At 42.1% G+C, this 72,089-nt stretch overlaps 1 pseudogene; it reads right to left on the bottom strand.

Moving 5' to 3' along the window:
* Nucleotides 1–46,935: 46,935 nt before the first annotated feature.
* On the bottom strand, nt 46,936–54,791 carry LOC128132949 (thiol protease aleurain-like; annotated as a pseudogene).
* Between the last annotated feature and the right edge of the window lie 17,298 nt (nt 54,792–72,089).

Below are 72,089 nucleotides of genomic sequence, written 5' to 3'. Positions count from 1 at the left end.
CTTTCTGGCATTGGGAAAAGGAGGTGTCTATAGCCTTAACTGCAGTAGTGAGGGAGGCATTATGTTCTTGGACAACAGAGGAGAACAATGCCTTGAGAGCAGCATCTGAATAAGCCCCAGAGGAAGAGGAGGAAAGCAGTTGATCAAGTTTGTCGTTGACTGCTTTGAGATGACTCTTGGTGACAAATGCATCTTCGTCTTCATCACTTTGTAAACGGTAAGGACTGAAATAAGTGGAATCAAATTCCAAGTCCTCACCGCCTAGAACTGGGGTGGTGTTAGTGGATAGGGTTGGTGATAATGTTTTGGTAGTGGCAGGAGGTTCAGTTGTTACTGGTGGTTCGGTTGTAACAGGTGGTTCGGTTGTAACAGGTGGGGTGGGAGCTGTAGAATGAGCCCCTATATTAGTGGTGGTAGTGTTAGTGACTGTGAAGATTGGAGCATTGATGGGAATAGTGGTTGATGGTTGAGAGGTAGGGATAGGAAATATTGGAGGGATGTATATTGGGATGGAAACGGGTGGAAGAGAAGGAGGTTGGGAGCGAACATGTATTTCTGGGGTAGGCGAGCGAGGCAGGTATCACCACGACCCGAAGCCTCATCATTAGAGCTGTCGCTTTCAGATTCTGAAGGAGGAGCAGATTTGTGTTTGGGAGGAACATACTCTGAGTCTGAATCGCTTGAAGATTGGAGTATGAGTCTCCGTGCGGGTTTCTTTTGTTGCTTCTGCTTAGGCTGTGAAGGAGAAGCCTTGTCTGATTTTCGCTTCTTGGGGGTTTGACCCTTGGTTGGTTTAGCGACATTCCCCTCCCTCTGGGTTTCGGTTCTCTTTCCCCTCTTTGCTGGCTGATCAGCCTCTTCAATGGAGCGAACCATCGCTGGCATGAGCTCCCTTGGACCCAAAGAAGGAATCTTCTTGTATTGTTGCAAAACATTTCTTGTTGCAGACACATAGGCAAGCATGGTGTCAGGGATGGATCCAATGAAGGAAAATTTAGTGGGATCTGTGACGATAATCTTGGTGGCATGAAAGGTGGCGATGGAGGAGAGAAGAGAGTCTGCCATGATTGGAACGTGGAGACGATCCATTGCCCATTTGGTGATGATGGACCAGTACCTCCTATAGGAGATCTTTGAGTGTCTTGATGAAGAAACCAAGCTTTGAACCAGTTGTTGCCAGATGATGGTTCCATAATCCAAATTGATCCCGTGATATAGCCCATAAAGCACAGTCATGAATGACTTACTTGCTCCATCTGAGTCGGCGCTTCGCTCAGAGAGTCCTTTGAACATGAGAGTAAAAAGACCATTCCATTGAGGAGGAAGGCAGGACTTCTTGAACTTGGTAATGGTGGTGAGGGTTTCAGTGTAACCCATTTGATAAAACATGGAGAACAATTGACCTGTAGTGATTGATTTAGGGTTTACTAAAGTTGGTTCTGGAGAGAGACCAATTAGGGCACATAAGCGGTTCTAGGAGATGGAGGTCTTCTCATTGTGGATTTCAAAGTGAATCCGCTCAGCAACCTTGTCATAGTAAGCAGTTGAATAAGTGAGTGAGAGGGAGGACATAGGAACAACTTCGACCTTGGACAGAGCATCGACCAGAGGCGAGTACTGGAGACATTCAATGACATACAACATGTAGGGTACAAGTAAAAGGGTGATATCTTGTAAGTGATAAAATGGTAAAGATCAGCGTGGCAGCACCTTTTATACGTACAAGTAGGAGAGAGAAAAATTTGGCTGATATGCTGGATTAATTCGAAAACTGCGCCTGATTTGACGAATGAACAGTTGTGATACCCGATGATGACGTAAGAAAGAGAAAGGACGTTTCCTTTTTACATGCCATTCCATAAAAAGCACTTTTTCAAACCGTCATTTCCCTTTAACTTTATCGATCATGGTAATACTTGAAGAAACAAAGCTGGAACAATTAGGGCACCATTAATAGAACCAAATTTTGGAAAATCAAAAATTTTCGTGCATAGAGTGTAAAAGATAAAGAAATAAAGCAAACTTGTCACACCCCAAAACCATGAATGGCGGAAACATTCTAGGGCGGAGGACGTCATGTACAATATCACAAACAATGAATAATATTAAACAAGCAACAACATCATCTATTGCAGTAATAGTATAATTTCATACATGTGTGTTCTGTCAAAGATATAGACACAAAAAATATACATAACAAAAATAACAAATGAGTCTTGAACGAACTCCATCTTCTCAAAAGCCTGGCACCTGTACCTGTCTAGTGGTGACCTGAGAATACAAGTTATTTTGAAAGCGAGTATAAGCTTAAAGCAGGTGAGATCAAAAGTATATTAATGTTTGACTTTGTATGAAAAAGTTTGTAAAATGTTTCTGTAAAGTGTTTCGTACAATGTTTTGTATAATGTTTGAACTCTCCTAGAAAACCCTATGTTTCCTAATAATTGTAGCCTTCTACCAAGGCATCTAGTGTCTGTGTGTATGTCTCTTGTTAGAGTGTGTGTTTTCCCAATGTTGACTATCATTAACCAAAAAATATAGTTTCTACATTTCTGTGCATCGTGTGAATATTCACGAAGTGAATGTAAATGGGAAAATATAATCGTACGGTAGTATTTGTAATAAGTGACTACCGTGGTACTAACTACCTTAAAACAAAAGGTGTTCCATGTAACATTTGATCGACATGTATCCTGCTACCGACACTAGTAAAACGACGATGTAATACGCCGTAACAAAGGACATTTGGCACCCATAGACTTGCAAGTCCCACTATAGCGAGCAACAAGGTGTAGGATAGTGAATCCAGTATAGATCTATATGCAAACTCATACGCTCCCCAATTAAGGAGATTCGGGATACAAGAGCGGTCATGGCATGAAGTGCCATGACCCGCTCAATGGTTCACATAACTGTATAAATGTATATGTAACGAATGTGCTAACTGAAAGTGTAATCTTTCTCTATCTAGCCTCTATGTACTGAAATGTTCTGCGTGTGCTAGATGTAATGTATGTTCTCTCTATCTAGCATGTATAGTAATTTCCTGTATGTATTACTCGTACTGACTCATGAATGAACTTACTCGTTGTATGTTTCATTATTCTTAGTAATAGTAGTAGTATCCTCCTGCGCTACCCCTATGGTAACTTACTAGTGATGTAACTAGTACGTATGAACATGGAAGTATACCCTTGCTACCCAAGGGTACCGAATGAACTGGAAGGACCTTTATGACTATATATGTACACATGATATATAACTAATATTTAAACGACCTTCGAACGAGTACCCGATATCCCACCAGACCACATCTCAAGCGCAAAAAGGAAATAGGGCGGGCAGGCCTTCCTAAGCTTTTTAAACATTGCTTATATAACTATACATACCTAGACATGCAATTGATAATAAGTAAAACATAGTTTAAGTAAATGTATTTGATAAGTATAAGAACTTCTAAAACAGTTTGATAAACAATTTGAACAATAAGGAAATCACTGGTTTTGTAGTTATTAATCACATGTGATTGACGTAATAACTATAAGTATTTGACTTCTATCCCCCCCATAAAAGCATTTAAAAACATTTAAACCATTGATTAAGGGGTATGAACTCACCTGTAGTGAGTGGTACGGATCTTTTGAAGAGGTAGGATTGCTAGGTGTCAAGTGAAGTCTTGAACACACGCTATGATGCTAGTTAACATATAATTACACATATGTGTACCCAATTAGCTTTGAACTACTAATTGAAATTGTTTAGACTTCCTAGAACATGTTAAACACTTATAATAAGTGTTATTAGCCCTATGGATTTCATCTAAGTTGTTGTAGGACCTGGCTAGTGAGTTTAGGGTTCCAAAGGACCCCATACATTGTGACAACCCGAAATTTCCCTTTCTAAACAAACCATATCAAGACAATAGAGCTTAGAACAGTTTCAGTGAAATTCCAGACTTCGGGTATAAGTTTGGCAGTTTTTCAGGATTTACACTTAAGGAGATATCAGGAGAGTGGTTGCACTAGGCTTTTGTGCAACACTGTTATTCCAACACTCAGTTATATTAGAAATCATTTCAGGAATAAAAATATTTTCTACCAAAAATATCTCAGGACTATAGATAGAATTCTGAACCAAATTCATTCATTATTCGCATTTCCAACTAGAGAAAAGCCATTTTCTCTCTCACGGATCTTCGGGTTTTTATCCCAAATCATGAGTACACTTCTCTAGTTGTCTTATAATGCTTATTATGTGCTTAATAACTTAGATTACATATCAAATCTGTGAGATTCGGGAGTTTACCGCCCAAGAACGTTCTTGGAGAGTAAACTCCTATATGTGGCTTAAATGCTACCTAGTCTTTTCCCCATGTTAGGTAACGAACTTAGGCTTGTATATAAGTGTGTTTGAGACTAGAAAACAAACAAAACCCTAAGATTCGGGAGTTTACCGCCCAAGAACACTTGGGGAGTAAACTCCATTTTAAGGGCTAAAGGTGTCCCAAAGTCCCTAAAGCCTCAGATCTCAAACTAGAAGCCTACATTACATGTTTAGACCACCAAATCAATTAATATTCAAGGGAGAAAGAGAGTTCACGGTCCAAAAGGTTCTAGGGCCGTGAACTCCAATAAATGGTGCCAAATGGTGCCATAATTCCTCCTAAAGCCTTGAACAATTGCCTAGAACATATCCTATGTGAGTATGGGACTTGAAAGCATCAAAAACATCATTCCAAGGGAGTTTACAGCCGTAAACTCCAAGGGAATATGGTCATAGGGCCGTAAACTCCTAAAAGGAGTTATATTATGCCCTAAACTCTTCCATAGACCAAGCCATTAAGTAGAAATGCTTATTAGGGCCTTATAGAGCATTAAACATCAAATGGTAACATAAGTCTGAGCTTACGGCCATAAACTCATGAATTTACGATAGTAAACTCACTTAGTAGGGTCATTAGGGCCGTGAACCTCATGGTGGAGTATTCCTTGAGCCCTACACACAATAGCTTCCCCTACAAACACTGAGATGCAATCCTAGAGGCTAATAACACTTGATAAAGGTGTCTAGCATATCCTAGGGTGTCTTGACTTGTTTATTAGTTGTTTACAGACTAATTTGTTACATATATGTGAAATTATATGTTAATTAGGATCATAAGTGTGTTCAATACTTCACTTGACACCTAGCAGTCCTACCTATTCAGTTCATCCGTATCACCCGCAACAGGTGAGTTCACACCCCTTAATCAATGTTTTAAATGATTTTAAATGTTTTAATGGGGGGGGGGGGGAATACAAGTAGAAAATAGTATGTTATTAAATCAATCTTATGTATTTTGTAACTGTGTTTTCACTCAGTAGATTTCACATATTTCAAAAGGTGACATATGAAGTGGTTTTCTATCTTAAAATACCTTGATAACAAAAGTATTAGTTTTGTATCCCCCCCATAAAAGCATTTAAAAACATTTAAACCATTGAGTAAGGGGTATGAACTCACCTGTAGTGAGTGGTACGGATGTTCTGAAGAGGTAGGATTGCTAGATGTCAAGTGAAGTCTTGAATACACGCTATGATGCTAGTTATCATATAATCACACATATGTGTACCCAATTAGCTTTAAACTACTAATTGAAATTGTGTAGACTTCCTAGAACATGTTAAACACTTATAATAAGTTTTATTAGCCCAATGGATTTCATATAAGTTGTTGTAGGACCCGGCTAGTGAGTTTAGGGTTCCAAAGGACCCCATAAATGAATTTACTCTCCAAGAATCCTCACACAAGGAGTTTACGGTCGTAAACCCTTGAGTTTAAGGCCGTAAGCTCCTAAGCTGTATGTCATTTGGTGTTTTGAAGTTCTAAATGATCTCTAGAAGCATTCCTACTTGGTGTCTTAATCCTTGGAAGGGTTTAGGGCTTAAGTACACTCCTTTGAGTAGTTCACGGCCCCAATGACCAAAACCATAAGAGATCACGGTGGTAATCTCTCTTTGGGATGGGTTTTTGATGATTTAAAGTCCCTAAATAACTAGGAGTAAATCAAGGCTATTGGTCCAAGGCTTTTGGAGGCTTTAATGCCTCTTTTGACCCATGAGTTTGGAGTTCACGGTCCAAGAACTTCTTGGTCTGTTAACACCTTACTCTTGGTGTTTTTGGGAGTTTTCTAGTCCTATATACAATAAGACACGAGTCTAAGCTAGTTACATATCAAGTGGAAAGGGCTAGGCACACTTTTGACCCATATAAAAGAGTTTACTCCCCTAGGTGTTCTTGGGCGGTAAACTCTCAAATCTTGTTGTTTTGATATGATTTCTATGTTATTAATCACTTAACAAGCTATATAATACAACTAGAGAGAGGTACTCACAATTTGGGATGAAAACCCGAAGATCCGTGAGAGAGAAATTGGCTTTTCTCTAGTTGGAATTGGAAATAATGAAATAATATTTCTAAGATTCATATATATAGTCCTGGGATTTTTGGCAGAAATTTTTTTTATCCAAGAAATGAACTTTAATATCATAGATTTTTGGCAGAAATGAACTCTCTACTGATATCTCTTTAAGTGTAAATTTTGAAATACTCAAACTTACACTTAAAAGTCTGAAAATTTACTGCCACTGTTCTGACTTCTATTGAAGTGATATTGTTTGTACATAATAGAATTTCGGGTTGTCACATCATCCCCTCCTTAGAAGGAATTTCGTCCAAAAATTATAATTTATGCAAATAAGTAGTTACAAATAACTAAGTAAAAAGACGAGGATATTTCAGTTTCATCTGACCCTCACGCTCCCAAGTGAATTCTGGTCCTTGCTTGGCGTTCCAGCAAACCTTCACTATCGGGATACGACTTTGTTTTGTTTGGTTGACCTCTCGGTCCATGATCTCTACTGGTTCCTCCACGAAGTTGAGGCTCTTGTTGATCTCGATCTCGTCAAGTGGAATAACAAGAGTCTCGTCGGACAGACACTTTTTCAAGTTCGATACATGGGAGGTATAATGTACGTTACTGAGTTCGTGTGGTAAGTTAAGTTTGTAAGCTACTGGGCTGATTCTTGCGAGAATCTCGAAAGGCCCAATGTACCTTGGATTTAGCTTTCCACGCTTTCCGAAGTGTATCAAGCCCTTCCAGGGCGAGACCTTCATTAGAACGCGGTCGTCCACCTGGATTCCAACGGGTTCCTATGTTTATCAGCATAGCTTTTTCTGTCAGTCTCCGGAGGCCTTCAATCGTTCACGGATCTGAACGATCTTCTCCGTTTTTTCCCGTATGATTTCCGGACCTGTGAGAGTGCTTTCGGGAAATCGTCCCTTAGCTAACTGGGTATCACCCACCTCAGCCCAGCACAGAGGGGATCTGCACTTTCGGCCATAGAGGGCCTCGAATGGAGCTGCCTTTATGCTCGTGTGATAACTATTGTTGTAGGAAAATTTGATAAGGGGTAAATGAGTATCCCTTTCTTTCCCGAAGTCTATCACACAGGCTCGCAACATATCTTCCAAGGTTTGGATAGATCTCTCACTTTGCCCGTCGGTCTGTGGATGGTAGGTTGTACTCATGTCCAACCTAGTTCCTAGGGAACTTTGTAACGACTGCCAGAACCTCGAAGTGAATCTACTATCTCTGTCCGAGATAATAGATGTGGGAACACCGTGCAGTCTTACAATCTCCCTAATGTAAATTCTTGTAAGTTTCTCCATCTTGTCTGTTTCTTTGATTGGCAGGAAGTGTGCAGACTTGGTCAGTCTATCGACGATGACCCATATGGAATCAAGTCCACCCGTTGTCTTGGGCAACTTGGTTATGAAATCCATAGTTATCCGCTCCTACTTCCACTCCGGTATCTCCGGCTGTTGTAGAAGACTGGAGGGTTTCTAGTATTCGACCTTGACCTTTGCGCAAGTAAGGCATTTACTCACGAAGGTAGCAATCTCTGCTTTCATGTTAGGCCACCGGTATAACTTTTTAAGGTCCAGATATATCTTATCTGATCTCGGGTGCACGGAATAACGAGTGTTGTGCGCCTCGTTCATGACCAAGTCTCTGAAACCACCTAGTTTCGGGGTCTACATCCGGTCCATGAAATAATAAGCTCCGCCACCCTTAACCCCAAAGTTCTTATCCATCCCTCTCAGGGATTCACCCGCCACATTTTCGGGCTTCAAAGCATCGAGCTGAGCTGCCTTTATTTGCGTGGACAAGTATGAATGGATAGACATAGTCAATGATTTGACTCTACGACCAAAATATTTTTTCCAACTTAGGGCATCAACTACTACATTGGCTTTACCCGGATGATAACGAATTTCGCATTCGTAATCACTGAGTAGCTCGACCCACCGTCATTTTCTCATGTTGAGCTCCTTCTAGTCGAAGATGTGTTGTAAGCTCTTGAGGTCTTTAAAGATAGTGCTCTTCGTTCCGTACAAGTAATGTCTCCAGATCTTCAGAGAAAACACAACTGCTCCTAGTTCAAGATCGTGGGTCGTGTAGTTGACCTCATGTGTCTTCAACTGTCTCGAGGCATAGGCGATGACCTTACCTCGCTGCATCAGAACACATCCGAGTCCTTGATTCAATGCATCGCAATAGAAAACGAAGTCTTCTATTTCTTCGGGAAGGGATATTATTGGCTCGGTGCACAAGTCTCGTTTGAAAGTTTGGAACGCTCTCTCCTGCTTCTCTTCATAGTCAAAGGCCACACCCTTTTGGGTCTGTGTTGTAAGAGGTTTCGCTATGTGGGAGAAGTTCTGAATGAACATGTGATAGTAGCCAGCGAGGCCTAGAAATTGACGACTTACCATCGGCGTCTTCGGTGCTGACCAGTTCTCAATGGCCTTGATTTTGGAAGGGTCCACGTGTATACCTTCTTCGCTAACCACGTGCCCTAATAATTCGAATCGTCGAATCCAAAATTCGCATTTCGAGAACTTCACGTAGAGCTTCTCCGAATGTAAAGTTACGAGGACTTGTCGCAAATGTTGACTATGCTCCTCCTTACTACGAGAGTAGATAAGTATGTCATCGATGAAGACGATGATAAACTGATCTAAGTAAGGATGACACACCCTATTCATTAAGTCCATGAATACTGCGGGCGCGTTTGTCAATCCGAACGGCATCACTACAAATTTGTAGTGTCCATAACGATTTTGGAAGCCTGTCTTTGGAACATCCTCCCCTAGCACTCGTAGTTGGTTATATCCGGATCTCAAGTCGATTTTTGAAAAGAAGCTCGCCCCTTGAAGTTGGTCAAACAAATCATCGATCCGAGGCAAAGGATAACGATTTTTGATAGTCAGTTTGTTGAGCTCCCTGTAGTCGATGCACATAAGAAACAATCCGTCTTTCTTCTTTACGAACAAGACTGGAGCTCCCCAGGGTGAGAAGCTAGGTCTTATAAAGCCCTTGCTGAGCAGTTCGTTAAGTTGATCGGACAGTTCTTGCATCTTTGCAGGTGCTAGAAGATAGGGCAATTTGGCTACTGGGGTAGCCCCTGGAACTAAGTCGATTCGGAACTCGACTTGACGTTGCAGAGGTAATCCTGGGAGTTCTTCTGGGAATATGTCAGGAAATTTGCGTACTATTGGAATGTTCTAAATGTCCTTCGTTTCTTGGCTCACATCGACCACATGAGCAAGGAATGCACGACATTCCTTTCGCAAGAAATTTTGAGCCTGGATGCTCGAGATGATACGAAGGTTCGTGTCGGGTTTGTCGCCATAAACTACTAAGGTTTTGCCAGACAGTAGATTAAGGCGAACAACCTTTTCGTAACACATGATATCGGCACGACGGAGACTCAACCATTCCATGCCGATAATGACGTCGAAACTTTTAATTGAGACCGGCATAAGATCGATAGAAAATGAATGATTATATAAAGGTAGGGCACACCCTATGAATATACTGCTAGTGCTCTCTATCTTCCTATTAGCCATTTCTATAGTGAACGGTTCATTAAGTGCTCGTGATTTTTGCCTAAGTAAATGAGCAAATTTTTGGTTCACGAAACTGCTCTCCGCTCCATTATCAAATAGAATGCATGCATAAGAGTTATCGAGGAGGAACGTACCAGTGACCACTGTAGGGTCGACAACCGCTTCCTCATGGTCTATGGCTAGAACTCATGCCGCTCCACCGGCAAACCCTGCCTTCGGGCAGTTTCTTTTGAAGTGGCCTACTTCGCCACATCCGTAGCAAGTTTGGCCCGCTCCAGCACCGGGGGCTTGGTTGATTGGCTTTGCTGGAGCTTTACAAAAACGGGCTGTGTGCCCCTTCCCGTTGTAGTTCAGACACTGCATCCCCTGGCCTGCGCTGACGTGATGGAAGTTGTAGTAGTTGCATTTAGGCAAACTTACAGAGTACTGCTTTACCGGAGTAGTAGCGGCAAGTGCTATCGCAACTTGTACTGCCACAACCTGCCTCTTCTTGGCAGCCTTAGCCTACTTCTTTTCATCCCAAAACTTCCGCTTGGGGTCAGCGGTCCTTGCAGGTTCTTAGATGGCCAGGGTAGTTGTTGCAGCCGGGGTACGAACCCCATGGTCTATGAGCCGTTGTGCCCATCGCTTGGCACTATCAAATGTAGTGGGGTGTGATGCCAAAACATTTCCCTGGTGTGGGGGCACCAGTCCCCATATGTATCTTTGGATCTTCTTTCCCTCTGAAGGAATCATGTTAGGACAGAGGGCCGCCAGTTCATAGAACCTGGCGGTGTAGGCGACTACATTGGAGCCCTTCATGGTTAGGCCCCACATTTCTTCCTCCAGCTTTTGGATCTCGCCCCTCAGGCAGTATTCCTCAATCATGAGGTCTCTCAAAGTTTCCAAGCCCATAGCATTAGCCACTACAAGAGATAGTGACTTAACATGGCCATTCCACCATGTTAGGTCTTTGGTTTCAAAGGTGCAAGCAGCATACTTCACCTTGCTCTCCTCGAGACAATATCATATTTTGAAAACCGATTCGGTTTTCTCGAAACATTGCGAGAGGGAAATGACTCTGCCAGTCCCCTTGAAGGACAGTGGCTTATAGTTCATGAAGTCCTTATAGGAGCACTCTCTCGAGCGCACAAGAGCTTCTGTCAGGCCCGTGTTTCTAGGCTAGGCATTAATATTGACATAATGGTCTAGGTTAACCTTTGTAACTCATTTAGAAGAAATGAAAAGGAATTATGTGAATTAGGTGTTTTATGCTTAATTATTAGGGTTTAATTAATTAAAAATAAAAATAAGCGTCAAAATTAAAGTGTGAGATAAGCCCGATATCTTTACATAAAGTTGTAGTGGTCGAAACAAGGATTTCGGGGATATAAAGAATGCCGAAATCCGAGTTATAACGAAGAAGTTATGACCTGTCGAAGTTTCGCGACAAAACCGGCACGGTGCCGAATGTCGTAAAAAGTGAGTTTTTGATAAACAACTTTTTAGCCTTAGTAATCTAAACGAAAGTCGTAGTACTCGTTAAACTGAGAAGTTCGATAAAAAGAACGCCCAAATCTGACTTCGTATGAGGAAGTTATGATTTTTCGAAGTTTCAGCTTAGCAATAGACAGCTAAACACTCGAATTTTAGATCGAGCGATTTTTAGCCGACACAACCTAAACGAGAATTGAAGGTCTCGTCATTAGGAGCACAACGGTAAAAAGTCTGACGAAAACGGACGTCGGATGAAGAAGTTATGATTTTTTAACGGATTTCCTGTCCCGATCTATTAAAAATAATAATATAAAATTTAAATTCAAAATTCGCCGATGAACTCTAAACGGAAGTTGTAGAGCATAATTTTAGCTACGCGTGCATATAAAGAACGTCAAAAACGGAGCTCGTATGCGAAAGATATGGATTTTAGAAGTTTTGGTGCGAAAATCGAGAAAATTCGCATAGTCACGAGTTGCCACGTCACCCTCACTGAAAAAGTGCCACGTGTCCTACTGAGTCACCAAGCTGCTGAGTCACCGGAGCTGCTGAGTCATGCGAAGCCACGTGTTGGATTTTGATTTGATCTAAGGGAGGTCCAATCCGAGGCTCGCATATGGACCAAACCTCGCACCTAGCTCCGAGCCTCGAATGTGTGATACGAGTCCGCGGTCCAATCAGCGAGTGCCACCGAGACCCTCGCACATGCTGACCACCTGCGCATTGGACACACGCTTCGGACCAATCACAAGAAGCCAGCAGCCCTTCGCACATGCCACCCTCGTGCGATCCACCCCCCCCCCCTGCGAAGCCTCTCAGCCGTCGGATCAGAAGCTTCTCAGCCGTTGGATCAGGACTTCGGACCCTATAAATAGAAGGGTACCTGCGAAGGCTCTCGGTTACTTTTGGTGTTTTGCCATATTTAGCCCATCTCTTCATATTTTATTCATCTTAGAATCCCCCAAAGCCCCAATATCGATTGTAAGCCCCGGAATATGTCACGAAGTGCCCAAGAAGCCCGGAAAATGTATCTTTTCGGTTTCGAAGCCCGACCTTTCGCAAAGCCCGGTTTCTCAATAAAACTCCCGGTTTTATTAGAAACAATCGTTTTAGGAAACGAATTGCTGCCCGGTTTTCATTAAATCAAGTGAGTGTGTAGTTACTTTCACCTTACACATAGATATGAAGTATTTTAGATAAAATACATGTTGTGTGAATATATATTGTTTGTTTATTTGAGATGGGTGCTGAAGGAATGATTTATACATGTTTTTAAATAATTTAAACTATATATGTATTTTTATCTACGAAAAATGTTGGGTAAAAGATGGGTAGATGAAATAGTGGGTATGATGAAAGGTGAGTTGGATAAAGGAGATGATCAATAATACTGATCATGAGTTGAGGGTGAGTGGTGGAAATTTGAGAGAATCACTTACCCAAATTGTTGGCCCCCGTCATTCAGCAGAGTATGGATGACAACCATGGTCTATTCTAGACAGTGTATGGAACACTAGCAGGCCCTCAACCTGTAGGTGTAATGAACTATATGTTCATTTGTTGTACTCTAAAACCCATTGACATGTATTGCAGGAGAGAATACATGTAAATAATATTGTCGATAAACGAGAGCTATGGACTTAGCACATGTTGAATAAACTTTGGCAGCTATGGAATTAGTGCCCGTTGTATAAACCCTGGTCACGAGGTGACTTTGTGTGTATTCCTTAGGATGAATCCTTAGGAAGGACTGATAGTTGATTCTTAGGGTAAACCTTTAAGAAATAAATAAAATAATGGGGTTTGGGGTAATTCGGTTGATTGATTGATGTTTAAACATAATAAATTTATGTATTGTGGGTTGAAAACCCTATATGCTCACCAGGCTTCAAAGCCTGACCCACTCAGCTGTTTATATTACAGGTAGACGACCCCAAGCATAGTCGGATGATGATGATGAGTGAATTTTGGATTATAAGCCAGTAGTTACAAATAACTGTCGTAAGGCTTATAATGTCTTGTTTATGCTTTTGATCTGTATCGGAACATGACATCCGGAGGTTTTGATATAAAAGGAAATGATATATTTCTTAAAGAAAGGTTTCGACAAACTTTTATCATATTTTGTTTTGGGGACCAATTCCGCAACATCTTTTATAAAGATTTCTCTGATTTGATTTAAAAAAGCATAAATTAAATCGGTCTTTTCTGGCCGAGAAATTAGGGGATGTCACAGCTTCCATCTGAACCGACTGAACAGAGGTTCCTCCTCCAGTGGAACCGAATGAATGATATTGAGCCATGGTTGTAGCCACAGCCGCAGCTACGACAACATTTAGAGTTGTCGTATTGAACTGAGGAGTAGGTGGTTGAGGAGGTGGAGAAGGTGGTGTTTCGTTATTGAGATTTCTCCTTGGATTTCTGCGAGGCGGCATCTTTGATCTATATTTTATAAAGATGAAGCGTTGATAAGATTTCAATGGAAGGAGTGATGAGAATGACTCATGGACTAACTCCCCATAGCCCAATGGATAAGATTGAATGGAAATCTAGAAGAAATAAATGATCACATTTGGATAATAATTATCATAAGATTAGGTGCCTGTCAATATTACTGGAATTACAGATGTAATAAGTTCGGGAAAAACGGCCAACAGAAATAGGCCTTACATCAACCAAAATGGGAAAATTCTGACAGAATTACAACCTAACCAAGGCTTACCAGGCCTACGATTTACAAGATAGAGAATTAGACCAGAGTTTTTACATAACTAGGTTATATCCAAAAGAGAGAAGTTGATGAGAATCTATCAGTGACGAGAACTACCAGAGTGAGTCCTTCTTCCCGACAGAAGATGTTCTATGTCCCTCATACGCCTATCAGCCCTTGCTTGCTGAGCTCGAAGCTCTTTGACTTCAGCTCGCATTTCAGTGAGTTCCCTTTGAAGAGCTGCATTATGGACAAGAGTCCTTTCACGAGCAGACTCTAGCTGGCGAATGCGGACAGTGTTAACACCAGTGTTGGCGTCAATCACCAAGACTTGGTTGATCGATGCTTGACCCAATATCGTGTTCCGAGAAATCCTACGAACCATGATAAGTAGGACTCCGTCAGCAGAACCTCCATTTGTGTGGTTGTAGAAACTTCTGTCTCCATTGTAGGGAATGGGTTGACCCTGTTCGTGGCTCCATGTATTTAAGTTTGTTGCCCACAGAGGTGTGGGTCCTTAAAATGCTGGACGAGGGTCAGGATTTTGATCAACTGGGGGTAGGTTGTTGACCTCTGGCTCTGAGTTAGAACCATCGGAAAAGCCTTCAGCCTCATGATCATCCAAAGGGATTGGGTGATCATCCTCAGGTTCATCCTCTAGCCATCCTGCATTGCCGTGGTTGGGATAGTACGGGTCTCCGGGAATGTGGAATCCAGCCATTTAATCTACGCGCGAAGGGAGGTATAAGAATCTAGCACATAAGTAACTTATAGTAATGCAAAATACTCCTATAGTATTTTAAGTTTATGTTCTGTTGTTCTCATTGTGGTATTGTAGGTAAGTTTTTAGACTTGTTGAAACCTCATAACCACACTTAGGCACATGCGAGTCAACCCTCGGATAATATAGTTGATCAGGCTATATCTTCCCAGTTTTGACCATATGTCTCTAAGTCTAATTGTGCTGCCCAACAGTCGTAATACTTTTGTACAGTCTTAGTGACATTGATTTTAGTATGAATGCAGGCCCGTATACTTAATTAAATATTTTAAATATATAAAGTATAAACTCTTAGTCAGAGTATTTTAATCCCAATGAATTTATAGTTAGTATATCTTTTATGGGTTGATATACTCAATTCACTATAAACAATGCTCTGATACCAATCTGTCACACCCCAAAACCATGAATGGAGGAAACATTCTGGGGCGGAGGACGTCATGTACAATATCACAAACAATGAATAATAGTAAACAAGCAACAACATCATCCATTGCATTAATAGTATAATTTCATACATGTGTGTTCTGTCAAAGAAATAGACACCAAAAATATACATAACAAAAATAACAGATGAGTCTTGAACGAACTCCATCTTCTCAAAAGCCTGGCACCTGTATCTGTCTAGTGGTGACCTGAGAATACAAGTTATTTTGAAAGCGAGTATCAGCTTAAAGCTGGTGAGATCATATTTATATTAATGTCTGGCTTTGAATGAAAATGTTATAGTTTCTATATTTCCAGGCATCGTGTGAATATTCACGAAGTGAATGTAAATGGGAAAATATTATCGTATCGTAGTATTTGTAATAAGTGACTACCGTGGTACTAACTACCTTAAAACAAAAGTCGTTCCAAGTAACATGTGACCTGTATCCTGCTACCAACTCTAGTAAAACGACGATGTAAGACGCCGTAAGAAATGACATTTGGCACCCGTAAACTTGCAAGTCCCACTGTAGCGAGCTACAAGGTGTAGGATAGTCAACCAGTATAGATCTATATGCAAACTGATACACTCCCTAATTAAGGAGATTCGGGATACAAGAGCGGTCATGGCAGGAGGTGCCATGACCCACTCAATGGTTCACATAACTGCATAAATGTATATGTAACGAATGTGCTAACTGAAAGTGTAATCTTCCTCTGTCTAGCCTGTATGTACTGAAATGCTCTGCGTGTGCTAGTTGTAATGTATGTTCTCTTTATCTAGCATGTATAGTAATGTACTGTATGTATTACTCGTACTGACTCATGAATGAACTGACTCATTGTACGTTTCACTGTTCTTAGTAATAGTGATAGTATCCTCCTGTGCTACCCCTATGGTAACTTACTAGTGATGTAACTGGTACGTATGAACATGGAAGTATACCCTTGCTACCCAAGGGTACCGAATGAATTGGAAGGACCTTTATGACTATATATGTACACATGATATATAACTAATATTTAAACGACCTTCGGACGAGTACCCGATATCCCACCAGACCACATCTCAAGTGCGAAAAGGAAATAGGGCGGGCAGGTCTTCCTAAGCTTTTTAAACATTGCTTATATAACTATACATACCTAGACATGCAATTGATAATAAGTAAAACATAGTTTAAGTAAATGTATTTGATAAGTATAAGAACTTGTAAAACAGTTTGATAAACAATTTGAACAATAAGGAAATCACTGGTTTTGTAGTTATTAATCACATGTGATTGACGTAATAACTATAAGTATTTGACTTCTTTCCCCCCCATAAAAGCATTTAAAAACATTTAAACCATTGATTAAGGGGTATGAACTCACCTGTAGTGAGTGGTACGGATCTTCTGAAGAGGTAGGATTGCTAGGTGTCAAGTGAAGTCTTGAACACACGCAATGATGTTAACATATAATTAGACATATGTGTACCCAATTAGCTTTGAACTACTAATTGAAATTGTTTAGACTTCCTAGAACATGTTAAACACTTATAATAAGTGTTATTAGCCCTATGGATTTCATCTAAGTTGTTGTAGGACCTGGCTAGTGAGTTTAGGGTTCCAAAGGACCCCATACATTGTGACAACCCGAAATTTCCCTTTCTGAGCAAACTATATCAAGACAATAGAGCTTAGAACAGTTTCAGTGAAATTCCAGACTTCGGGTATAAGTTTGGCAGTTTTTCAAGATTTACACTTAAGGAGATATCAGGACAGTGGTTGCACTAGGCTTTTGTGCAACACTGTTATTCCAACACTCAATTATATTAGAAATCATTTCAGGAATAAAAATATTTTCTACCAAAAATATCTCAGGACTATAAATAGAATTCTGAACCAAATTCATTCATTATTCGCATTTCCAACTAGAGAAAAGCCATTTTCTCTCTCACGGATCTTCGGGTTTTTATCCCAAATCGTGAGTACACTTCTCTAGTTGTCTTATAATGCTTATTATGTGCTTAATAACTTAGATTACATATCAAATCTGTGAGATTCGGGAGTTTACCGCCCAAGAACGTTCTTGGAGAGGAAACTCCTATATGTGGCTTAAATGCTACCTAGTCTTTTCCCCGTGTTAGGTAACGAACTTAGGCTTGTATATAAGTGTGTTTGAGACTAGAAAACAAACAAAACCCTAAGATTCGGGAGTTTACCGCCCAAGAACACTTGGGGAGTAAACTCCATTTTAAGGGCTAAAGGTGTCCCAAAGTCCCTCAAAGCCTCGGATCTCAAACTAGAAGCCTACATTACATGTTTAGACCACTAAATCAATTAATATTCAAGGGAGAAAGAGAGTTCACGGTCTAAAAGGTTCTAGGGCCGTGAACTCCAATAAATGGTGCCATAATTCCTCCTAAAGCCTTGAACAATTGCCTAGAACATATCCTATGTGAGTATGGGACTTGAAAGCATCAAAAACATCATTCCAAGGGAGTTTACGGCCATAAACTCCAAGGGAATATGGTCCCAGGGTCGTAAACTCCTAAAAGGAGTTATATTATGCCCTAAACTCTTCCATAGACCAAGCCATTAAGTAGAAATGCTTATTAGGGCCTTATAGAGCATCAAACATCAAATGGTAACATAAATGTGAGCTTACGGCCATAAACTCATGAGTTTACGACCATAAAATCACTTAGTAGGGTCATTAGGGCCGTGAACCTCATGGTGGAGTATTCCTTGAGCCCTACACACAATAGCTTCCCTACAAACACTTAGATGCAATCCTAGAGGCTAATAACACTTGATAAAGGTGTCTAGCATGTCCTAGTGTGTATTGACTTGTTTATTAGTTGTTTACAGACTAATTTGTTACATATATGTGAAATTATATGTTAATTAGGATCGTAAGTGTGTTCAAGACTTCACTTGACACCTAGCAGTCCTACCTATTCAGTTCATCTGTATCACCCGCAACAGAAGAGTTCATACCCCTTAATCAATGTTTTAAATGATTTTAAACGTTTTAATTGGGGGGGGGGGGAATACAAGTAGAAAACAGTATGTTATTAAATCAATCTTATGTATTTTGGAACTGTGTTTTCACTCAGTAGATTTCACATATTTCAAAAGGTGACATATGAAGTGGTTTTCTATCTTAAAATACCTTGATAACAAAAGTATTAGTTTTGAAATGTTTATTAAAATGACATCAAATCATTCTTAATTATTGTTCAAAACTCCTAGATATCTTGGAAAACCATTATTTTACCTTCTTGAATCAAACTATACTTAGGCGCATATGTTCATTTATATGTTAGAGATTATAGTTTTCATCCTTTGTTCAGTTTCCCACACCCTGGTGTATCGAGGGTGCATAAATCTACTTGAGCAATCACTTACTTTCAAGTTAATTATCATAGGGATAGTTAGAAGAAACAAAACATTATTACTACTACAAGGAATCACACAAGAGTCAGTTCATTCATGAGTCTATACCAATAACTTACATGATACATGAGTACACGTACTTAGGAATGCATGATACATGAATATGTTTACATATACTTACCTGTTACATGAACACACTTACATGAATACCATACAGGAACACTTTTACATAGGTGCATTATCCTGTATTCACTTACCTGGATACTTGTACTTAGCACTATGAGGATGATTTATTAGTACTTACTGTGTAAATTATCTTTCCTATCTCGGTTCAATGGGATAGCTCGGCGGGACTTACCATTCCGAACCCCACTGATTAGCACCAGTGGTCGATGACCATCTACGGAGGTCTAAGGTTACTACTTATACTAGGTAAATCGATAACCGGGGCTAAACCCTCCACCCACCTGCTGCTGCTACAGAGGACAAGTGGACAATCTTCGATTGTTCATTAGGTTATATCTTTCGCTTATTGCGATGTTGTGTTACTCCGAGTACCCAGCGATGACACTTACATTAATACTTGTTCTGGACAATCTTCGGATGTTTATTAGGTTATATCATTCGCTTATTGCGATGTTGTGTTACTCCTAGTACCCAGCGATGACACTTACATTAATACTTGTTGTGGACAATCTTCGGATGTTCATTAGGTTATATCTTTCACTTATTGGGATGTTGTGTTAGTCTTAGTACCCAGTGACAACACTTACAGTAGTACATTTTCCTGTTTACCTTACTTTGTGATACCTTCACATAAACGATGAGTTAGACTAAGTACTTTAGTACTAAACAATTGAAGGAAAAACTATCATTTTACTTACAAGACATTCGGGTCTTGGTAGATGACTACATTTCATACTTATGGAAAGCAAGGGATTTTCTAGGGTTTTTCATACTTACATCAACATTTTCATTAAAGGTTTACATGGCCTTCATAATAGATTTTCATTAGCCAGACAATGACACCTTAATTACTTATGAATTCACCAGCTTTAAAGCTGATACTCGCTTTCAAAATAACTTGTATTCTCAGGTCATCAGTTAGACAGGTGCGATGGCCAGGTTTTTGAGAAGATGGAGCACAGACAAGACTCGCCTTATTTTGATTATTCATTTTATTATTGTACAATATGAAATAACACACATGTATTAAAACTCTACTTATAATGCAATGGATGATGTTGTTGCTTGTTTATTATATTACACTGTTGTGACACTGTACATGACGTCCTCCACCCTTGAACGTTTCCGCCGTTCGTGGTTTTGGGTTGTGACATACATGAATTTAATCTCCAAGAATCCTCACACAGGGAGTTTATGGTTGTAAACCCTTGAGTTTATGGACGTAAGCTCCTAAGCTTTATGTCATTTGGTTTTTTGAAGTTCTAAATGATCCCTAGAAGCATTCCTACTTGGTGTTTTAATCCTTGGAAGGGTTTAGGGCTTAATTACACTCCTTTGAGGAGTTTACGGCCCCAATGACCAAAACCATGAGAGATTACGTCCGTAATCTGTCTTTGGGATGGGTTTTTTTATGATTTAAAGTCCCTAAATAACTAGGAGTAAATCAAGGCTATTGTTCCAAGGCTTTTGGAGGGTTTAATGCCTCTTTTGACCAATGAATTTGGAGTTCATGGTCCAAGAACTTCTTGGGTCGTGAACATCTTACTATTGGTGTTTTTGGGAGTTTTCTAGTCCTATATACTATAAGACACGAGTCTAAGCTAGTTACATATCAAGCGGAAAGGGCTAGGCACACTTTTGACCCTTATAAAAGAGTTTACTCCCTAAGGTGTTCTTGGGCGGTAAACTCTCAAATCTTGCTGTTTTGATATGATTTCTATGTTATTAAGCACTTAACAAGCTATATAATACAACTAGAGAGAGGTACTCACGATTTGGGATGAAAACCCGAAGATCCGTGAGAGAGAAATTGGCTTTTCTCTAGTTGGAATTGGAAATAATGAAATAATATTTCTAAGATTCATATATGTAGTCCTAGGATTTTTGGCAGAAAATATTTTATTCAAGAAATGAACTCTAATATCATAGAGTTTTGAAATAACAGAGTTGCACAAAACCCTAGTGCATCCTCTCTCCTGATATCTCTTTAAGTGTAAATTATGAAATACTCAAACTTATACTAAAAAGTTTGAAAATTTACTGCCACTGTTCTGACTTCTATTGAAGTGATATTGTTTATACAGAATAGAATTGCAGGTTGTCACAAAACTTTTTGTGATAATTTGTGATGTCTTAAAAAGACATAAAGCAACTGATTCTGGGCACTAATCTCATCTTTCAAAGTCAAGAGACACTTTAAAGTGCTTGTGTGGCTTCCCATTAAATAACGATCAATTACTTGTTAAGAAGTAATGAAAGGCACGTTTTTAGTTAAAACTATAAAAGGTGGCTTTCGCTTCAATTCATGATATCGATTACTTGAACAAGTAGGTAAGGAAGATATTTATTGACTTGTGGGTAAATAAGAAATCTAAAAAACATTTAACTGGATCCTTGGGGAAGAAAAAAATCTTGGTAATACAAATTTTCAGAAGAATCACACAAAATAAAAAGAGATTTCATTTAAAAACTGTAATATTGTGATGTTGTACCATCAATTCATTAAAGGTGTTGAATTGTGCGTTTCACTCAGTACATAGTGACACGAAACTAAGATCATTAACACAAATTTTTGTGTAACCATAAACCTTAGTGGTAAATGCTGAGAGTCTCAAGGGTTACGTTGGTGAGATGAAGTGAAATGAAGAAAATTAATATAGGTGGTATAAGAAAGAAATGTAACTCTACTATAAAAGAAGGACCAAGCAGAAAAATCTAAGCTCAACATGAGAAGAGGAGTGAATGTAGCAGCCTAGATTGGGAAAACATGATTTGTATGTATCATGTTATTAAGGCTTCACTCAATATCTGTTGAGGCTTTGGTTAGCATGCAGCAACATGCTTCTAGGGACACATAGAAAGTGTATATAAGAGTAATTATATCGTCTGGAGCATCATCAACGAGAGTCACACTTATACAAAAGAAAGCATTAGATTAAAAGCAAAAGAAGAAATATTTTTGTGTTTTGTGAGAAATGTTAAAATTAAATGAAAAAGAGAAATATTTTTGGATTTTATGAAAATAAAATTTAAAAAGAAGTATTTAAAAGAGTGTACAAAGGAATATAAACAAAATGCCTTGATAACAAAAAGAAGCGAACAAGTTCAGAAGGACCGAACCCGAAATAGACCGTACGTTCGGTTCATTTCGGTTCTTGGTCGAGCTTCACCCGAAATAGAACGAACCCGAACGAGACCGAACGTTCGGTTCATTTCGGTTCGCTCTATTTCTCTCCTTACCTTTATTGAAGCGAAGATGATTTTGGTACTGATTCTGCTTCCATCATTCCTAGGCCTTGCAAAATCTTGTTGAAGCTTGCTTCAGGTAAAGCCTTAGTGAATATATCTGCCAGTTGATCAGTCGTCCTTATGAAGTGAATTTCCATGTTGCCATCTTCCACGTGATCTTTGACGTAGTGATACCTCAGTGCTATATGTTTAGTCTTCGAGTGTTGCACTGGGTTGTGACAAATTCTAATTGCACTTTCAGAGTTGCAATATAGTGGGATTTTCTTCATTTTCATCCCGTAATCTCTAAGCTGACTTTGTATCCATACAACTTGTGATGTTCATGATGCAGCAACGATGTATTCAGCTTCTACTGTGGATAGAGAAACAAAGGTTTGTTTCTTTGACTGCCAGCTAACTTATTTACCATCAAGAAATTGACATCCTCTAGTGGTAATCTTACGATCCAATCCACAGCCACATAAGTCAACATCTTAGAATGCTTGGACAAAGAATCCTGAGTTGGCTGGATACAACAGACCGAGAGACGAGGTTCACTTCAGATAGCGAAATATGTTTTTCACAGCTTGCATTTGAGGTTCGCGTGGGTTAGCTTGGAATTTAGCACAATAACAAACTGAAAACATGATGTCAGGTCTACTGGCTGTGAGATACATTAGATACCCAATAATTTGACGATAGAGCGTCATGTCAGCGGTTAGCTTCTGAAACGAAGGTGTAAGCTTTGTCCCAAAAGCCATTGGAACTTTAATTCTGGAGTCTCCCATCATGCAAAACTTAATTAGCACTGTCTTGGTGTATGTCTCCTGATTGATAAAAATGCCTTCAGGTCCCTGTCTAATGTTTAAGCCAAGGAAAAAGTTAATTCGACTGATTGAGCTCATCTCAAATTTAGTTACCATCAACTTCCTGAATTTAGTTGTTAAGCTTGGATTCATGGAGCTGAAGATGATGTCATCAACATAAATTTGGGCTATCATAAGGTGGTTACCCTCTCCCATAGGAAAGAAGGTTGGGTGAACGGAACCTTGTTTGAATTGACACATTTTTAAGAATCGAGTTAGAGTTTCATACCATGCTCTGGGAGCCTGTTTTAGGCCATACACCGCTTTTTCAAGTATGTAACGGTGATTTGGATACTTCTCGTTCATGAAGCCTGGTGGTTACTCAACGTACACAGTTTCTTCAAGTTCTCTGTTGAGAAAGGCACACTTGGCGTCCATCGGATAGACTTCAAAATTTTTGTGTGCAGCATTGGCGAGAAAGATATGAACAGACTCTAATTTTGCAACATGAACGAAAGTTCCTTCATAATCGATACCTTCTTCCCGACAGTAGCCTTTCACAACCAACTGAGATTTATTACAAATCACGTTCCCCTCCTTATCCATCTTATTTCTGAATACCCATTTGAGACCGACAACCGAAGCATCCTTTGGAGTTGGAATAAGGCACCATACTTTGTTTCTTTCAAACTCATTCAACTCATCCTACATGGCTTGAACCCAGTCAGAATGATCAAGTGCTGAATTAACAGTCTTCAGTTCAACTTTGGAAACAAAGGAGTTGAACATAAAAAACTCTACTTGAGAAAAGAGTACAACTTGTTTCACTTTGATCTGTGATCGAGTTAACACCTTTTGTGAATATTACCCAATGATTTGACTTTTCGTATGATCTTTGGTCCATTTAATAAGAGGTGGGTGATATTTTCATATTTAGTTCATATTAAGTATAGATTTTTATCATTTATTAGCTAAATTATCGCATATCATGGACAAAAGGTACTTAAAAGTGTTTGAATTATGTTTTCAGTCCAAAAGTGAAGCTCGGAAACAAAAGGAAGCAGGAGAAGCGGTTGGGAGCTCAAGAATTGAAGAAAGAAGAAAACCACCAAAAGCAACACCTACTCGGCGAGTAGGGTCGTCTACTCGGCGAGTCCGAGTGAATATTCGAGAAGATAAAGACTCAAAGACTCAGAGACTTATCGCATACGGGGATTGAGAGATGGACTCGGCGAGTCGGCACCTGACTCGACGAGTCGTTTCGCAAATATAAAGATAACTTCTCAGATTGACAGGAGAGATTAGTTGCAATTGAAGAGCCAGAAGAACCCTATAGAACGAAGATATAACCTAGAATCCAATTCCGAAGGAGATTTGAGGCAAACTTCATCATTCAAATTAATCTTTTGTTTTTCATTATGGCTAGACAATTAGAATTCATTTATTTGTTGTTATTTACTTCAATCATGAGCTAAGACTCTTAAACTTCTGTTTGGGGATACAAAATTGAGACTATGGATTGATTATTGGTAGGATTAATTCAATGTTGGTGATTTTTGTTAGTTTTAGCTTGCTAAAGAACCTTGTGTGTGAATGATAATTAATTTTCTATTAATAGGAAGGTAATTAAATAGTGTGAACATCTTTTGATCATCAACCTCATATGTCTATGTGACCAATTTATCATAGGTCAAGGATTAATGAACATGAAACTAGAATTAAAAAGAAAATTAGGTAAATTCATGTGTGAGCATGTGTGACGACCATCAACAAGAAGTTAACTAAAGGACCAAATTAGTTAACTATTGCAAATCTAAATTAACCCGAATAATTAATCTAGTGAATTTAATTAAATTAGACAACTGGTCACTGTTTGAGTTAGTTTATTCACTAAGGATTAGTGTAGTGAACGCGAATCTAATCATTTGAATCGGTAACCAACAAAGAGTTAATACATTGCACTATTACCATAATATCAACCATAGGATCAATTGAGTGGAACTAAACAAAAGTCCTTCCCATTATTGAATCTAGTTAATTCTTTGCTTTTCTACTTTTTAAATTAAGTGATAGTTAGTAAGTTTCTAGTCTTGTAAAACTAGAGAAAACCCCTACTTATTAATTAATTTAGATAGAATTAGTTTTTAGTTTTAATTTATCGTTTCCTGTGTTCGATCCCCTACTTATTTAGCTATACCACAATTGATAGGTCCACTGCCTTTGTGTGTTTATTTTATAATTAAAAAGTAGGTTTAAAACTAGTTGGTTTTACACACATCAGTGGGTAGTTTGGATCACAAGAGGGATCCAATTATGCATTGATTTCTTCTTCCAATTCTGATAGTATGTCATCATCATTGACATTGGTGCTCTCCCCCTCGAAGGATGACGCTTGTTCAGAATCTAGATTAGTATCTTCTCCTTCGTTTGGACTTTAAATAGAGCTTGATGATTGAGAAGTTAAATTCTCCCCCTAGAATGAAGAACCTTGATTGTGTTGTAGAGAAGGACCGCCCCCTGGATATAAGGACGGTCATTCGAAGGTTCGCTTACGTCTGGCCTTTCGGTTGCTTTAGGATGATTATCAGACATCTTTTGCGTAATACCGTCGATGATTTGCTTTAGACTATCAACCTTGTTGTCTTTCTCGTTTTATTCAGAATCAATTGCCGTTTGAGGCTCATCGAAAAGAAGCATATATTGATCAAAAAGATTTGAGATAGTAGCTATAAGTTGACTGGTCTTTGGAAAGATTTCCTGCATTGCACCTTCGGTTGTCTTCATCTTCTTAACATAGCTATCGTCAAAAGTTACATAGTATGTTTCTTCAATCTTCTTTGAGCGCTTGTTTAGAACTCTATATTCCTTAGAATTCAGAGATCAAACTAAGAATATTCCTTCATCAGCCTTAGCATCAAACATGTTTCGATTCTCTTTAGAAGCATCTTGAACCGAACGTATGGAAGAATTTCACATTCGGTTTGCGATTGTTCAAGATCTCGTAAGGAGTGATAGAGAATTGCTTGTTTAGATATGATTTGTTCTGAGTATAACAAGCAGTAGCAATTGCATCAGCCCAGAAATATAAAGGCAAGGATGCAAAGCATAACATCGTTCGAGCTGCTTCACACAGAGATCATGTAACACCGTGATTTTCAAAAAACAAAATTTTCATTTAAATAATCAATTTAATATTAAAAACACTTGTTTAAAATCTTATTCACATTCGAATTACAAAACATAGTTTCATTTTCATTATAATAGAAGACCAGGATCCTCCAAAACACAACTCTTTCTTCGGTGTGTACAATCGAACCGTTGCCATCCCGCGTTACTGTAAGAACCTGAAACAACATAACATAAACAACGTAAGCACGAAGCTTAGTGAGTTCCCCAATATACCTTACGCACATACGCCTTCCGGCCCGGACCTTTCGATCCACATAACATTGCCTTCCGGCCCGGATCTTTCGATCCACATAACATTGCCTTCCGGCCCGGATCTTTCGATCCACATAACATTGCCTTCCGGCCCGGATCTTTCGATCCACATAACATTGCCTTCCGGCCCGGATCTTTCGATCCACATAACATTGCCTTCCGGCCCGGACCTTTCGGTCCACATAATATATATCGCATATAAGCACACATCACATATAAAGCATCTACCTCTCTAGACATAGCATGAATATAACACACACGACCTTCCGGTCTAACAGTCAAACCCTTCCGGGTGAAGTATAGTGAGAAGACTCACCTCGTAGTACGCAGGCTATAACCTCTTCGAGCTACTCGCACACAACCCGCTAGTCCGCAGGTTCCCTATAATACCACAGCCTTAGTTAATGATCTTATCAAACAAGACAACTGACCCCTCTAAGATATATACAGGTCAACGGTCAATCTTGACCGGACTCGTCGAGTGCAAAGGGTAACTCGACGAGTATAGACATCCTGACACCACTCGCCGAGTCTGAAGAACAACTCGACGAGTCCTAGTGAACCTTCAAGCTACTCGCCGAGTCTGAAGAACAACTCGGCGAGTTCTAGTGAATCTTCAAGCTACTCGCCGAGTCTGATCATCCGACTCGGCGAGTCCACGCCATGCAGTCGATCAAACTGCTTCCTGAGATACATATTTTCCCGACTATACAAACATAGGACCTTCTGGACCTCTAAGGGGGTACTAATACAGGGTTATAAACGTTGGATAACCACAACAATCCATCTAATCTCCAAATGGGTTTCACAAACCCTAAATCCATGCACACATTCACATAACAGAAAGTAATCCGAAAGGTTACCTGAATCATGCACTCTCAGTGTCCCCAAGCCTCAAAACGTGATTCCCTTGCTGTCCCATTAGCCAAAACCTTCTCCTTCTTGGACAATAACTTCCTCAAATCACCAATGATCTCCAATCCTTGCTCTAGCCGCCCCAGTCGCCTAGGGTTCTCCCCAATCGATCAAAAGTCGTGAAATGACGGCATAATAACCCTTATATACGACCCAATACTGAACGGCTAGGGTTTCTGCTGAACAGCGTCGACTCGCCGAGTCTATATCTCGACTCGTCGAGTCCAGTCGCGAACCCGCGACCAAGTCTGCGACCCTACTCGGCGAGTCTGGCTCCAACTCGCCGAGTCTCCCCTTTAAAACACCCCCAAAATGCAACTTAGCAATACTTGAGATTTTGGGCTGTTACAATTCTCCCCCACTAGAATCAGACTTCGCCCTCGAAGTCTCACTCTGAAATTAGCTCCGGATGCTGCCCCCACCTATCACGTTCCAGACCACAGTTCATTTCCGATCCCCTCCGGCGCTGCCACTGAACTAACACCAGAGGTATCCCCTTGCTCCTCAGAACCTCGATCTTCCGTTCTCTGATGACTACTGGCTCCTCGGCACAATTCAGGCTTGCATCCACCTGAATGTCTTCTAATGGAAACACTGCCGACTCATCGGCTACATACTTCCTCAATTGCGACACATGAAAAGAAATACCATGGATTTGTCTCAAATCCATGGGCAACTCCAACCGTTAGGCCACCCGGCCTACCCCCGCAATCACATGAAAAGGCCCAATGTACCGGGGCCCCAACTTGCCCCTCTTCTTGAATCGAATCACTCCTCTCCAAAGAGAGGCCTTCAGGAGTACTAAGTCATCGACCTGAACTCAAGCTCGGACCGGCGTCTGTCCGCATAACTTTCCTGTTGGCTCTGGGCGGTCAACAACCTCTGTCTCGTCTGCTGAATCTGTTCTGAATCCCAACAATCACTTGACCAATAAGGGTTAGGAAACCATGAACTACCGGATCCCCAATCCAAAGCCCACTTTGTCCATTCCGGACCGACTGAGAGATCCATTCTCACTCTCAGAGCAACTCTCACAAGTTCTCCCCTTGCCACTACTTACACATACTGAACTAGTCCCAACACCCGCAGGTGGAAAGACCCGATACACTGATGATATCCTCGAACATCTCCCAAGATGAACCACTACATTCACCCTACACTCTGATCAGATTCACACTGAGAATTTAAAATTATCTATTCCCTTGCATCCTTTCTGAGTCTCGTCAGTCACCCCAACCGGATGGGTTCCTATTCCACTGCCGCGAACACGATGCTCAAAACCATACTCGAAGTACTCTAACCATAACTCTGCTCTGCAGCTTTCATTTTCGTGAACTTGCACCCCCTTCGGAGTTACATACCCTCCTCTTTTCCTTTTCCACGGAACTCTCTTGAACATAATGCCACTCCAACCGGTGCCACGGTGCTCGCCCCAAACGGCACCACCCTTTTTGCGTAACTGCTATTCACATACTCTGGTTCTCATTGCAGGGACTCTCAATCCCATGCACTCTCTCCACTCATCAAAATCACTGCCTCAGCTAACCAAGATCAATAACCCGGGGCCAGACCTTCCAATGCAATCACACTGCAACATACGCGATCCGCAAATCTCGAGCTAATCCAGCAATACCAACAGAGTCTCCAGTATGACTGGACCGACTCTCATAACACATACTAGCCACTCGAGGCTATATCTCTGTGGGTCCGTACACCCAAACTCTGCGAACCCTCAGGTTCTAACTCTGGGAACCTTCCGGTTCCAGCTCTAGAAACATGCACAACATAATCCCGTGGGATTAATGCAGTACAACCCATCACGTACCTCAAACGTACCAATACTCTGATCGCAAAATTCCGATTACTTACTCAAGCTTGATCCCGACCTCCTCTCAGGCCTCCACAATCAAATGCCCTAGGTCTGTATCTCGCCCCGCATACCCAACACTCGCTCTCGTCGGCCTATACTTTGCGCTGACAAACACTGCTGAATCCCAACAGCTAAGCACCCTTACATACTCATCGATCTCCCGGAGAATTTTACAATTCTCCCCCACTAAAGCACTGACTAACTGCCACCGATCGTCACTAACGACCTTTCAGAACCATCCTACACAAAGAGAACATTTACCCACTGACTGCTTCCCACAAGCGTAAGCAACCCTCAGCAAAACACATCTCCTCCCTGATCAATCCGCTCAAAAGAATCCGATCTTTCAATTATCCACTCCACAACCGCAGATGCTACCCGTCATTCAACCCAGTGCCGCATCTCCACTATCAACCCTCACGAACGATGACCAACGAAATTCCCAAGCAATAACCCATAACCAAACCCACAACCTGCCAAAGGTTGAATATCGCATCGAAAACCGCACAAGGCTACCGGTACCAAAACACCAAACTATAATCATACTAAACCATCAGGGAACAACGAATGCCAAGCGAAAACCTGAAGCACCAATCCATAACCATGCCAAACCCGCGAAACAACGAATACCGCATCGAAATCCACACCAGACACCAGCACAAACAATACGCCACAATCAACGCAAGCTACTCAAGACATCAAGAGAGCATCATACCCGCAGCTGCCTCCGGCACTGCTCCGTCTCCCTCTGCCGCAAGCCCATAAGCACGACCCTGAGCCCTTGGGCTCTGCTCCATCCTGTCCTCCTCCTGAACTCCTCAAGGTGGCCGATGCTAGAGCCTGCACCGGTCCTGCAGGAACTGTGGACGGTTGACCCTCAAATGTCCAACCTGCCGACACTGATAACAAATCCTGAAATCCCGAATTGGCACTGACTGCCGACAATCCCGTGCACCATGCCCCTCCCTTCCGCACTTGCGGCATGCACCACTGGGCCAACAAGCTCCGGTGCCATCTCTCTCACACTTCCCACAAGTGTGACCGCTCCGATCCCCCATTCTAACGTCTACGGTCAGGGACCGTTTCGGCGCCGACTGCGACTGCATCGGGGCCTGCCTCATCTCACGCAACTGCAACTCCACCTCTAACTCACGCCACATGGCGGCCTCCTGCGATACCAACACGGTCTCGCGCCTCTGCGCAGACACGAACTGTCTGATACCCCCCCCCCCCTTGAGCATACTCGGATATCGGGACATCTGAGCCTGCTCCGAAGCGAACTCAGGGCAAAACATCGCCCTCTCAATAAACATCCCGGTGCTCTCAGTCACCGACTCCAAATCCTGCTTCAGCTTAAGGAACCTCCGAGCCAATTTCTCCTTTTCATCCCGCGGAACATAGCGAGTACTGAACATCCCTCTGAATTGATCCCATGAAACCGCAGCCCTCTGCGCATCGGAAAATGACCTCGTGGTCAATCTCCACCAATCCTTCGCCCCGAGCCTCAACAGGTTCAGAGCACACCCCACCCTCTGATCAGCAAGGCATAAACTCGTGGAGAAATGTGACATCCCCAAAATCTCGGCCAGAAAAGACCGATTTTCATTTATGCTTTTAAATATTTTCAGAGTAAATCCTTTTGATTTGAAGGAGTTGCGGAATTTGTTCCCAAAAACAAAACATGATAAAACATTGTTTACCGAAGCATTTCATAAAAGAAATGTATTTTCATTATAATCAAAACTCGGGGTGTCATGTTCCGATACAGACCAATAAGCATAAACGAATACATTACAAGTCATATAACAAATATAAACATATGCAGACTTGTAAACAAAACAACTTGATGGTTCATCCATCTCATGCCCTTCCGCCACTACCTGTAATACAATTTAAAACTGAGTGGGTCAGGCTTGGGAGCCTGGTGAGCATATAGGGTTTTCAACCCACAATAAATAATCATATTTAATTTTCACCAACCAACAATAACCCAATTACCCATTCCCGTTATTCTCACTTTAATGTCCCTAAAACAACTAACATAAGGGACCTAGTCTAAGAATATTTCATCGGGGCGACAACACATGCTTCGGGGGTACCTCAGCAATATAAGTCAAATAAGGCAACCATGAGGGGGATGGAGTACAGCGAATGAACACCCAAGTTCATTAACACCTACAGGTGGCGAACCTGCTAATGTTTCCACAAGACTGTCTAGAATAGCCAGTGGTCGTCATCTAAACTCCGCTAGATGACTCAATCAAACAACAACGAGGCCTCTCATCTGTTTATTACACACCAACTGTCTACCCATGTTCTACCCAACATATTAGTAGATAAAAATATACATTTGTATACATAGTTTAAAGAAAACCTGTATAGCATGCTTTAATCAACACATATATCACATAACAGATGAGGCACACACACATAACACATATCTCATAAAGAAATAAGCAGATCTATAAGATAGAAGAGAGTGAATACTCATTCACACATAACACAACCAAATATATACACATAGCACGTATTTTTATATAAAATACTTCGTATTATTGTATTAGAAGAAAATAACTACACACTCACTTGATCAGAAGATGATCGGACAGCACTACGGCTTATAGAAGTAGTATTCCTCAGCAGATCTGGAAGATCTTCACAAAAATCGACTTTTCGCGGGCAGAGCTTCGACTCGGAAACCGCACTTCTCGGGATCTTCGGGATCTCGGGACTTGCCTCGGGGCTAGAGTATAATACCGGGGCTTCGAAGTAGCTTCGGGGGTTTACACGCAGAGCTTCGGCACAAAAACGAGAGGAAATTAGCAAATGACTCGGCTGCCTTCGGATTCCTTTTATAGAGGCTGGAGCCTCGGAGTACGCGGGGCGTACAGGCGTACGCAGCGCGTACGCGTCCGAAATCGTCACTGCATGCGTCATCCGAAGTGTCGACACTTTGCTGAGTACGCGATAGCGTACTCACGTACGCGGGGCGTACTCCGGATCACACCGGTGACTCGGCTTCGGATAATGCTTCCGATTTTGAATTAAAAATAAATATAAAATGATTAATAAACTTCGGAAATTCATAACTTCTTCATACGAACTCCGTTTTCGACGTTCTTTATATCCACGCGAAGGTGAGACCACGCTCTACGACTTTCGTTTAGACTCGTCGGCTAATTTTGACTTTATTTTTATTAATTATTTTTAATAGGCCGGGACAGAAACTTTCGTTATAAATTCATAACTTCTTCGTTTGACGTCCGTTCTCGCCTAACTTTTTATCGTTTCAATACCAACAATGAGATCTTCGATTCTCATTTAGATTGCTTCGGCTAACAACCGCTCGATCTCAAATCGAGTAAAACAGGCTGTATATCGCTAAGCCGGAACTTCGATAAATCATAACCTCCTCATACGAAGTCAGATTTGGGCGTTCTATATATATTCGGAAACCTCGTTTCAATTACTACAATATTAACCAAAGATATTAAGTTTATTTTACACTTAAATTTTGACGCTTATTTTTATTCTTAATTAATCAAACCACATAATTAAGCAATTAAGCACAAAACACACAATACTCAAATAATACAATCTTATTATTTCAAAACGGGTTACAGAGGTTAACCTAGACTATTACATTGCTACAAATGGCAAGCCCGAAACACAGGCGTTACAATTCTCTCCACCTTAGAATGATTCCGTCCCCGGAATCACACATCAACAAACAAATGCGGATAGCGACTCAACATGTCACTCTCCGTCTCCCAGGTGAGATTCGGCCCATTTGTGTGTTTCCATCGGACAAGCACTAACCCAACCATTTTGCGTCGCAACTTCTTAGTCTTTCGGTCAACAATTGCCTCTGGTTCTTCAATCAACCTTTTGTTCTCATCAATTCTCAATTCAGAAATTGGAATTATATCGGGAACTTCTCCCGTGAACTTCCTCAAATAACACACATGAAAAGTGTTGTGAATTCCATTCAGCTCTTCGGGTAATTCGAGCTTGTAAGCTTGATTCCCAATCCTCTGAAGGACTTTAAACGGTCCAATAAACCTTGGACTCAACTTTCCCCTTTTACCAAATCTTATAAGTCCCTTCCACGGCGAGACTTTAAGCAAAACCGAATCTCCAACCTCAAAAGTCATCGGTCTTCGCTTCTTGTCAGCATAGCTCTTTTGACGATCTTGAGCTGCTAACATTCTTTCCCTAATTATTTTCAACTTTTCAGCGGTTTGATGAACCAACTCCGGTCCCATAAACTGCTTTTCCCCAGCCTCAAGCCAACAAGACGGCGTACGACACTTCTGTCCATACAAAGCTTGATAAGGTGCCATCTTAATGCTCGAGTGAAAACTATTATTATAGGAAAATTCTACCAACGGTAAATGTTCATCCCAATTACCTAGGAATTCCAAGGTACATGCTCTCAGCATATCTTCAAGTGTTTGTATTGTTCTTTCACTCTGACCATCAGTCTGCGGATGGTAAGCTGTGCTTAAACATAACTTGGTACCCATTTCCTCTTGTAGACATTTCCAAAACCTCGATGTGAAACGGCTATCACGATCTGACACAATCGTTAACGGAACACCGTGAAGCCTCACAATTTCCTTCACGTAAGAATTCGCAAGCTTCTCCATAGACCATTTCTCCCTGGCCGCTATGAAATGCGCACTCTTAGTGAATCAATCAACGACCACCCAAATCATGTCGTGACCATTCTTTGTTCTGGGCAGTTTAGTGACAAAATCCATAGCAATGTCTTCCCACTTACCCATAGGCACAGGCAAAGGTTCTAAACTCCCGTACGGTTTCTGATGTTGTGTCTTGACTCTCGCACAAGTCACACACTCGGCCACATACTTTGCAACATCAAGCTTCATCGTCGGCCACCAGTAGTAGGGTTTCAGGTCCCTATACATTTTAGTGCTACCAGGATGAATTGAGTACATGGTTTTGTGAGCTTCTTCCATCAGAAGATCCCTAATTCCTCCTGACTTAGGTACCCAAATATGATCTTGGAATACCTTCAGCCCATGACCGTTAGTACCAAACACCAACGTTTTACCCAAACGTTCCTCCTTTCGGTCATTTTTCTCAGAAGCTTCCTCTTGAGCTTTCTTTATACTTTCCAAAATAGTCGAGACAACTTCAATTTTCAACGCTCTTGGCCTCTTCCTTTCAAGATTGACCTTCCGACTGAGAGCATCAGCAACAACATTAGCTTTACCGGGGTGGTAAAGTATCTCACAGTCGTAGTCTTTAAGTAATTCTAGCCAGCGTCGTTGCCTCATATTCAATTCTTTCTGATTAAAGAGGTATTGGAGACTCTTATGATCAGTAAAAAGTTTGCACTTCGTGCCATAGAGGTAATGCCTCCATATTTTCAGAGCGAAAACTACCGCTGCCAACTCCAAATCATGAGTCGGGTAATTCTTTTCATGCTCTTTCAACTGTCGAGACGCATATGCTATCACCTTTTCTCTTTGGGTCAAAACACAACCCAATCCAACACCAGACGCATCGCTATAAACAGCGAAGTCTTCAACTCCATCGGGTAGAGAAAGTATCGGTGCCTCGCATAGCTTCTTCTTTAACTTCTCGAATGCTTCTTTATGCTTCTCACTCCAAGCATAAGTAGCTCCTTTGTGGGTCAAAGCTGTCAATGGAGTAGCAATCGAAGAAAAGCCTTGGATAAACCTGCGGTAATATCCGGCTAATCCTAAAAAGCTTCGAATCTCCGTGGGACTTTTCGGTTGTTCCCACTTCGTCACAGCTTCGATCTTCGCTGGATCAACCATTATCCCTTCTTGGTTGACCACGTGACCCAAGAATTGGACCTCACGAATCCAAAAATCACATTTGGAGAACTTCGCATAAAGCTTCTCCTTCTTCAAAACTTCTAACACTTCTCGCAAGTGCCTGCCATGCTCCTCCTGGCTTTTCGAGTAGATCAGAATGTCGTCTATGAACACTATCACGGATTTATCAAGGAAAGGATTACAAACCCTATTCATCAAATCCATGAACGCTGCTGGAGCATTGGTTAGTCCAAACGACATAACCAAGAACTCGTAGTGTCCATATCTAGTTCTGAATGCAGTCTTCTCGATATCTTGCTCTCTTACTTTCAGCTGATGATATCCTGACCTAAGATCGATCTTCGAGAAATAGCTCGAACCTTGCAATTGATCAAACAGGTCATCAATCCTCGGCAACGGATATCTATTCTTTATTGTTGCCTTGTTCAGCTCTCTGTAATCGATGCACATTCTCATACTTCCATCTTTCTTCTTTACAAATAACACCGGAGCTCCCCAGGGCGATGAACTAGGTCTAATGAAACCTTTGTCCAACAACTCCTGAAGTTGCATCATCAGCTCCTTCATCTCCGTCGGTGCTAATCGATAAGGTGCTTTTGCTATTGGCGTGGTTCCTGGTAACAAGTCTATTCTGAACTCCACTTGTGTATCAGGTGGTAATCCAGGAAGATCCTCGGGGAACACTTCCGGAAAATCACACACCACTGGAATGCTCTGCATCACCTTCTTTTCCTTCTTAGCATCAATCACAAATGCTAAATATGATGTACATCCCTTGGTCAAACACTTTCTGGCTTTCATTAGAGAAATGATTCCAGAATTCACTCTGCGTTTGTCCCCATACACCATAAACGAATCTTTTCCAGGCGGGTTTACTTTAACTATCTTCTTCTTGCACAAAATTTCGGCATCATTGGCGCTAAGCCAATCCATTCCCAACACGATGTCGAAACCATTTAGTTCGATAGGCAATAATTCCTCGAGAAACTTATTCCCATTCAGATCAATTAAGATGCTTTTCATACGATGGCTAACAGGTACAAACTTGCCACTAGCTACTTCGACTAATAAAGCATCATCTAGCCTATCAATAGGCAAAGCTAGCTTTCTACCAAACTCATGCGAAATAAAGGAGTAGTTGGCTCCAGAATCAAACAATATATGAGCAGGTAATTCGTTTACGAGAAAGGTACCTGAAGCGACATCAGCTTCATCTTTCGCAGCCTCAAGTGTCATCTGGAAGGCTCTTGCCTTCGGCTTTGGTGGAATGTTGGGCCTAGCTGCCTCCTTCTTCTTCGGACAGTCTTTCAAAATATGCCCCTCTTCATTACAACCAAAACACATCCTTTTGTTGTTCGGACATTCATTGGCAAAATGTCCAACCTTTCCACACTTGTAGCAGGTCACATCCTCGCTACATTTCCCAAAGTGCCTTTTCCTACACTTATCACACCACTTTGCTTCGCCTCCTTTTCCTCCAAACTTTTTCGAATCAAATTTCGAAAATTTGCTCTTCTTACTGGAACCAGATGTTCCTTCAAACTTCCTTTTCTCACCAACCTCAACCTTGACGGTGGTTCTCCCCTTGATCATGTTCTCAACAGACTTGGCAGCCCAGATAGCTGCCTCTAGAGTAAGTGCCTGACGTACTGGCACCTCGTACTCCCATGGAAGTCCCTTCGCATACCGATCCACCTTTGTCAGCTCGTCTGGAACGATACGCAAGGCAAACTCCATCTTATCGGTGAAGTTATTGGTGTACTCATCCACTGACATGCTACCCTTCGTCAATGTCAAAAACTTGTTCTCCAACTCCAACAGATTTTGAGCCGAGCAGAACTTGCACTTGAACTGCACCAAGAACTCTGCCCATGACAATTGCAGTGGCTCATTAGGGCTTAAGGTCTTCCCTAGAGTGTTCCACCATCGAACAGCTCCACCTCGGAATTGACGCACGGCATAGATAGTTTGCAACTTACCTCTGCAGCCACACGTCATGAAGGCTAGCTCCATTTCGGAGATCCAATCCATAACCCCAATCGGATCCTCCTTTCCATTGAAGGTCGATGGTTTACAAGTCAAAAATTCCTTGTACTTGCATCCCATTCCATCATTCCTTCCTTCATGGTTATCTTGCCTAACTATCGGTGGGTTGGCTTGACCAATAGACCCACTGAAGTTTCCTCCTTCTGAGTGCCCTTCATTCAGATTAGGCTCTTCCACACGAATCGACAGTTCTTCACGATTTTGTTGAAGCAACCGTCTAGTTTCATCCATCTGACGATCCAACATCGTCTGAATCATCAATTGCACACCAGCCATGGTTATTGGCTCAGGTGCTGCTGCTACGACAGGTATTGGCTCAATCACTGGTGGTTGATTCCTGTTTTCGTCAGCATTTCCAACTCCACTTCTTGTTCTCACCATTTTGATCTACACCGAATAAGGTGAAATTAGATCCTCAATCATGATAGATATTCAAATCATCCTTATCACTCCGAAACGTTTACATGCTAGTTCTAATATCGTAGACGTACGCTTAGAATCCTACACACATAAGGTTTCTAGATCCGGTCGGCAACAGACCATAGATCCGAACAAATAATATCATATATGGCAACATATAACATTTAGCACATAAAGCATTTTAGGCAACTTTCCTAAAATAAACTAGTGCTCGTGTCTAAAACACAACAGACACACATCTCAAAACTTCACTTAGCATTCTAAGTTTAAGTCTAGAAATCCTACAAATTCCTAGTTCGCTTAAACTAATGCTCTGATACCAACTGTGACATCCCCAAAATCTCGGCCAGAAAAGACCGGTTTTCATTTATGCTTTTAAATATTTTCAGAGTAAATCCTTTTGATTTGAAAGAGTTGCGGAATTTGTTCCCAAAAACAAAACATGATAAAACATTGTTTACCGAAGCATTTCATAAAAGAAATGTATTTTCATTATAATCAAAACTCGGGGTGTCATGTTCCGATACAGACCAATAAGCATAAACGAATACATTACAAGTCATATAACAAATATAAACATATGCAGACTTGTAAACAAAACAACTTGATGGTTCATCCATCTCATGCCCTTCCGCCACTACCTGTAATACAATTTAAAACTGAGTGGGTCAGGCTTGGGAGCCTGGTGAGCATATAGGGTTTTCAACCCACAATAAATAATCATATTTAATTTTCACCAACCAACAATAACCCAATTACCCATTCCCGTTATTCTCACTTTAATGTCCCTAAAACAACTAACATAAGGGACCTAGTCTAAGAATATTTCATCGGGGCGACAACACATGCTTCGGGGGTACCTCAGCAATATAAGTCAAATAAGGCAACCATGAGGGGGATGGAGTACAGCGAATGAACACCCAAGTTCATTAACACCTACAGGTGGCGAACCTGCTAATGTTTCCACAAGACTGTCTAGAATAGCCAGTGGTCGTCATCTAAACTCCGCTAGATGACTCAATCAAACAACAACGAGGCCTCTCATCTGTTTATTACACACCAACTGTCTACCCATGTTCTACCCAACATATTAGTAGATAAAAATATACATTTGTATACATAGTTTAAAGAAAACCTGTATAGCATGCTTTAATCAACACATATATCACATAACAGATGAGGCACACACACACATAACACATATCTCATAAAGAAATAAGCAGATCTATAAGATAGAAGAGAGTGAATACTCATTCACACATAACACAACCAAATATATACACATAGCACGTATTTTTATATAAAATACTTCGTATTATTGTATTAGAAGAAAATAACTACACACTCACTTGATCAGAAGATGATCGGACAGCACTACGGCTTATAGAAGTAGTATTCCTCAGCAGATCTGGAAGATCTTCACAAAAATCGACTTTTCGCGGGCAGAGCTTCGACTCGGAAACCGCACTTCTCGGGATCTTCGGGATCTCGGGACTTGCCTCGGGGCTAGAGTATAATACCGGGGCTTCGAAGTAGCTTCGGGGGTTTACGCGCAGAGCTTCGGCACAAAAACGAGAGGAAATTAGCAAATGACTCGGCTGCCTTCGGATTCCTTTTATAGAGGCTGGAGCCTCGGAGTACGCGGGGCGTACAGGCGTACGCAGCGCGTACGCGTCCGAAATCGTCACTGCATGCGTCATCCGAAGTGTCGACACTTTGCTGAGTACGCGATAGCGTACTCACGTACGCGGGGCGTACTCCGGATCACACCGGTGACTCGGCTTCGGATGATGCTTCCGATTTTGAATTAAAAATAAATATAAAATGATTAATAAACTTCGGAAATTCATAACTTCTTCATACGAACTCCGTTTTCGACGTTCTTTATATCCACGCGAAGGTGAGACCACGCTCTACGACTTTCGTTTAGACTCCGTCGGCTAATTTTGACTTTATTTTTATTAATTATTTTTAATAGGCCGGGACAGAAACTTTCGTTATAAATTCATAACTTCTTCGTTTGACGTCCGTTCTCGCCTAACTTTTTATCGTTTCAATACCAACAATGAGATCTTCGATTCTCATTTAGATTGCTTCGGCTAACAACCGCTCGATCTCAAATCGAGTAAAACAGGCTGTATATCGCTAAGCCGGAACTTCGATAAATCATAACCTCCTCATACGAAGTCAGATTTGGGCGTTCTATATATATTCGGAAACCTCGTTTCAATTACTACAATATTAACCAAAGATATTAAGTTTATTTTACACTTAAATTTTGACGCTTATTTTTATTCTTAATTAATCAAACCACATAATTAAGCAATTAAGCACAAAACACACAATACTCAAATAATACAATCTTATTATTTCAAAACGGGTTACAGAGGTTAACCTAGACTATTACATTGCTACAAATGGCAAGCCCGAAACACAGGCGTTACAAGAAACACCCCTCCATGTCCGATAACCATCTCATAGCAACAATCGAGTCCTGAACTCCATCGAATGTGGGAGGCTTCGCATAATAGAAGTCCCGATACTGAAAACCCCGACTAGCCCCTTTCTTTGCCGTTGCTACAGCCGCTGTAACCGCCGCGGCAGCCGTCTCTGCGAAAGCCGCATATCGCTCATCAAACTACTTCAATCATAGTGGTCCTGATCGACCCAAACAATTCTGGCGACTCAGCCCGCAACAATGCAGCAACCTCATCACGCAGGATTTCGCGAATCCTCGCATCCCGCTCGCTCGTGCTCGTCCGATCGATAACCGGATAACAAGATAGCCACAAGCATCATCCACTACGAACCATGGTACTCATCCCATGACATCCCTCCTCAACATGCTTCGGTGTATGGTACCTGAACCATAGCACCACTCCTCAATCTGCTCCAATGTATAGCACTCGAACCACAACATCTATCTCAAACTGTTCCGATGTATGGTGCCCTGACCATAACATCACTCTGTATCCGCTCCGATGTATGGTATTCGAACCATAACATCACTCCTCAATCTGTTCCTTAGGACCTTCAGAATGCCCCCTGTATCAAGTATGGGTCCTCTGCTTTCAGTAGTACGGGCCCATACTACCTGCCACATCTACCCATACTTTCCACACAGACCATCCCAGAGTTCCTAAGTAGCTGATAAACCTGCTCTTTCACCCATCTCATCGCGCGTGCTCGCTTTCCAGCGAAATCCTCTACTCTACTAGCGCACTCATTTGGCTAGGTTTACTCCCTAGTCCCTTCCGCTGTCCTCCCACTTCTTTGCTATCAGCTGCTGAAGAGTTCCTAATGATGCCAGCCCTCTACCTCCTGAGTATCGTCATACTCACTTAGTAGCTGACTCCCATCATCGACAACTCCACAAAGCACAAAGCAAGCAGCATTCGAGCATTGAAGCATACATAGGACTCCCCATCTGTGGTAGCTCCACCTTCTCGGCTCATCCTCGGAAGTACCTCTGTACCCCGTAGCTTTACCCCTTGTGCGTTCTAACTAGATGCTCTCACTCATCACATACACACAAAAGCATAACGCACATATAACAGCAAACCCTAGACTAAGGCATCACAAATCAGGCCACTCTAGTCCTAAGATATGAAATACCTAGTCTGTCTCTAGCATGCAATAATGTCTCATAAAGTGCATAATAGATATTTCATAATACAAAAGTAAGAGTATTTTGGGAAATCACCGTTTGGCTCTGGCTGATTGTACACACTGCTCTTTCTTGCTTCCTCTTTGAACTCTTATTCACTTTTAGAAAACCATTTATTTGGAAAACTTTTTCTTACTTCCTCAGTTTGAGTCCAGATTTACCCGTAGGCGCGTCCGAATCCCTCAAACCAAGGCTCTGATACCAATTTGTAACACCGTGATTTTCAAAAAACAAAATTTTCATTTAAATAATCAATTTAATATTAAAAACACTTGTTTAAAATCTTATTCACATTCGAATTACAAAACATAGTTTCATTTTCATTATAATAGAAGACCAGGATCCTCCAAAACACAACTCTTTCTTCGGTGTGTACAATCGAACCGTTGCCATCCCGCGTTACTGTAAGAACCTGAAACAACATAACATAAACAACGTAAGCACGAAGCTTAGTGAGTTCCCCAATATACCTTACGCACATACGCCTTCCGGCCCGGACCTTTCGATCCACATAACATTGCCTTCCGGCCCGGATCTTTCGATCCACATAACATTGCCTTCCGGCCCGGATCTTTCGATCCACATAACATTGCCTTCCGGCCCGGATCTTTCGATCCACATAACATTGCCTTCCGGCCCGGATCTTTCGATCCACATAACATTGCCTTCCGGCCCGGATCTTTCGATCCACATAACATTGCCTTCCGGCCCGGACCTTTCGGTCCACATAATATATATCGCATATAAGCACACATCACATATAAAGCATCTACCTCTCTAGACATAGCATGAATATAACACACACGACCTTCCGGTCTAACAGTCAAACCCTTCCGGGTGAAGTATAGTGAGAAGACTCACCTCGTAGTACGCAGGCTATAACCTCTTCGAGCTACTCGCACACAACCCGCTAGTCCGCAGGTTCCCTATAATACCACAACCTTAGTTAATGATCTTATCAAACAAGACAACTGACCCCTCTAAGATATATACAGGTCAACGGTCAATCTTGACCGGACTCGTCGAGTGCAAAGGGTAACTCGACGAGTATAGACATCCTGACACCACTCGCCGAGTCTGAAGAACAACTCGACGAGTCCTAGTGAACCTTCAAGCTACTTGCCGAGTCTGAAGAACAACTCGGCGAGTTCTAGTGAATCTTCAAGCTACTCGCCGAGTCTGATCATCCGACTCGGCGAGTCCACGCCATGCAGTCGATCAAACTGCTTCCTGAGATACATATTTTCCCGACTATACAAACATAGGACCTTCTGGACCTCTAAGGGGGTACTAATACAGGGTTATAAACATTGGATAACCACAACAATCCATCTAATCTCCAAATGGGTTTCACAAACCCTAAATCCATGCACACATTCACATAACAGAAAGTAATCCGAAAGGTTACCTGAATCATGCACTCTCAGTGTCCCCAAGCCTCAAAACGTGATTCCCTTGCTGTCCCATTAGCCAAAACCTTCTCCTTCTTGGACAATAACTTCCTCAAATCACCAATGATCTCCAATCCTTGCTCTAGCCGCCCCAGTCGCCTAGGGTTCTCCCCAATCGATCAAAAGTCGTGAAATGACGGCATAATAACCCTTATATACGACCCAATACTGAACGGCTAGGGTTTCTGCTGAACAGCGTCGACTCGCCGAGTCTATATCTCGACTCGTCGAGTCCAGTCGCGAACCCGCGACCAAGTCTGCGACCCTACTCGGCGAGTCTGGCTCCAACTCGCCGAGTCTCCCCTTTAAAACACCCCCAAAATGCAACTTAGCAGTACTTGAGATTTTGGGCTGTTACAGATCAGTTTCGCCTTTCAACGATTCCATTATGCTGTGGATTATATGGGGCTGAGAAATTATGAGTTGTTCCCTTCTCAGCAAGAAAATCTTCAAAGTCTTTGTTCTTGAATTCCAAGCTGTTGTCACTTCTTACGTTACAAACAACTTTTCTCAGTTGAATTTCTATCTGCTTTATGAAGAGCTTGAGATTTGGAGTAGCCTCAGATTTTTGCTTCATGAAAAAAACCCATGTGAACCTATAGAAATCGTCCACTATAACTACAATATACTTGTTTCCACCAATGCTTTCAATGGAAGAAGGACCACACAGATCGATGTACAATAGCTCCAATGGTTCTATCACCTTTGTATTTATAATAGAGGGATGACTTTGTCTACTTTGCTTTCCCATTCCAAAGGCTGCACATAGATGTTCTCTGTCGAATTTGAGAACTGGAAGACCTGGAACATGATCTCGTAAAACAAGCTTGTTGATATCCTTGAAATTAAGACAAGAGAGCCTTCATGAGTAAGCAAACTGCCGGTTTCCCCCAAATTGGATTGAGGTTTAAAGCGTATATTTCCCCCTTTCAATTCGATTTCAATAGAATGTTATTGGATTTCTTCTCGACTATCTCTGAGCCTTCATCATCAAACGATACTTTCAATCCGGTCCCAACTACCAGCTGTGATACGCTGATAAGGTTATGCTGCTATCCTTCAACATATGCGACCTTTCTTATTGTGAAATCACCATTTGTAATCATGTTGTAGTCTTTGATAGTCCCAAACGAGTTGTTCCCATACTTCACGATTCCACCATCCTTGAGAGATCGAAACTCTCTCAGCTCTTCCTTTCTTCCTGTCATGTGACGCGAGCAGCCACTATCAATATACCATTCTTCGTCAAACTGCTCGTCATGAATAACCTGCAAAATATTAAGCAGATTTAGGAACCCAAAGTTTCTTGGGTCCTTGTGAGCCTTTTACAAGACAGGGAATGGTAAGAGAAATATCAACCAAGTACTTTCTTTTAATTAAAGTATTTTCATCTTTTCTTTTTATTGCGAAAACTTTAATTTGGTTTGACTTAGACTCAGTAGGTGTAGGCTTTGATGTGTTGACATTTGCATTCTTTTGGATCTCTTTTGGACATCTGTCATCTTCTGGAAAGTGCTTTCCATTCCCCTTTAAATCTTTTGAAGGATAAGAATAAGAATGAGAAGAGTTGGGTTTAGAAGTGACATTGGATCTTCTGTTCTTCTGATTGAACTTGTAGGGTTGAGGACCGAAACCGCTCTTTCGGTTGATATTAGGTTGAGGACGAAAACCGCTCTTTCGGTTGATATTGGGTTGAGGACCAAAACCGCTCTTTCGGTTGACATTGGGTTGAGGACCGAAACCGCTCTTTCGGTTGATATCGGGTTGAGGACCGAAGCCACTCTTTCGGTTGATATCGGGTTGAGGACCGAAGCCACTCTTTCGGTTTATATTGGGTTGAGGACCGAAGCTATCCTTTCGGTTGTTAGTTTGCGTTGGACCGAAACCTTCCTTTCGGTTCCTTACCTGCTGTGGACCGAAACTATCCTTCTGGTCACTTCTTGATTCTTCTTGATACTTATGCGTCCTTTCGTACCTGACATAATGAGGGTTTCGAGATCTCCAAAACTATTTTCTTTCTGAGAGATTCTTCTTGTATCTCAGATTTTGTTGGGTTTTCGATCTGCCACTTGTTTTGGATTGTTGTGGATGTTTTCCTTTTTCTTCGGAACATGACCATTGCTTTCGCTCTTAGACGAAGATGTTTCAATAGTAGTGAGTGCTGGTTCGCCCAAAGATGTTTTGGTGCCACTAGTACTTGGCACATCATATTTTGCAGGCTCATTCAGTGGTTCGGGCACATACCTTCCCTTCACTCCCCATGAGGTTTTCTGAGATAGGCCTTTTGTCTCATCAGCATTGTCTATTGGTGCTGACCAGAAGAATTCATCACATCTAGCAGCATTGTCTTCTTCCACCATAACAGTTAGTTATGTTGTTTGTTGAGGAGTGACTCCTTGAACTATGTATAATTTATTTGGAGTGGTTTGTACCTTTTGATACACAACGACTTTGGCTTTGAGAATTTTTGTCTTGTCTGTTGAAGAGCAAGCGAACTCAACGGAATTTTCAGAAATCAGATTTTTGTGAGTTTCAGGTTCGCTTTTGACAAATTCTGAAAAGTCCACCAAATCGTCTACAGAAATTTCACTTAAATCATCATCCTCATTAAGTTCAGATGCATTTTCAACATCAATTTTATTTTATGAACTTAATTTGGCATTCAATGAGTGAAATTTCTATACAGTTTCGGTTCTAAACTTCAATCTATCATTCTCATCTAACATATTTTTTAGCATGTCCTTATGGTCTTTGGACTTTATGTAGGACTCAATTTTGTCAAGACCAATTTTGTATGCAGGTGACACCTCATCATAAGTCTAAGTCCTGGTCAAAGTCAACCTTCCAGGTCAACCCTACTTGCCGAGTCTGCCTACTGACTCGCCGTGTTCATATGCTCAGAAACCTTTCATTCGCGACTTGACTCACCGAGTCTGCCCCTGACTCGCCGAGTCTACCGATTTGCGAGTCCTACACTGTCCAGCTCACTGAGTCCCCAGTCAACTCACTAAACCGAGTCTTAACTCGAAGTGTTTGGGTTTCACGACTTGACTCGCCGAGTCCAAGAACAAACTCGCCGAGTCCAAGGCCATCTTCAACAGACTCACCGAGTTGTTCATCCAACTCGTCGAGTTCATCCTCATCTTCATACTATTCGCCGAGTCCACTCGAAGGACTCGCCGAGTCGCTTCAGTTCTTAATCCATACAGTGGCTTTTCGAGCCATGCTGGTGCTCCAAACTGTAGATCCACTCCTCCCAAGCCTATTCCTCACGGAAGGCATTTTTATAAATAAGGAAGCATATACAAAGACCTTGCTCGCTAAATTTAGAATGGTGGGAGATTCATAAACAAAAGTTGCAATGGCATTCTGGACGAAACTAAAACCATCTATGGAGAGACCAGCAGCTGATATGACCATTTATCTTCAGATGATCTCACCATTGATGTATCTAGCAGCTAGTAGACCAGATATCATGTTTTTCGTTAGTTATTGTGCTAGGTTCCAAGCGAATCCTCGAGAACCTCACACAACGGCAGTCAAGAACATCTTCAGGTACTTAAAACGAACCACTTCACTCAGCATATGGTATACAACCAACTCAGGCTTCTTTGTAAAAGCATTTTCGGATGCTGACCTTGGAGGATGTGGGTTTGATAGAAAGAGTACAACTGGAGGATGCCAATTTTTCGATGGAAAATTTGTCAATTGGAAATCCAAGAAGCAAACCTATGTCTCCTTGTCAAAATCTGAGGCTGAACATATAGTTGTTGCATCATGCACATCCCAGGTTATTTGGATTCAAAGCTAACTTGACGACTATGTCTTAAGTATGAAATGAATCCCATTATACTGTGACTCCGAGAGTGCCATTCTCATTTTTTCACAACCCAGTACAACACTCAAATACGAAACACATAGCACTGAGGTATCATTTCTTTAAGGATCACATGGAAGATGGCAACATTGAAATTCACTTCGTAAGATCCGCTGATCAGTTAGCTGACATATTCACAAAAGCCTTACGTGAAACAACCTTCAATAGAATTCTTCATGGGCTAGGAATGATGGAAGCTGAATCTGTCCCAAAACCACCTTCGCATTCATAAATTTTACACAGTGAATCGGTGCGAACGCTCGTAGTAATTCACAGTCTACTGTTCACTCGCAATCTACTTTAACACTGCGAATTGGTGCAAATGTTTGTAGTAATTTGTAGTCATTTGTTCGTTTGTGATTTTCAAATATCTTTTTTATACTATATATATATATATATATATATATATATATATATATATATATATATTGTTGTTTTATTATTGTTTCATGTTTGTATCTTTTCAGTTTTTATTTCTTTTCAAAAAATCCCAAAAAAATAAATTCCAAAATACAAAATTAGTTTTTTTTGTGCTTATTTTTATTTTCACAAATCATAAAAACACCAAAAATATCTTAGACACATACGAAGATCAAGAAGGAACATGTTCGTAATATCTCTCAATTCGTGTGATGGGGCAGGTATAAATCTCTTTACCTATGAACTAGCTAAGTGTCCCCAAAAGCATGATGCTGCATGTAGTCATAAGCCTCAATGAATCTATGGTGAAGCCTTAATTGATTCTACCAATAGATTCTTCTCAATCAGGTTGTAACTTCACATAAGTCATGAGCTACCTTACTCTTCTCACCTTGAGTTAAAAGTTGTTTGCATAATTGACTTTCGCATAGTAAAGGTACATTCGTTTTTCTTGATCCATCTCTATTTTTCTCCATCACTTTCGTATCCATGATCGCAACCCTTGAGACTCTCAGAAACTACCACTGAGGTTTATGGTTGCACAACATCTATTTTATTGATCTTAGTTTCGTACCACCACAAGCTAAGTGAGACCCAATATTCAACACACTTTCATGAACTGACGGTGACCAATCAAATGTTCTAGATTTTTCACCAAGGAATTAACGAATGTCCATATTCGTGGTCTGTACCAAGAAATCTCTTTTTCTTTTGTGAGATCTTAATGAAATGCTCTAGACCTAAGACGTTTCTTCCCAATTGATCTAGTTTTTTTGTTTTGAGATTTATAAATTTATCCAAGTTGCTCAACAAGTTCTAAAGCTACTCGTTCAACTGACAACACTGGTCACATGAGTACTTCATGTAAACTTTAGTACTTATATCAAGTTCGAATTTTAGTTGGAGATAAAGCCATGCATAAATCTTGTAGAAAATATGCCTTTCAATTTTTCTTATCAAACACTTGATCGTATTTCAACGGGAAACCACACAGACACTTCCTAGTCTTTCTTGACTTCGATGGTAGAGATCTACGCTCGGGATCCACTGATTCGTGTCTTAATTTCGACATCGCAAAATCCCACACATATGTTTTGTTTATTTCTTTATCTTTAACACCCTTGCACGAAAATCCTTGTGATTCTGGTTCGTGGTATTTACAGGTTCGTAGTTTCACCTATGTTCTCTTACTACAACGTTCAAATGGAACAAGGTTAATGATTCTCCAATTCAAAAGGGTGAAGTTGAAGCACCGGTTTCCAAACGATAAGAATTCGAAAACGAAAAAAATCACGTGGCAATTTCATGAGGATAAGAATTCAAATGGGTGTGTGAAATTTTGAAACGACGTTTACTTTATTGCGTGTGACGTATTTCTCTAATATCAACAGTTGTCAAAACGCGCTTTTTCAGGCGACGTTTCAGTTTTCCATACAATCTCTCTCCAAATTTCTCTCTCCAATAGAAAGAAATTTAAGGATTTTGATGATTACTTTCTCTTTACCACTCACAAATTCCATCAAAATTCTCCGGCGATTCGAAGGCTTTTACTGTTCATCTTCTTCCCACTCAAGAAATCAACAACGGTAGGCTCTTCTGAAACTCCTTCTGTTCAAGAACAGACAGGGTAGTATCAACTTCTCTCCACCAATCCTCATCAAAACCTGATCACCGATCTTGATCCAAGCAAGTATGTGTAACATCCCCCTCTGGCACGTATCACAATATTGTCCGCTTTGGGCCACTCGGCACGAGGACTTCCCAGGGGGTCACCCATGTTGGTACTACTCCCGCCCGAGCACGCTTAACTGCAAAGTTCTTATGGGATCTGCTGCCCTCACGGCTTTAAAACGCGTTGTGATAGGGAAGGTATCCACACCCCTTATAAGAAATGCTTAGTTCTCCTTCCCAACCGATGTGGGATCAGATCTAACCCACTTCCACCCCCCACTATAGGGTTCGACGTCCCTGTCGAACACATCGACCCGTGCCCTAACTCTGATACCAACTTATAACATCCCAAAATTTCAGGCCAAAAATTTCAATTTCAAATACGTCATTATAAAACCAACAGTGTAATAAAACATTTGTAATATCATGTCATGTCAAAACCAAAGTAGAAATAATCAAACATGTTATCATAAAACAATATCAGAGTGTAATCCCAAAGATCTCATGTGCGGAAAACCATAGTGTGATGTGCTGCGATCAAGCCAGCTCCTTTCCTTTAAACACGAAGTACCTGAAACCAAAACTGAAAACCGTAAGCACGAAGCTTAGTGAGTTCCCCCATCATACAACATACCATACAATCACATATATACATACTGCCGGGCAATTCTGGGGTGCCCGACCTACCCGGTACGACCATTCTGGGGTGCCGACCTACCCGTGTCAAGCCGTTCTGGGGTGCTGACTACCCATGTCAAGCCATTCTGGGATGCTGACTACCCATCGGTCCTAACAACCGATCCTTGGGGACTATTTCACCCCCTACTACTACTATCACATATATCATAACATAACATATTATCAGACATATCTGGGGTGTCCGATCTACCCTTCGGTCCTAACGACCGAACTTGGGGACTATTCCCCTCCTACTACCACTATCACATATAACATATCATGCCAGCATATAAACATATCATCACATACTATCAGACATATCTGGGGTGCCTGACATACCCTTCGGTCCTAACAACCGAACTCTACTACTATCACATGTACGTATCATGCCAACATATAACATATCAGGTAGTAGCAAACCTAGATGATATCACAAAGACAATCATCTAACATACAGCTCCTACTGGTGGGCCGGCATTGTGGCCATAGACCCACCGCTACTAGAAGGTAACTCACCTCGCACTACTGAAAGTCCCATAGACTCAAACCCCACACTGCTGAAGTCCTGCAGACTCGACCCCAGCTACTGGATGACAGATCCCCGATCTGTCAATATCAAAACATCACCCAATTAATAATTGGGTCCCAACACATAACCAATAGTACATTCTTTGGATAGTTACTACATTACCCTAAGCTTGGCTCATTCAAGGCCAAGGCCCAATCCATAGGCCCAAAGTCAGTTAAGAATCAAACCCAACACATCGGCCAATTTTCCAAATTGGGCCTAGACCTATACATGGTCTCATTGTAAGGCCCAACGCCATATAATCATTAAGGCCCAAACTATGGCCCATCTATGGCCCAATTTTTCAAATTGGGCCCAAGCCCCTTACATGGGCCTTACCCTAGGCCCATTAAATTATTCTAGTCTAATTGCTTGACTTTGGATGGCCCATTAATAAACCCAAGTGAAATTAGGGTTTCATATAAAATGATGATTAGGGTTAAGTTTCCTACTTAACCCATTAAGGACTTAATCCATTCAGTCCAATATCGCTTAGATTAATCTTTACCAATGATTATTATTTAATATCTCGAGTTATTAAATAATTCTCGTGTGTCCCAATTAATTCCCCAAATTAAGATTTACTAACATTAGGGTTTTCCAACTCAAATACTAGCCCATTATTAATTTGTTGGACTTGTAGGTTATTTAGGGCTTTATTGGGCCTATCAAGACCACTAGAATGTCATCAAGCCCATTAGGGTTTTATTGGGTCCATTAGAGTTCATTAAGCTTCATTGGGCCCATTAGAGCTCCTTTGAGCCCATTAGGGTTTCACTAAGCCCGTTAGGGTTTCTAGCACCCCAAAAGAATCAATCACAAGAGACAAAATGCAACGCCACCCGACACGGCGGTCGGTGGCGGCGGGAGGCGGCAGCCACCACCCTAGGGTGGTGGTTTCTAATTTCTTTCCATTATTTCGCTTTTGAGTTACAATTACAACGAAAATACCAAAGCAACACACACCCTAACTAAGCTAAACATACACACACAAACCACCTTGAAGTGGTCGGCGGTGGTGCATGGCGGTAGACACCACCTTGCGGTGGTGGCGGTGGCTCCTTGCGATTTTCGGCTAGACTAAACATACACTAATCAGGAATACATGCACACACACACGCTGTGTGGTCACAAAACAACCCCCGGCCACCCACCAGCGGTGACCGACGACTGCAACAACAACTTTTGGCCGGCAGGAGGAAGTAGAAGCGGCAGCAGGCAGTGGTTTGCATCGACAGTCACAACAGCGTTACAACAACGATCTTGGCATTCAACAACCGCCCTCAATGGTGGCTCACAACCCACACCCGACGAGTATGGCTAGCTCCACAATCCTCCTGTTACCTACAACTTCTGATGGCATGAACTTGACTAGGCGGCGACACCCAAAACATAGCAAAGAACCACCGTAGGGATCGATGGCGGCGTTAAACAGAAAAGAGAAGAAGAAGAATGGTGGCGGCGGACCTCGAAAAAAGGCAGGGGCTCCTCCCCAATTCGTTTCCCAGAAAGAGGGTCATGGCGTCCGACGATGGGCGCGCATTACAGAAACAACAACCACATCGACTGCGAATGCGGTCGGTTGTCGATCTCCGATAGCAGTGGTTAATGGTTACGAAATCCAGCACTCACGGCGGCGGTGACTCTTCGATGGCGACTCGTCTGATCGGAAACTACGAAGGAGAAGAGAGAGATGGAGGCTGGGGACTCACAAGGTGGCGGCTGCTAAGGATTAGGTTTAGGGTCTCGCTTGGGTTATGTCTTCATACACGGGAGGAATGACGGGTCTTCACCGATGTTCTTTCTTCAAACTTCTAATATTTTAACGAGTTTAGTCCCCCTCACCAGATTCATTTTCAAACAAAGTCCTTAATTTACCAATTCAACCCTACCCTCTGAAATTCCTTTCAAATTAAGCCCAAGACTTACATTCTAGCCCCCGACCCCTTAAAATCTTCTCAACTTTAGTCCAATATTACCATTCAGCCCTTAGCTTCCAACATCTCTTCAAATTAAGTCCGAATTACATTTTAACCCCCAAAACCAACTCTTTGTTGTTCTATTATGCTTTTAGGGCTATTTTCATTTATTAATTTGTTCATTTATTTATTTATTTAACTAATACATAAACGAGTGTTACAACTAAAGTGGCTTAGATCTGATCCCACATCGGTTGGGAAAGAGAACTAAGCATTTCTTATAAGGGGTGTGGATACCTTCCCTATCACAATGCGTTTTAAAGTCGTGAGGGCATCAGATCCCATAAGAACTCTGCAGTTAAGCGTGCTCGGGTAGGAGTAGTACCATGATTGGTGACTCCCTGGGAAGTCCTCGTGCCGAGTGGCGCAAAGCGGACAATATTGTGATACGTGCTAGAGGGGGATGTTACAAATGGTATCAGAGCCTTGGTTTGAGGGATTCAGACATACTCTCGGGTGTGTTTGAACTCAAACTAAGGGCTTGGTATGAAAATTTTCAAAAGAAAAACCATTTTATAAAAAGGAGATTGAAAAGAATCCGAAAAGAGAAAAAGAACTTTGAGAATAACAAAGTGTGTGATGCGTGCAATCAGCCGAGCTCAAGTAAGTTTTCCCCAAGATACCCATACGTGTTATGATATGATTATGAGAACGGCATGCTAGATTAGGGCTAAGGATCTAGGAAGGATGCCTTATATGCCTATTGTATGTGCTTGTAGACTTGCATGCTAGTACTGATTAGTCAGTGATAGGATAGCCTGTTTAGGTTATGTCTGATTGTATGAGCCTCTGAATTGCATGTACAGATTCCAGATTAGAGGATATAATGATTTGATTGGAATATGATGGTTAGATTTTCCCAGAAAGAGGGTCATGGCGTACAAAATCCCGCAGTCATGGCGGCGGTGACTCTTTGATGGCGACTCGTCTGATCGGAAACTACGAAGGAGAAGAGAGAGATGGCGGCTGGGGACTCACAAGGTGGCGGCTGCTATGGATTAGGTTTAGGGTCTCGCTTGGGTTATGTCTTCATACACGGGAGGAATGACGGGTCTTCACCCATGTTCTTTCTTCAAACTTCTAATATTTTAACGAGTTTAGTCCCCCTCACCAGATTCATTTTCAAACAAAGTCCTTAATTTACCAATTCAACCCTACCCTCTGAAATTCCTTTCAAATTAAGCTCAAGACTTACATTCTAGCCCCCGACCCCATAAAATCTTCTCAACTTTAGTCCAATACTTACCATTCAGCCCTTAGCTTCCAACATCTCTTCAAATTAAGTCCGAATTACATTTTAACCCCCAAAACTAACTCTTTGTTTTTCTATTATGCTTTTAGGGCTATTTTCATTTATTAATTTGTTCATTTATTTATTTATTTAACTAATACATAAACGAGTGTTACAACACCGGAAGTCAAATATCACCTATTCAGTAGCAGACATGGAAACAAATGGATGTATTACAAGACTGCAAGAGAATCCATGGTCATTCATGTTCGAAATCTTGTTACATTTAATATCAATAATCATAAATCTTCTCATCATAAAAACAATCAAAACAAATGCTATCAAGAATATTAAATAAACATGTATCTCTCTCACCATTGGATCATTCCCACAAACATCGCAAGTGAAAACTCCTCCGGTGTACTGATGAAACCCATTAATCACCTGAAACGCCACACTCACTGGACGAACAACACCCACTGCATGCTTTAATTCATCCTCAGAACCCTATATACAAACAATCATTTAGTAATCTACACATTCATAAATTCATAACTAATTGTTATTTTCATTATTGGTATTAGTATTACCATGGTGATGTTGACTGAATCAATAACTTTAACTGCAACATTTTCTGATATGTATTTACAGACACCATCTTTTCTGGTGCAAGGATAAGATTCCTCAGTGTAAAGTCCACCATTGTATTTGATGTATTCATAAGCTTGTGAGGACAACCCACCATTGCAACCAAAGTTGTTAAAATCACGAGCACAGTCTACAAGTTGTTGTTTAGAGAGAGAAACTGATTTCCCAAAAGCTTGGGCATATGCAGCTTCAAGACCTGCAGTAGTACTACATGCATCATCAAATCATAAACCAAGAAACCATTTCCGGTTTTTTTTGATCTTATGGAGATTTTTTGATGATGATGATGATAATTACCTGAATGTCCAACAAGATCCACAGGATCCTTGGTTCCTGACTGGGCTTACAATTCATGTTTTCCTCCAATCTTGCTGCAATATATATATATATATATATATATATATATATATATATATATATATATATATATGATAATGAAAATGAATCTTGTTTGTGAAATGAAACATGAAAGATTAAGTAAGATCATACTGTGAGAGGAAGGACAACATCAGTGAGTTTGTGGTTGCCCTTTTGGGTAGCAGAACAGTTTTGTGCAGCTCCGAGTTTCTGTTTGCTGAATTCTTCAAATTTCATATCAAAAAACTCTGTTTCAAACAACACAAAGTATCAGCTGATATGATAACCATTGACATTGGGGATTTTATAAATTACCTGGAGAGGATGTGCAAGCAGGGTCAACCCAGGTTTTAGAAAATTGACAAAAGGCACTTAAAATTAACAAATCAAAGTATATAAGTTACCTGGTGAGGAAGTGCAGGCATACGAGTAAGGAGTAGCAGGAGATGCACATTCTTAATAACCATTGACACTAGGGCTTTTATCAGTCAAACTAGAAGGACTAGTAAGCAAAGGTTCAGAGCCAGTGACACCATCAACCATACCATTTCTAGCTGCAACCTCTTTATCAAGAATATCTTCAGGGTCAACCTTCTTTTTCTCATACTTGGCAAGGCCTTCCCCCCATCCAAGGCGCTGCTTCTTGGGTGGAAGAAATAAGCTGTAATGGATAAAAGAAACAAAAAAATGAACTGCTAACAGCTTACAGAATCTCATGATAAAATTTCAACGTTGGAGCACATACAGAATAGAAACGGACACACATAGCAACATCAACCAGATATATCTAGTTCTAGATTTCTTGCAAGATCTCTCCTCATCACACAGTTACAGAATGGACTTCCCTTTGCAAGCAATGTGCAATTGATCACTCAAAGAGTATGTACATACATAAATGACTTTATATTCTCTTTTACACGCTGACATTATATGAATGAGTTATAAAATGGTCAATAGGCGTTACACTAACGGGCATATGGCTTCAAAATCTGTTTTCATAAAATACAAAGATGATGATGGCGATTTCTTGACTATAACATGTACCTGTGAGCTCAGATTAGCTGAATCGAGTGCAGATGGCCTTGTGCTTCCTCATAAAGAACCCTATACCTAAAAATTTGACTTATTTGTGGTTTTTAAATTGCATATTGTCGAGGTTACCCATGAGCAGGAACCACCATTGTTAGAAGAAGTAGAAGAAGACAAAGTGGAAGAAGAAAAGCCGATTGAGATTGAGAGTATTGAAGTAGAAAAGAATGGGTCCCATTCCAATTTCGAAAGTGAACAAAACCTGAAAAGAAATCTGAAAAAATACTCGATGATTCAGAGTTGAAAGAAGTTGAAATGGAAGATTGATTGTTTAAATTCGCTCAGTTATTCCGAACCGTCGCACGTATTGGGTTGAGAGAAAATGAGAGAAGTGGGAGCTTGAAAGAAAATAAAACCCTAGCACGTGCTAGAGAGAAGGGAGGTGGCGATGGCTTAGGGTTTACAGAGAGACGGGAGGTAGAGAATGAAGGGAGGTCTAGAGGAGAGAGTATGGGAGAGTGGATTGCAAGGATGAAAGATAGATAGAAGATAGAAAAAAACGAGGTGGGTTTTAAAAATTTTGGGGATTTCGTTTCCCCCCTTGTCAACTAAAAGCACGTTTCATTACAATTATAAAACGACGGGCACAGACGACACGTGTTTAAAATAAAGTGCCCTTCATGTTTTTATTTTTTTTTCTTGAGACACTAAATCAAGGGCACGCAATAATGCGTGACGTAAATGCTTAAATTTTTTTTGGAGAGATAACACTATTTTAAGGGCACATCCTTTTGCGTATCATTAATCAGTGCGTGTTGTAAAAGGTCTGTTTTCTAGTAGTGAAGGAAACTCTTACTGCTATTTCTAAGTTCCATAAACCTAACCTACCGGACCAATGGAATGGACTTTTTACCCTTCTGTTCAAGGCCTTCTCTGAAAGGGTAACGGGTTCTGATTGCGAAAGCATGTTGTTCATGGAAATCATTTATGGAGTTTACACTTGGCTCAACATCGAATATGGTTATGTTTTTAGGGCACAGGTGATTCAAAGCACTCATTCAACAACTCGTCACAGGGAAATTTCAAGTGCATGATTATGGTCCATCATTGCTCAAAGGGCCATCACTAAGCTGAATATTCCAATTATACAAGATGCCCTGATGTCAACTATTGCAACGTTTCACACTTTTGGAATCATTGTTGCAGATACACCAAAATTTGCTTTTCTTGGCTCAATTCCAAAAGCTATGCTTCGTCATGTGCCTCCTCCAAGCAAAATTCTAGAAGGATATCGTACAATTCCTGCATTAGGTATTCGTCCTTTAACTCTTGAGATGTAGATGATCATGGTTGAGGCAGAACAGCCAAAGAAAGGGGGAAAGAAAGCGATTAAGAAGGGAGACAAGAAATAAGGAGACAATGAAGGTCCCTCTAAGCCTGTGAACACTCCAAATAAGTGCAAGGCGAAAACTGTTGGATAAGGTGTCTATGTCCATAACTATTTCTGGTATATACTTGACCCGGCTTGGCATGGTCCATTTAGGTTGAATGGCATTGCAACATTTGTATAGACTAAATGAGAGAAATGACACATATGGTTTATTAATATATTATAAGTTCTAATATATTAATAATATTAATTAATTAGTTTTGATCAAGGATTAATTAAAATTTAATCAAGTGATCAAAAGGAGGCTAATAAAATAGTTCGGGTTGATAATGTAAATCATCAATTTTTGTGTAGTGGGCTAATGGTCTATGGTTTATATGAATTGGGATAAAACCCATAAGGTTCTCCATGGATAGTCCATGGAGTTTATAAACCCATGGATCATGGAAATGAAGAGCCATGTCAAATTAGGGTTTACATGGCGTAACCCTACTTGTGACACACTATAAAAGGGACCTCGTACCTAGAAAAATCAGACATTACAGTGAGAACAAGAGGGCTACCGATTTTTAGTGTTGGTGAACTTCTCTCAAGGTTATTCCAAGTTTTGTGGTGCTGTGTAAGACATTTGAGGAATCACACTTGGGGTGCTAGGCTCACAAGGTTCTCAAGGAATCCAAGCAACTAAAATATATGTTCTTTTACTAGCAATTATGATTCATTGTTCCCATGTACGCTAGTTATGTCGAGAACCTTGGAAAAATCAAATTTGCATGTATCTTAGTAAAACATAAATCCAAGGTTTCTAGGGTCGCATGTACACCTTAGGAGTGTTAGAATGCTCAAAACCCACAAGTGGTATCAGAGACTAGGCTTGCTTACTTTATACTTGATGCAAACTTGTATTTTCAAAACCAAAAAATTGCGCAGACTGCAAAACTCGACAAGTTCTGGCCAAAAACTTGTCGAGTTCATGAGTTAATACATGAACTCGATGAGTTTGTCTTCCAGTTTGCAGTTTTTCGAGTGTTGCTGCTGGAAATGGACTAGAAACATTACCCTAAACTGTTTTGGTGTTATAAAACTTGTTTTAGATGGTGTAATGGGTATGCTAATTCATTTACACTGGCTAATATAAAAATTTCATGTTTTATATGTGTTCATATGATTCTTCAAGTTTTGATACAAATGTTCATATTCTTATGAGTTATTGTTAGATTATAGGAATTACATGATAAATTGTTTAATGATTAATTCTTGATCAATCATGTGTTTTAACGGAATCGTAATTTGTCGTCATGTTGTGGATTACCAAAAGTCACTCTTTTAAAGTCCATTAAAGAAACACATAGGTTATATAAAATGAAAAGTTTCTCATTTTAACAGACCATTAACTCATAAGTTTTGGAAGATGAAAAGTTTTGAAAGTTACAAAACTTGCCCTAGAGTTTTGGAACATGTAAAGTCACTTTAAAAACTTTAGTTCCAACCCCTAGAATTTTAAAAGTTAAAATTCAACCTTTATACTTTGTAATATTATAAGTTAATAATATATATATATATATATATATATATATATATATATATATATATATATATATATATATATATATATATATAAGAGCAAGTCGTTTTACCGTTAGTAGACCTCATTCACGAAGCCATTCTATAAGGGGGTATAAGGTTGTTGCCTATAAAATGGTAGTTTAATGGGTGTCCACTCTCACCCACCGCTTCCTTGACTGGTGGAGGGTCGTTTGCCGAACGGGTAGGACAATGACTTTAAATTCTCATCAAAAGTATGATGAATGTAAAGTAACTAAATGTTTTTATAAATCCCCAATCTTAGTTACTTTAGGAAAATGTTAATAAGGTGATAACACATGAAATTACACTTTGCACTTTGCTTAAGTAGTTAGTGAAGCGTGTGTGGTTAACCAAAACACTTCTAGGAGTTTCAAAACCAATTAAAACCTAATAATAAATTTCATTTTTTATGGTGGAAATTGGTGAATCGTCATTCACCTACCTTCAAGTATTTTATATCTTGGATTACGGGATCCCTCAGCTAAGTTATAAAATATTGTGTTGGGTCCTAGCCTTAATATTACATTTGGGTGTCTTATTATGGAATATCTATATATCTCATCTAAACTTGTCTTTCTTCTTTTCAGATGTCTTCCAACAATGTTGCTTCTGGCTCAAACCCTATCGGATCCTTCTCTCTCATGAACCTTCGTGGGAGAGTCGTCTTCGATGGATCCAACTTTATGGATTGGATCAGGAACATCAGGATGGTCACTCGGTATGAGGACAAGGAATATGTCCTCGATAAGGAGCTTAAGGAAACTAATGATTCTACTGCTACCCCCTAGGAGATCGCTGACTGTAGGACTCATGAGAAAGATGCCACCAAAGTGGCATGTACCATGATGGCCACAATGACAGCTGAACTCCAAAAGTCTTATGAAGACTATTACCCTTTTGAGAGGCACCAGGATTTGATGGAAAGGTACCATAGAGTGCTTGTCAAGAGAGGTATGAAATCATCTCCTACATGATAACAACCCGAATGAAGGATCACGAACCCATCACGGGCCACATGCAGAAAATGCAAAGATTCGTGGACCGTTTGCTGAAATTTGATGTGAACTTACCCGAGGAGTTGGCAATTGACATCATTTTGCACTCCTTACCCTCGTGTTGTGATCAAGTCCGCATGACATACCACATGAACAAGGAGGAAGTTACCCTCAACAAACTTCAAGGACTTCAAGGACTCTTAAACGTAAATCGGTTGTTACCACTCCTAATCCTACTCCTAACTCCACCCCTGTCTTGGAAATCGGGAAAAATAGAGGGAAGAAGAGGAAAACCCCTTCTAAGGGTACCAAGGGAAAGTCCGTTGGTTTTGTCACTCCTTCTGCTGACCCAAACGAGGCTGAATGCTTCTATTCCCATGAAAAATCGCACTGGAAGCGGAACTGCCGAAATTATCTGCAAGATGCTAAGGATGGGAAAGTAAAACCCAACCATGTAGGTATTTACACTATATTGTCAAATAAGTCACCCTATTCTAACTCTTGGGTCATTGATACAGGTTGTGGTATTCACATATGTTCTGATTTGTAGGGACTAAGAAGAAGTGAGAATGGGGAGCATGGGAAGATAAACTTGATCATGGGGAATAGGAAAGTTTCACCTGTCACCATGATTGGAGTTTACTCTTTGTCGCTAAGTAGTGGGTTGACATTAGATTTTCTTACTCGTCTGAAATGGCGAGAAATATTATTTCCTTTCATTCTTTGTACAAATAAGGGTTTGCTTTTTCTTTTGATAATGAATGTGGAGGTATTAATGATTTCTTTAATAATGTTCTTAATCTTAAAGCATTACCTTGTGATGGTGTCTATGAAGTTGTGTTGGTTGTAGATAACCTAGGAAATAATGTGTTGTGTATTGATTCTACCAATAGCTTAGATAAAGCATCATTATGGGATTGTCGACTTGGACATGTAAGAAAGAAAGACATAGGCCAACTCCAAAAGGATGGAGTATTGGAGTCATTTGACCTAAAATCAGATGATAGTTGTGAATATTGTTAACTTGTAAAAATGACAAAATCACCCTTCACTGGTTCTTGTGCTAGTGGTGAAGGTTTGTTGGATCTGGTACGCATGGATGTGTGTGGACCCTTCAGACCCGCCACAAAGGATGTTAATAGATTCTATGTGTCTTTTACAAATGATTATAGTAAATATCGATATGTCTACTCAATCAAGCATAAGTCAGAAACCTTTGAAAATTTCAAAGAGTTTAAGCAGGAAGTGGAGAATCAATTCGGCAGAAACATTAAGATGCTCCGATCCGATCGTGGTGGTGAGTATCTTAGTATAGAGTTCCTTGACTATCTTAAGGAATGTGGGATAGTCTCACAATTTACACCTCCCATGACACCACAGCTTAATGGTGTGGCTGAGAGGCGAAATCAAACCATGTTAAACATGGTTCGTTCCATGATGAGGTAAGCTTCGCTACTAATCTCATTTTGGGGGTATGCCCTAAAGACTGCCGCCCATATACTTAATCTAGTCCTTATAATGAAGGTTGCGAAAACACCTCACGAGATGTGGACTGGAAAAGTTCCCAATCTAGACCACATATAGATTTAGGGTTGTGAGGCTTTCGTGACGCGTGGTGTAACATCCAACATTTCAAACCAATTTAAACTTTTTAAAACATGTCAAGCTCATCAAAACATTACAACTTTGTTTTCAAAATATTGATTATCAGAGTCTTTCCCAGAAACATAAACATAATAAGAGGAGTTGTACGATCACGCCTTGTCCTTGCCTCGATCCCTTGATGTACCTGAAACAATAAACTGAAATTGTAAGCCTGAAAGTTAGTGAGTTACCCCCAAAATACTGATACACATACAGTCCACATAGCAATATCAACATTAACATATCATATCAATCAAAACAGAACAACATTCATTAGGTCCATAGCTTTACAAGTTGGACAACCCCTTGGCCCTCATGGGGAGTCTGGAATGCCTATCGGGCCCTCAGTTTGTATCTGGAATGCCATCAAGCCCTCAGTACGAGTCTAGAATGACTACCGGGCCCTCAGCTCGTATTTGGAATGCTCCTGAGTCCTCAATATGAGTATGGAATGTCTACAGGGCCCTCAGATCATATCTGGAATACTCTAGGTTTTGCTGGCTACCGCATAAAGTAGTACAACCTCATCCCATCCCACATAACATGTCGACATGTATCATAATTAATGTACATACAAATAATCATACAGTATCGCAGGTACTCCTACAGGTCTACCTGACTAGCATATCAACTTGCATACATTACTAACTCAAACTGAACATATCAATAACTACTAGGATATCAATCCAATGGGCCGGCCTTGGTGCCTTAGACCCCTTAGTATAGTGAGGATAACTCACCTCGCAACTGATGTAAAAAACTAGGAAGCTTTAACTCCCGAATCACCAACACGAACTTCACTACTTTCCAGAAGATGCTAACTACAATAGATCTTAGGTGCTTTAAGTTCCTTGCTTCTGATTTCTTGATCTCCAAGCTCTTTTCTCTCCAAGAAAATCCTCCTGAGAATCGGGGCATCACAATTATCCCCCACTTGAACTTGACTTCGCCCTCGAAGTCCTCTGGAATAAACAACGTTGGGTAGTGCTCGCGCATCTCTGCCTCCGGCTCCCATGTCCAGTCGGATCCACTCTGATGTTCCCACTGCACGTTCACCAAAGGTATTTCCTTATTCTGCAAACTCTTCTTCTTCCTTTCCAATAAGGCCACATGCCTCTCCACGTAGTTCAGGCGCTCTTCAACCTGAATGTCATCCAGCGATACTACCGCCTCCTGGTCCGTGATGCACTTCCGTAACTGCGAAACATGGAACATGCTGTGAATCCGGCTAAGCTCCTCCGGAAGATAAAGCCTATAAGCCACTTTGCCAACCCTGGCGATGATCCTGAATGGCCCAAGATATCGAGGGCCCAATTTGCCCCTCTTCTTGAAGCGGATCACACCCTTCCAGGGCGAGATCTTCAGAAGTACCATGTCACCTACCTGGAATTCCAACTCAAATCGGCGTCTATCCGCGTAACTTTTTTGCCGACTCTGAGCTATCTGCAATTGCTGCCTGATCTGTTAAATCTTCTCGGTAGTCTGCAAGACCACCTCCGTCCGAACCATTACCCTGTGACCCACCTCGCCACAACAAACCGGGGTGCGACACCTCCGCCCGTACAACAGCTCGAATGGCAAGGCGCCAAGACTAGAATGATAGTTGTTGTTGTAGGAGAACTCCGCAAGTGGTAGGTGAGAATCCCAACTCCCACCAAAGTCGATGAAACATGCCCTCAACATGTCCTTGAGGGTCTAATTAGTCCGCTCGCTCTGGCCGTCTGTCTGCGGGTGGAATGTTATGCTGAAGTGCAATCGCGTGCCCAGCTCCTCGTGAAACTTTTGCCAGAAATGGGAGGTAAACCTGACATCTGGATTAGAGACAATGGAAATAGGAATCCCATGGCAAGACACGATCTCGCGAACATACACGTCGGCCAGTTTCTCGGCCGACGAACTCTCCCGTATGGCCAAGAAATGGGCACTCTTGGTCAATCGATCCACGATGACCCAAATGGCATCAAACCCATTCGCCGTCCTTGGCAGCTTTGTGATAAAGTACATCGTGATGTGTTCCCATTTCCACGTGCGAATTTCCAGGGGCTGCAGCTTTCCATGCGGCCTCTGATGCTCGATCTTGACCATCCTACAGGCCAATCACCTCTTGTCGTACGAAGAAATATCGTGCTTCATACACGGCCACCAATAGCTTAAACTCAAATCCCGTTACATCTTGGTGGCCCCCGGGTGAATAAAGAAGTGAGATTTATCAGCCTCCTCAATAACCATCTGCCTAACCCCACTAGACACCGAAACCCAAACCCGACCACATCGGGTCAGTAATCCCTGACTATCCTGCACGAACCTGGTATTCTCACCCTTGATCCTCTCCAACTTCCAATTCTTCGGTCGGTGCCCTCTACCTGGGCATCTCTGATCAAACTCACAAGCGGACAATCCACCGCTATCCTCAAGCATACTGCGGGGGTGGAAGATTCAGCCGACTTGCGGCTCAAATCATCCGCAACTGCATTCGCTTTACCAGGGTGGTAAAGGATCTCTCAATTGTAGTCCTTGACTACGTCGAGCCACCTGTGCTGTCTCATGTTCAGGTTCGGCGGATCCATGATATGTCGCAAGCTCTTGTGATACGTGTAAGTGGTATAGTGGACCCCATAAAGGTAATGTCTCCATATCTCGAGGGGGAACACCACCGCCCCCAGCTCCAAGTCATGCGCAGGGTATCTCGTCTCATGTGGCTTCAACTGCCGTGATGTGTAGGCTATCACTCGTCCTCTCTGAATGAGGACCGCCCTTAAACTTGTTATGGATGCATCACATAACACCACAAAATCCTCAACCCCCTCCGGGAATCTCAAGAATGGTGCCTCACACAAACACTGACGGAGGGTCTCAAACGCCCTCTGCTGCTCGGGGGCCCCACCGGAAATCCACCCTTTCCTCATCAAACGAGTGAGGGGTACTGTAATCTTGGAGAAATCCCGTATGAATCTCCCGTAGTATCTTACCAATCCCAGAAAGCTCCTAATATCTGAGCGAGATTTTGGGACCTTCCATTGCATAACCGCCTCGATTTTGGCCGGATCGACCAAAATCCCCTCCTGGTTGATGAGATGTCCGAGGAACTAGACCTCTCGCAACCAAAACTCACACTTCGAGAACTTGGCATACAACCATTCCCGTCTCAAGACTCCCAACAGCTCTCGCAAATGCTCCTCATGCTGCTCTCGGGTCTTGGAATACACCAAGATATCATCTATAAATACTATGACCGAGCGGTCAAACATCGGTCTGCATACCCGATTCATCAGGTCCATAAATACTGCTGGCACGTTGGTGAGCACAAACAGCATCATCACGAACTCGTAATGTCCATAACCAGTTTGGAACGCGGTCTTCTCCACGTCCTCCTCTCTTAACCTGACCTGATGATACCCAGACCTCAAATCTATCTTGGAAAACCAAGATGCGCCCTAGAACTGAGCAAAGAGATCGTCTATCCTCAGGATTGGGTAACGGGTCTTCACCATTAGCTTGTTCAACTCCCAGTAATCAATGCACATCCAGTGTGAACCGTCGTTCTTCTGGAAAAAAAAGAATCGGCAATCCCCATGGAGAACTGCTAGGTCGAATGAGCAGCTTGTCCAACAGTTCCTGTAGCTGTGATGAAAGCTCCTGCATCTCTGGTGGCGCCAATCAGTACAACGCCTTAGCGATAAGGGCCGCAGCTGGCACCAGGTCGATCTTGAACTCAACATGCCTCTCCGGAGGTATCCCTAGAACTCCTCCGGAAACACATCTGCAAACTCATTGTCCACTGGTACATCGGATCTACCACATACACTAGATAACCCATACTGTCACACCCCGAAACCGATGGCGGAAACATTCCGGGGTGGAGGACGTCATGTAAAGTATCACAACCAATGTACATAGTAAGCATAGTAAACACGAAACATTACATTACATAAATTTATTACATTAGTTTGAAAGTGGAAAACTAAAGTAATACAAGTTTCGTAGAAACATAAGTTTTAAACAAAAGTTAGACGTGACTCCCATTTGTTCCGCCTTCTGCAAAAGGACGTGAGATACCTGTTGTAACAACGGAAATTGTAAAACAAAATTTTCATTTCTTAAAAATGTATTTTCATCCAAATAAGGCATAAAGATCCAATGTATCATGTCATAGTACAAAACACATAAATCCCAAGATCATAAATTGTCCATCAGTGTATACAGATCATGCTGGCGCCTTCCCACGGTCCTCGCTAGTACCTAAAACACATACACAACATCTGTAAGCATAAATGCTTAGTGAGTTCCCCAAAATACAACCTACGCACATATGCCTTTCCAGGCCCCGACCTTCCGGTCCATGTGTCTCAGGGGACTTCCGTCCCGACTAGGTAAACCTTCCGGTCCTACCCACGCCAACCTTACGGTCCACAATACAACGCCTTCCGGCCCATAACATATTCGCCTTCCGGCCTGTAACATATTCGCCTTCCGGCCCATAACATAATGCCTTCCGGCCCATATCAAGCATATCATACATAGCACATATATCAATTAGCTTATCACATATAGCACATATGTTTCATACTACATCCGACCTTCCGGTCACACAGTCAAAACCCTTCCAGACACAATATAGTGAGAATACTCACGTCGTGGATATCGATAGCTAGAAAATCCCAAAATCACTCGTGCTTGATCCTCCGAGCTACAATCCCCCTATAACATCATACGTCTCTTATTAACACTTTTACCACTAAGGTTGGCTACTCTTTTCAAGTCAACACTAGTCAACTCTAGTCAACGGTCAACGATCAACTTTGACCGGACTCGGTGAATGCACTAGGGTGACTCGGCGAGTCTAGACGTTTTCACCAACTTCTAGGATTCCCCTTTTCGACACGTCGAATACTCCCCTGACTCGACGAGTTCCACCTAGAAGAATCGCGGGGCCACCCCGACTCAACTCGCCGAGTCTCAAGAACAACTCGGCGAGTCCCAGTTCGACTCAGTCCACCTGTCAACCCTCTCTAACTCGCCCTGACTCATTGAGTCAACCTATAACTCGGCAGGACCACTCACTGAATGATCGAAGGGCAACCTTCAAGCTACTCGCCGAGTCTATTCGTCGGACTCGGCGAGTCCATGCCATGCAACCACTGAAGCTTGCTTCTAAGGTCATATCCGCTCCAACAATTCATAGATTTGGCCTTCCTAAACTGATTCATCACGTAAAGTCCTTATCTTGGTGTTCATAACACACCCCATGGCTCATAAATGGTATTTTGACCTTAGGCATAAGGATTTCAATCCAAAACCCCCCATTGATTCACGAAAAGCTTGGGTAAAGGGACACTCTGGACCTCCAAGGGTCCAGATCTATAATCTAAATCGCTTAAGGGACCAAGGGAGCACTAGATCTAGCCACAAAAGGGCTCAATAAGCCCTAAATCAATATAACATCAACATAGCAGAGTATAGCTTCGAAGATGGTACCTCAAATGTGATGTTCTGGACCTCAAACCCTCAGGAAGTGGCTCCTTTCGTTTCCCCTTAGCTGATTCTCCTTTTCTCTTGCAAGATGACACCTCCAAGATCAATAATGGCCTCTTACTTTGCTCCAAATTCTCACACTCGCTAGGGTTTCACTCAAGGGACTGGTGAGCACAAATGACGGCCATACGGCCATTTAAATAGGTCCCAAACCCGAGAAATTAGGGTTTCATTAAACAGCGTGGACTCGCCGAGTCCATACCTTTGACTCGCCGAGTCCAGGTGCGAACCCGCGTCCAAAATTGCGATCCCACTCGGCGAGTCTGAGCTCCAACTCGCTGAGTCCGCTCACAAAACATCAAAATTGAAAGCATAAAAGATACCTAGAAATCCGGGCTGTTACAACTCTCCCCCACTAGAACTAGACTTCGCCCTCGAAGTCTCGCTCTGAAAATAGCTCCGGATGCTGCTCAAGCATCTCACGCTCTGGCTCCCAGGTCATCTCTGATCCCTTCCAATGTTGCCACTGAACCAACACCAAGGGTACCTCCTTGTTCTTCAGAACCTTGATCTTCCGATCTCTGATGGCCACCGGCCTCTCGGCGTAATTCAGGCTTGCGTCAACCTGAATATCCTCTAATGGAACCACTGCCGACTCATCGGCTATACACTTCCTCAGCTGCGACACATGAAAAGTGTCATGAATCTGCCCCAACTCTGTTGGCAAATCCAAACGATAGGCTACCCGACCTACCCTCGCAATCACACCTTTCCAAGGGGCCCCAATTTGCCCCTCTTCCTGAATCGAATCACTCCTTTCCAGGGAGATACCTTCAGGTGAACGAGATCGCCGACCTGAAACTCAAGCTCGGACTGGCGTCTGTCCGCATAACTCTTCTATCGGCTCTGGACGGTCAGCAACCTCTGTCTGACCTGCTGAATCTGCTCGGTCGTCTGAAGCACGATCTCTGTACTGCCCAAATTCTCCCCAATAAATGGGGGTCCGACACCTCCTCCCGTACAACAGCTCAAAGGGTGGCATACCAATGCTCGAATGATGGCTGTTGTTGTAGGAAAACTCTGCCAAGGGTAAATACGTATCCCAGCTACCCCCAAAATCGAACACACATGCTCGGAGCATGTCCTCAAGCGTCTGAATCGTCCGCTCACTCTGACCGTCTGTCTGGGGGTGATATGCGGTACTAAAATGCAGTCTAGTACCCAATTCCTCATGAAACTTCTTCCAGAATCTGGAAGTGAAACGCACATCACGGTCAGAAACAATCGAGATTGGCACCCCATGCAGAAATAATACTACCCTCACATACACCTCCGCCAATTTCTCTGCCGAAGAACTCTCACTGATGGCAAGGAAGTGAGCGCTCTTCGTCAACCTGTCCACAATCACCCAAATTGCATCAACTCCTCTGGCAGTCCTCGACAATTTGGTGATGAAGTCCATAGTGATCTGTTCCCACTTCCACTCGGGAACCTCCAATGGCTGCAACCTGTCGTGCCGCCTCTGGTGCTCGGCCTTAACCCTACGGCAGGTCAAGCACCTCTCAACTAACCATGCGACGTCCCTCTTCATACAGGTCCACCAATACTCCTTCCTCAAATCCAAATACATCTTCGTAGCCCCGTGATGAATCGAGAATTTCGATCGATGCACTTCCTCCATCAAAGTAGTACGTGTACCGCCCACAAACGGTACCCAAATCCGACCTTGAAAAGTCATCAGCCCTCGACCATCCGTAATGAACTCCGAAACCAACCCAATGACCCGTTCCTTCTTCTGCATCTCAGGTTGCACAGCCTCGGCCTGTGCCCCACGAATGGCATCCAGTACCAGAGCTATAACTATCAATCTCAAACATACATCCCGCAGTGGAGTGCTCTCCACCCTGCGGCTCAACGCATCGGCTACCACATTAGCCTTGCCTGGGTGGTACAGGATCTCACAATCATAATCCTTGACCACATCCAACCACCTCCTCTGCCGCATATTTAGGTTGGGTTGATCCATCAAGTACCTCAAACTCTTACGGTCCGTGTATATCGTACACCGCACCCCATACAAGTAGTGACACCAAATCTTGAGGGCGAACACTACTGCCCCCAACTCTAGATCATGGGTGGGATATCTCATCTCATGAGGCTTCAGCTGCCTCGATGCATATTCTATCACATGCCCCCTCTGCATCAGCACCGCTCCCAGCCCCAAAATTGATGCATCACAATATACTACAAAATCCTCCATCCCTTCCGGGAGAGCTAATATCGGGGCTTCCCACAACCTTTGGCGAAGTGTCTCAAAGGAGGTCTGCTGCTCGGGACCCCATGAGAAAGCAACACCCTTCCGGGTCAACCTGGTGAGTGGCACTGCGATCATGTAGAAATCCTTGATAAATCTCCGATAATACCCCGCCAATCCAAGGAAACTACTGATCTCAGAGGGTGACTTCGGCACCTCCCAACTCATCACTGCCTCAACTTTGGCCGGATCGACCAATATCCCTTCCTGGTTAACAAGATGTCCTAAGAACTGGAACTCCCGCAACCAGAAATCACACTTGGAGAACTTTGCATAAAGCTTCTCCGATCTCACAACCCCAAGAACCTCCCTCAAATGCTCCTCATGCTGCTCTCTAGATCTCGAATATACCAGAATATCATCGATAAACACAATCACTGACCGATCCAACATCGGCCTACACACTCGGTTCATGAGATCCATGAACAAAGCCAGGGCATTGGTGAGCCCAAAAGGCATCAACACAAACTCATAATGCCCATAACGCGTCCTGAACGCTGTCTTCTGGACGTCCTCATCCCGCACTCTCACCTGATGATATCCAGACCTCAAATCGATCTTGGAGAACCAAGATGCTCCCTGCAACTAGTCGAACAAATCGTCGATCCTCGGTAATGGGTAACGGTTCTTGACCGTCAGCTTGTTCAACCCCCGGTAATCAATGCACATCCGGTGTGAACCATCCTTCTTCTTGACGAACAGGATAGGCGCTCCCCACGGTGAGCTGCTCGGCCGAATAAACCCCTTCCCAAGCAGCTCCTGAAGCTGCGAGGATAACTCTTGCATCTCTGGAGGTGCAAGACGATAAGGCACCTTAGCGATAGGCGCGGCCCCCGGAACCAAGTCAATACCGAACTCCACTTGCCTCACAGGAGGCACGCCCGACAACTCCTCAGGAAAAACATCTGGAAACTCACGCACTACCGGAACCTCCTCAACTGAACTCGGTCTCTCGAAAGCCACTCGGGTATCCATCACATACGCCACAAAACCCTTACAGCCCTGCTGTAGACACTGTCTCGCCCTAGCGGCCGAACAAAAGGCTGATCCCGAACGTGTACCCTCGTCGTACACCGAAAGAACTCCCCCACTAGGGTCTCGTATGGTCACCAGCTGACGCTCGCAGTCAATAACTGCGCCGAATCTGCTCAGCCAGTCCATGCCCACAATGACACAGATATCACCCATCGCAATAGGAACCAGATCAATCGGAAACTCAACCCCAAAAATTTCTAACACACATCCCCGGAGAACCTCCGTGGCACAAATCACTCTCTCGTCAGCTATAGAAACTCTCAGAGGTCGATTCAATGCCTCCCGACTAACACTGATATGCTGACTAAAGGCCAGAGATACGAAAGACCGACTCGCACCCGAGTCAAATAATACTAAAGCAGGTACAGAATTCATAAGAAAAGTACCTACACATAAACATGAAATAAGCATAACATCCCATACATAATAATAATTACACGAAAGAATACATACTAGCCACAACATCAGGTGCCGCGCGGACCTCCGCCGCAGTCAACTGGAAAGCTCTCCCACGAGCCCTCGGGGCCTCGGCCTTCACTGGTCGAGTCTCAGTAGCCCTGGCAGCAGGTGCAGATCCCTGGTGAATCTGAGGGCACTGGGCCTTCCAATCGCCGGTCTGGTTGTAATGAAAGCAAACCATAAACCCCTTGGGGCAATCCCTAGCAATGTGCCCCTCCTTGCCACACTTGTCGCAAGCACCTGATCGATATGTCCCCTCGTGACCCTTGCCGCACTATCCGCAAGTGCGGCCCTTCGGACCTCCCGTCCTTGAATCGGCGGACTTAGTCCGCTTGGCTACCGGCTGAGACTGAGTCGGCCGCCGATCCACCCGTTGAGACTCGGCCTCCTCCCTGGCCTAGGTCTCCAACTCAATCTCACGCCTCCTGGCATTCGCCTGAAGCTCAGCAAAAGTATGATATGTCGAGTTCGATACGAACTCCCGGATATCCCTCCTCAGCACACCCAAGTACCGGCTCATCCAAGCCTGCTCCGTGGACACCTGCTCGGGGCAGAACATCGCCCTCTCATGAAACTTCCGCGTGATCACCGTGACAAAATCATTACCCTGCTAGAGGGTCAAGAACTCCTGAACCAACCGTTCCCTCTCCACCGGGGGAACGTACTCGTCTCTGAACATAGAGGTAAACCTCTCCCATGTCACAGCCGAAACCTCTGCCAAAGTGAAGTTCGCCGTCACGAACTTCCACCAATCCTTTGCTCCCAGACGAAGCTGGTTCAAGGCGAACCGTACGCTCAGATGCTCCGGACATGAACAAGTGTAGAAGCATCCCTCGATATCTGTAATCCATCTCATCGCAGCAATCGGATCCTGCATCCCATCAAACTCAGGTGGCTTCGTGTTGCTGAACTCTCGGAACAGCAACGAGTCACCTCCCTGTGGTCTGGCAGCGGCCACAGCTGCGGTAGCGGCAGCGGCTGCAACCTTAGTCAACGCGGCGTACCGCTCAGCAAAGGTCTCCATCAAAGTGGTCTTAATAGACCCAAACATCTCCGGAATCTCAGCCCGAATCGATGCAGCTACATCCTCATGAATCATCTGACGAATCTCCTCGTCACTCACACTGCTCGTACTAGGTCTTTGGCGTGGTCCAACCATGATGCCTCTGAAATACAACATAAAACTATCAGAGACTCTATCAAGCATAATCGCACTCGATAACGCAACCCTACTCAGTCTCCGATACCCAGGGATTCTTACTTGGGTCGCCCACTAACCTGGTGTCTTTGGTAGTACGGGCCCAAAACTACCGACTACACCGTATCAGCATTCATCCCAAGTCCTCCTCCCCAAACCCCGGATCATGAGTACTCTACTCTTGCCATGCACTAACTACCCGCTTGCTCTCAAAGCATTTCATAGCAACAGATTTTCCCTAGACTAAGGCATCACAAATCAGGCCACTCTAGTCCTATTATGGATACCTAGTCTTCTAGCATGCATATCATTTCATATCATATCTCATAACACAACATTGTAAGGGTATTTTGTGGATCTTTACCGTTCGGGCACTGGCTGATCGTACACACTGCTTCATTCTTGTTTACCACAAAATTCTATATAAAAATTCTACGCCTTTGTTTTTAAAAGTTTTCCTCAAATCCTCGGTTTGAGTTCAGTTACGCCCGAAGGTGTACCCGAATCCCTCAAACCAAGGCTCTGATACCAACTTGTAACAACGGAAATTTTAAAACAAAATTTTCATTTCTTAAAAATGTATTTTCATCCAAATAAGGCATAAAGATCCAATGTATCATGTCATAGTACAAAACACATAAATCCCAAGATCATAAATTGTCCATCAGTGTATACAGATCACGCCGGCGCCTTCCCACGGTCCTCGCTAGTACCTGAAACACATACACAACAACTGTAAGCATAAATGCTTAGTGAGTTACCTAAAATACAACCTACGCACATATTCCTTTCCAGGCCCCGACCTTCCGGTCTATGTCTCTCAGGGGAATTCCGTCCCGACTGGGTAAACCTTCCGGTCCTACCCACGCCAACCTTACGGTCCACAATACAACGCTTTCCGGCCTATAACATATTCGCCTTCCGGCCCATAACATAATGCCTTCCGGCC

This window comes from Lactuca sativa, chromosome 3 (assembly GCF_002870075.4).
Source record: "Lactuca sativa cultivar Salinas chromosome 3, Lsat_Salinas_v11, whole genome shotgun sequence".
Lineage (NCBI taxonomy): Eukaryota > Viridiplantae > Streptophyta > Magnoliopsida > Asterales > Asteraceae > Lactuca > Lactuca sativa.
Note: the sequence above shows the minus strand (reverse complement) of the source record. Positions and strands in the feature narration are given on the sequence as shown.